Genomic DNA, 61414 nt, shown 5'->3' on the forward strand with positions numbered 1-61414 from the left:
ATGGAGGCGCTAAAGGTAGATCTGAAAAGCTTCGGGTCGTTCGCCCGTTACTTCACATTATGCAGTTAGGTTTCTGTTCTCCGCGTTTCCCAACGACACCGCAAGCTGTATGTCGTGATAATCAAAAAAGTATGTCCTCATTAAAGGTCTCTCTGTGATCCTGCTAGATGCAATTGACGTTAATTCTGGAGACCGATAAAGTCGAGGGTTCACTTTTCCCTCATCTCGTTCTGGTTTGAAACTAAGATCATATGGGGTCATCTAGAGGTTGAATTCAGTCGAGCTCTTGCTAACCGCCTGTAGACTTGCCCCATTGATTTCTGGATTTTCACAATAGTGAAATTTTCAACATCCTTACAACCACGCGGACTACCTAGACTAAACAGGGATGAAGGCCTATTAATTAATGGACGTATTAGTTTCCCCATCTCCCTTCTTCTCTTATATTCCGTTGCTGTTTCTCCTCGATTTAGCTTAACAGGATTTACAATAGGCATATGGTCATTAGTAGCTTGATAAATTATGTACATTACACACCTCCTGGAAATAGTGTGATATCTGTGTCAGGAAAGCCTTCAGAATCCACAATGAGCACGTGAAATAAGCCTTTAATCAGCTAAATGCATAAAATAGCCCTATCCCGCTAAGGAACAAGCAACATTAAATGATTGCAGGATCCTGATGAAAGATCAAATCAAACATCCTTCATGTCTCTTTATCTTAATCCAGTGCAGCATTTGGCTCAAGGAGGTGTTTGTAATGGAGTTACTTTGTTCACTCTCCTGCATGTGTCTCTGTGACGATATCAACCCTCTGTTATTCCACTACATTAATCTTTCCACTTCTGCCATCAGCCATCAGATGCAAACAGGTTTCATTTGCTCTGTTATTTGCCTTGAGTTTCTCATTTTCAAAAAAAAAAAAAAAGATGATGGGGGGGGGAAAAACCTATATTTGTAATTTTTTTTCATTCTTTTTTTTAAACAGAGAAATCACTTGCAGAACTCAAACTTTTTTTTTCTCTCTCTACCCCTGGCTCCTTGACTGTCAAAACATCTCTTGCGCTCAGAGGCTGTTCTCCTCTTCAAAGTAAAACTTCTCCTCCGAGGAACCTGGGTTAAATTTCGGGGCCGGCGGGTCCGCGCCCGTGAACCCCTCGTAGGGCTCCTTCTTCGCCTTGTCCGTGTGCAGGAAGCTCCTGAACAGGGCCAGCGCCAGGAAGGAGTAGAAGAACATGACGAAGAGGATGTAGAAGTAGGCGTTGTCGTAGGAGTCCCTCGGCAGGGTCGAGGCGGTCGTCGTCGCCGTGGCGTTGGACGGTGGACCCTCGCTGCTGCCGCCGCTCTCCGGGATGACCTGTCTGCATCGGGAGAGCAAGGCCAGCAGGATAGTCTGGTTCATGGCGAGAGCTCTGAAGATGTCCCACCACACGACGCTGCTCGACACAAAACACTCCAATAAGTGGCCTACACACAGCACCGATGTGATGTTGCTGCCCATGCAAAGTAGGGAGACATGGGCACCTCACAGGTCTTGGCGGAGTGTGGCGGCAGCAGGCAGGGAGAAGTTAATGTCTGTGTGCCACTTTGGGAATGGAATGTGCTCTCCAGTGCTGCCACTCAACAACACCCAAGATAAAGAAACATTTCCCAGATAAAGCCACTCGCAGCATGCCCTGAATATGTCATGTGTTGTTGTTTTGTATTCACCGTTGTTAATTCAGTGTAGTTTAACATGAGTGGTACATGCGGGGAAGATCCAGGGGGGGCGGGGAGGGTTTCTGAAAATTAAAATGTGTTAAATCGTTTTCTTTGTTTGTTTTGAGTTTTGTCAGATTTGTAAAAGTGTCAGAAACCACTAAAACAAAGAGCAGCTGATGAGATCCCCTTCAACTTTCATGTGAAGTGAGCACACACAAACACACATTATCTCTGCCTCTAGTCTACCCCTATGCTGACTACTCCCCCAAACACTCATCCACTCACTCTTTCTCTCACTCACTCACTCACTCACTCCTCTCATCCTTTCTCTTTCTCTCTCCCTCCCTTGTGTAATGTTCTCTTTCAGAAGCCCGACCTTTCTCCTGCATGCCTGTCTGTCCCTCACTGCGCTGGACACTGGAGGAGGAAGCCCCCTAGTAACTCTCCGACTGTCAGCTCTGGTCAAGTAGTCTGGAGATTTCAAAGAGCGCCGGGGTCAAAAGTTAAGTTGTCTCCAATGTGTGGTAGCCTGAGTGACACTCGGCTCCGACCTGGGAAAGAGAGACCCTCCCCATTCCGCCGCTCGCTGTTCTGAGGTCAGTGCTATAGAAGAAACTCACGGCACTAAACCTTAGGACAAGAATAATCACATACATGTCTGTTTCCTGTTTTATTGTATATAGTGTTTCATAGTCAGTTTATATATCGCCTGTAAAAAGCAGAGTATTAGATTCAGTTTGCATGCAAAAGCTTAAAAAGAGAGAGAGGGAAGAGATGGATGAAAAAAGGAGGGAGAGACAGAGTGAGGGAAGAGTGACGTGACCAGATGCAACAGATACCTGATTCCAAGAGACAAAGCACAGGAGTGGGAGATCAGGGAGAACATACATCAATAATGTCATCCAGAGGCGGGAGAGAGAGTGTGTGTGTGTGTGGGGGGGGGGGGGGGGGGGGGTTGTGTGTGAAACGCCGAGCAACTGTTTGGGGTGTTTTTCTTTCTGTGAAGGACCTGGTCGTTTTTTAAAGTGGAACCCCGTGAACTGCAGCAAGTGTACCGCTGTGAGGAATGCCGGCGATCTGTCCACGAGCTCTGCGTCCGTATCGTTTACACACGGCTGCTTTAGTCATTAAGCATTTTAAGGGTTCCCTGGAGAGCAGGAATTTGTCAAGAAAGAGTGTTTATGAAATAGGATATATTTATGAAGGGCTATAAAAAAAAAACCTTTAAAGTACAGAGGGGCACTGAGAAGTGGAGGGTTGAACTTGATAGGCATTGTCCTCAGTCATGCCAGTTGCCAACCAAATCTTAATGAGATCACAATGAAAGGCCTATTTCATACACAATTTGTTTTGGATCGACATTAGGATAACACAGATTGCTGGATGTCCCCTTGGAAAGGGATCCTCCTCCCGCTAAACCAGTTCAGTCTGTTGGGATTCTGCCACTCGCTCACAAGCACCAGGCTAGAAAATATGTAGGGAGAGAGCAGAAACAGAGCAGGGGAAGGGAGGGAAACAAGAACGACTCAAAAGAATAGAGTGAGAGAAAGAACAGAAGAGAAAACTCACAATAATAGAATGAAAGAAAGAGAGAAGGAGAGGAAACAATCGAAGACTCAAAATAATAGAATGTGAAAAAAAATGTTGCATTCTTTTCCCTGTGTTTATGTCTCTGTGTGCGTGTGTGTGTGTGTGTGTGTGTGTGTGTGTGTGTGTGTGTGTAAACTGTGGCCCACACTTTTTTTTTATTAAACCAAAGACACATAAAATAACTGGGAAAACTATTCGTGCAAGCTTTTGTGTGCTTTTTTTATTTTTCATTTTCATTATAAATAGTAAATACTGCTGCATTTAAACAAGACATTTTACACCAACAATTGTACGCAGTCATTGATGGAAGGAAAGGTTGTATATGCACTGTATATAAAAACACAAGGTAAAAAATAAATGTGTATTTTTGCGTAATGCTTTTAAGACTTGCACACAGCGAGACACTGAGTGTTGTTCAGGTGGAGAACACAGAAGAGAGAGGTGTTGCCCTAACAGAATGTAAAGAATAAATACACACTTAAACAGGACTCAACACAAACTCGTTACGACAGATTGGCACAGACAGAAAAAAATACAACTTCAACCTGCAAATGCATTATCACTGGATTGGAACAAACATTTATTTTTTGTTTTTCTTACTGTTTTGTTTCTGGACTTTTTCCATTGTCAGCCTAACGTGGATGTTGTTGTAATTTGTTTTCTAAAGAATATCAAAATAAAAGGCATGTAGGCAAGTACATTTTAAGACATGATTTTACTTTGAATACTGCTCATCTGAGGTATATATGTATTGCACTTTCTTTGGGTTTCAGTACACTACGTCGATCAAAGTACTCTTTCTCTCTCACACTCTCTCTCTCTCTCTCTCTCTCTCTCTCTCTCTCTCTCTCTCCAGCTAGTGGGTGGCCACACCTTGAAGTTACCTTATTGTAGTTGCTGTTATCTCCTGTCTTAGTCTCTAAGTCTCTATCTGTTCCTGAGTCACATACCCATGGTAATGGTCTGTCTGTGCAGCTGAGAAACACACCCACACACACACACACACACACACACACACAAATACACACAAACACAAACACATACACACACAGACTCACACACAAAGACACACACACACTCACACACACACACACACACACACTGAGTTTCCCGACATGCATGCTGCACAGAGCTATTAGTGGAGTGATATGAAATGCCATTAGACTGGCGAGTGCCTTCCCTGGTGCTCAGTAGATGTGTGTAGCAGTGCTCACAAGGCCATCCATCCGCTCTACTGTGTCCACTTACTCATTCACCCATTCACTCATTCACTCACTCACTCATTCATTTATTCATTTATTCATTCATTCATTCACTTACTCACTCACTTGCTCACTCATTCACTCACTCACTCACTCATTCACTCATTCATTTTGTTTGGGTCCCTTGAGAAGATTTCAGATTAATGTGAATAAACAGTATTGGAACACATGCAATGTTTTCGCATTCTCAGCGGATTACAGTTCAAATATGAAGTACATGTATGCTGGTGGGGATTCAAACAAATAATAAAAAAAAGATTTCAGCCCATTGCTGTAGAGAAATAAGAAAACGAAAGAGAGAGAGACATCTGTGACGTGTTGTTGAACACTCCCAGAGCATCTCTGCCAGTCCATGTTAAAGAGTCCGTCATCACCATGGGAACAGCTGGCCCCCTGGATGAGGTCCTGTGCCATTGTGTTCTGTTATCGTGGTTGGCCCCATAAGCTCATTGAAGGAAAAAAAGCACAGTTTACAAAATCTGGTCCCACTTGTTTCCCTGCCATTCATTAGAAATTAAACACAGAAGTTTCTTTTTTTTCCCTCCTCTCTTGCGCTGTCTTTTTGTGAACAGTCATTTTTGTCTTTTTTTGTCCTTTCTTCAAGCATGGAGAACGAGGCATGCCTCTCCCTCTCTCTCTCCCTCTCTCTCTCCCTCCCTCCCTCCCTCTCTCTCCCTCTCGCTCAGATAGCATGACGTGGAGAGAGTGCGGCGAGTGCCAGGTAACTGGAGAGGCTGGCCTTTTGGTCCTGATTATCTGAATGCTCTCCTCCTTCACCCGATCAGGGCCACTTCACCCCTCCCCCGGCCTGCCCCCCCCCCCCTCCCTCACCTCCCTACGCCCCCTCCATTTCCAAAAACAACCCCTCTCTCTCTCTCCCCCTCCGCCTCTCTCTCTCTCTCCTCGGTGTTGTGTCCCCCCTCAGTCCAAGGGCCGGTTGGGGTATGTGTGTGTGTGTGTGTGTGTGTGTTGGTGGGGGGGGAGCAGCTGGGAGGTGAGGGGTGGGGGGCCGGCGGTGGTCGGGAGGCTGGATTAGTCGGGTGTAGGAGTCCAGCATCAGAGCATCCAGTGAACTCCTCCACTCAGACGATGTTGGGCTTCAAATAATGAAAGGCACCTGAAAGAGGAAGAGGAGAGAGAGAGAGAGAGGTCTTTAGTGAGGAAGGTTATGACAGCATCTCTTCATGCAGGGGGATACTGTCAGAGTGGGGTTCTCTCTGGCATGCGATATACACGCTCTGATGGAGGTAGAGAGAGAGAGAGAGAGTGCGAGGGAGGGGAGAGAGAGAGAGAAAAGGAACAGACTTTCGGGGCGTTCCTAACTTTTTTTTGGAGAGGGGTGGCGGTTGGAGGGGGGCGAGTTGGCTAGCACTCGGTGGATCAGGGCCAGTGATCAATAACAACTCTGGGGCTGACCTCTGCCAGATACACATGGTTCCAATCGCCGGCTGCCAGGGGCCATTTTGCTCCCCGCAAAAAAAGACCCCCACCCCCCTCCCCCCTTCTCCCTCCCACCTCCACGTCTCCCGCTCCCCGCGAGCTGCACGTGGGTCTGGGGGCTCAGCAAATTAATAACATCAAGATGTCGTCGCTGATGGGGCATTCTACATGTGGTCCCCTGCATCCAGCTCCGCTCCGCTCCCCTGCACCCCCCCACCGCTACAACCTCCCTTCTGTCTCTCCCCGCTTCTGTCAAACACACTTTGGCCGAGAGCCGCTCGCCGGGGTCTGCCGCGCGGATGATGGGGCGGATCAACGTTACCCCGGGGTCATTACATGGCTAGGTGAGCGACCCCCGAGGCTTGATGGGCGAGCTCATCACACAGGGGTCACGCGAGGTCGGGTGCGTGCACGGAGCGGCCGAGGATCGCTGACGACACGCACACCCCCTTTACCGACGGCCACCGCACAGGTTTCGAGAGACGCGCGCTGTCTTATGTAAACTTCAGGTGCCTGAACTGTTCGCCTCTTGAGGTGAGCGCAATCTACTCGCTCGGGTCTCTCGACTCTTGATTCTGGAGGTCCACTTATCATGTTTCGTTTGAAAAAATGAGGGTGGTCATATTTTGAAAAAGAACACCTAAGGTTCAATGATGAAAGAGTGGATGTGGGGGAAAAAAAGTCTGGAATGTTCTCGAAAGTAATAAATGATTGAATAGGAAAGCGGCCTCGTGTCCCCCAGTTGTATCAAATTTGAACTGTATTATATGTGACCTGTGTCGAAATCTAAATACAATCAACGTGGTATAAATCAAGACGGCTCACTAAAATGGACTCCATCATTGCACGGAGCTTTTGATGTCATACAGACGGAAAAAGGGGTAACTGACCATGTCCATGCTAACATACTACACCCCTGTCGCGTGTACATAGAGAACTCACACACTCTATGATCCAAAGTAAAGAAAATACATACATTTTATACATATTTTGGTGTCAAACACTTTCCCCAGAAAATAGATAAACAATTGCTCTAAGTAACTCTTGCTAACGGTTAGAATGAGTAACTGTGTGGTATTCACCTTACTTTGCCCATATTGGCCGTACTGGTAGGAGGTGACGTGGTCCACGCTGTAGGCGGGCGAGCTGTAGGTGGGGGGGCAGTAGGACTGGGAGCTGGGCAGGGTGGGCATGCTGGGTAAGCCGGGCAGCCCCTCCAGACGCTGGGAGCCGTGGCAGCTGGTGGGCATGCCCGCGTTGGGCTCCAGGCCGCCCGTCAGGGGCGAGAGGGCGAAGTCACCCTGGGGCTGGTGGGGCACTCCGCCGGGGTTGAGCAGACCCATCACCTGGACACAGGGAGAGAGAGGAGAGGGACTGTCAGACCAGCACGGTCACAATCAGCGTCATGCAGTCAAACGTGTTCAAAGACACGATTATTATAAACAAATATATGCGTAACGTGCAGAGAAAATATAAAACATAACAAAATCGGTAAATATATATGCATGTCATATATATATATATATATATATATATATATATATATATATATATATATACAATACATGTCATCAAAAATATACAGTACATTAATAAAATTATCATTGGTGGTATTCACGATGTAGCCTTTGTATGGAGAAGCAGAGTTCTTGCCTGACATTAGGCAGAGCAACGCCGTAAAGTACAGAAGCAGTGGAGCAGTGTGGGATCGTTAACAGTAACAGGGTGGAAATGAGGGTTGATGTGGATCAGATCGCATGAAATTTTATTCTAAAATGTCCTGTGACAAGCCAACAGTACATTGTGCATTTTTTAAAATGACAACCTGACAAACCTGAGACACCGGTAAATGCAATTTATCCAGTGAGCAGCTCACACAAACGCTCTTTTGGAAGACGTTAAATACCGCTAATGTTTTTAAAGGCCCAACACCAGCATCCAGAACACAACTGTTTTATTCAAGATGACAAACAACGGTGATGGGCCGTAAAAGAGCGTCCTTGTGGTCTGACTTTTTAGCGAGATGATTCAGAATCCCCATGTCTAATAGGTCCAAGTAATGACAGCAATGAGAGGGGCTTCAAAAAAATAAAACTACCAAGGAGACCTACAGTATAGCACAGGCTAGGCCTTCAACATCCATTTATTCTTTGAAAAATGATGACAAGGTCCAAATGCTACTTTGAATTAATCGATTCCCACTGATCCAAACTCTGCGCTCTGTTAATGATTAATTTAAAGCAGGTTGCCTACCGACCCCTCCCCTCTCCCCACCCCCCAAAACAAAAAAACATAAGAGATACATTATTCCCCCATTCCGCTCGACACATGTTTCCCTTTAAATCATTTCCCAGCTCACAAACCGACCAACTGAGTGGTCATTTTCGGAGTGCGCCAGCGTTGTGTTTCTTTACCCCAGTAACATTTTCCTAAAATGAATCTCGCGCATGGAGCATGGGGTGTTCAGACGAGGAGGCAACACCACAGAGAAGAGAGAGAGAGAGTGAGAAAGAGAGAGAGAGAGAGAGAGGGGGGAAAAGTGGAAGAGGGAAAAAAAGAGGATTTGTGGGCTTCCCTCGCGCCCGGCTGGTGCTGTACCGTGCCTGAGAGGGTCAGGCATCCTTAGATTCCTAAATCCAGCGTGTCCGAGAGGAGAGAGGCCGCCGAGCGGAGAGAGGGGCCCTGCAGTACGTGGGAACCAGGGAGCATGGCCGCACGCTAAACGCTTTTGCACAGGACCTGTGTGTGTGTGTGTGTGTGTGTGTGTGTGCCTATGTGTGTATGTGTGTTTGTGTGTGTGTGTGTGTGTGTGTGTGTGTGTGTGTGTGTACATGCACAAGAGAGAGAGAGAGAGACACACACAGAGACAGAGAAAGAATGTGCGGGCATTTATGTGTATACCTCCATGCGATCATATGACTGTATGCATGTGATTGTATATACGTGTGTGTGTGTGTGTGTGTGTGTGTGTATGTGCTTTCTGTGTGTGTATGTGCCTGCCCATGTGTGTGTGTGTACTGTACATGTATGTGTGTTCCTGAGTGCACATATTCATATGTGCTGATAGAATCAGCATCTGTGTGATGGTGTGGGGGGAGAGAGCATGAGAACATGTGTGTTCGACTATATCAATGTGTGTGGCTCCAGCTCCTTCTAGCACCGTCGGGGGTCAAGACATCCCCAAGGTGATTCATCCTCAACAGCTGCACGGCACTGGCCCCACCGAACACTACAGGCGGAGGGAAATGAGAGCGGAAATATGTATAGGAGATTCTACATTCCCACCTTGTAGCACCCCCCCCCCCCCCCTCTCACAACCACACACACACACACACACACACACGCACACACATATTCAGACATTCATTCATACTCTCTCTCTCTCTCTCTCTCTCTCTCTCTCTCTCTCTCTCTCTCTCTCTCTCTCTCTCTCTCATTCATAAACACACACACAGACAGTCAAACATTCATTCACACCCTGCTCTGTCTCTCTCTGTCTGTCTGTCTCACACACACACACACACACACACACACACACACACACATAGTTGGAGCGAGAGCATAATTTACAGGAGCGCTGTCAGAGGAATCTGAGCTAACGCCTGTGAAGAGCACCATGATGTGTGACTCCTGACAAATCGGAAACACATGGAGGTCAAGAGCCCCCATTCATCTCTCAGCGTGGCAGAAGTCTGGGCTGGGCTAGGCTGGGCTGGGGTGGGCTGGGCTGGGGTGGGGTGGGGTGGGGTGGAGGGCCGGAGGGTGCGGTGGTGAGCCAGAGCAGCATGTAAAGTGGAAGTGGGAATGGTCAAAACATCACACCATAAAAGACAGACGCAAGACAGCGCTGGAGAATGGCAGGCTGCTGAATCAGACAGCAGACAGATTAGGGACTGTGGCTGGGGTGTTCCATTCACACACACCAACGAGGTAGTTGCTACACTTTGTTTTTACTGTAAACCAGTAGCAATAAAGTTAAATGGCATCTTGTTGTTTGTGTGTGTGTGTGTGTGTGTGTGTGTGTGTGTGTGTGTGTGTGTGTGTGTGTGTGTGTGTGCGTGCATGCGTGCGTGCGTGCGTGCGTGCGTGTGTGTGTGTGTGTTTGTATGCATTTTATATACAGTACCAGTATGTATGTGTGTGTATTTGTGTCCACATTTATGTGTGTGTATGTGTGTGTGTGCATGTGTGCGTGTGTGTGCATGTGTGTGTGTGTGTGTGTGTGTGTGCTTGACACGAGCAGCAGCAGTGTGGGGTCCTGAGGGTGGGTGTCTCTGTTTCGAGGTTGTTCCGGGGATTAGGTCCCGCGGGGGTGAAAAGCCAGCGCACTCGCAGCGCTGCTGAGAACCCATCCCTGTGGTATGCAGCGGATCAGAGCGCCTGACGCGCCACAGCCCGGGACACCGGGGGGAGGGAGGGATGGAGAGGGAGGGAGAAGAGAGAGAGAGAGAGGGAAGGAGGAAGGGATGGAGAGAGAGAGAGGGAGGGAGGGGAGAGAAGAGCGAAAGAGGGAGGGAGGGATGGAGAGAGAGGGAGAGAGAAGAGAGAGAGAGGGAGGGAGATCTGTAGAGAAAACAGAGAGAGCGGGAGGAAGGCAAAGATGCAGGGAGAAGAGAGAGAGAGAGAGAGAGAGAGAGAGAGAGAGAGGGAGGGAGGGAGGAGTGCGCCAGCAGACACCTCATGACTCCTAACACCCGCACACACTCCCCACCACCACCCCACATCCAGCCCCCAACGCCAAACACTCCAGCCCATTCATACTGTAACCAAGTCAAAACGGGGGCCACTTCCAAAACCAAAATTCATAGAACCCACTGATGACTAATAGCAATCAAGTCACAAAATTCTAACTCGCGTCTCTGCCTGTCAGGAAATTACAATGTATTCTTGTATCAGTCAGTTGGAATTGGAATTAGGCTCCATATATAATCTTGTTGAAACCGCGCATTTCTTCATGTCTACGAACTCCATTCCATGTCTTCTACTCCTTTTCCCATTTCCTGGAATATAAATTATAATATATATTGAAACCAGAATCTCATATGCCTCTGTTATTAACCGTAATTATCGTATAATCATCTGTAAGACGCTCGCGCTGCTTTCCATAAGTGCTGTGCGTGTGCCACTCTCCACCCTCCACTCTGTCACGCTGGAACAGATCATCAAGCGGGTGCGTTCAACAGCTCCCATGCATTTACACACATTAGACAAATTAAAACAAAAAGAGAGTCGTTTGCATAAATTATACACAAGATTACTGAAGATCGACTCTCATCGGAAGCAATTAAGACGCCCGCCGCCTTCGGTAATTGCCGTTGCAGACGACGAAGGACTGCGGGTCAGTCCTCCCATCACCGGGGTGACCCTCCACGGGGCAGGCTCCCGAATCTGCTCGCATAACACGCCACGGCCCGACACTCGACCTCGCGCGGCAGTTGAGATCACTAATGCCGAAAACAGTCCACATTCTGAGGGGGTGAGGTAAGTGGCCCTATGGCCTCTGGCTAGGGAAGGGTCACCTAACGATGTTAAGTTTGCGCACCCCCCTTTTTCTTTCTTTTTTTTCGCCACAAGATAAACTCAAACAGGCCCACACTACAAAAACACCAGCAGCACCAGCAGCAGCAGCAGCAGCAGTGGCGGCAGCAACAGGCCAAGAGGGCTTGGATGGGCTTTGTGATTGTGACTTAGCTGCGTGTTCATGTGATGGAAAAGCTTACCCATCTGAGTGTGCAGCTGTGGGAGCGAGCAACAGAGACACCATTTAATTTAGCGCCGTGTTTGAATCTTTTAGTAAATTGTTGTTTTTGTTTTCTTGTGAGTGTACGTTTTTTTTTCAGCTTGATCTTTTCTCTTTTTTTTTGGACGGGGAGGGGGCGGCGGGGGTTGAAAACAGGATACAGCTCTCACATGTGTCCCCCCAGGCTATACAGTCCTCTTTAGGAAAGAGAGAGAGAGAGAAAAAGAGGACAGAAAGAAAGAGAGAAAACGCTTGAGGCAAAATTCTTTCCCTTTTTTTCCATCGTGACGAGCCAGAGCCAGGCCTGAGAATCTTCAGCTTGCCCACGGAGCGCTCCCAGCATGCACTGCGGCGCGCTGGCCTGGGCACCCTTTGTGACTGTTCAAAGCTCATTTTCTGCCTGTTAGAGGGGCTTGCGCGGCTCAGGGAGTGTCTGATAGCTGCTGATGAGTGTGTAATCTCCCATAATTGTCTTTTCACTTCTCATTTGTGTCACAGACCGCCTGACACTCTCTCTCTCTCTCTCTCTCTCTCTCTCTCTCCCTCTCCCTCTCTCTCTCTCTATCTCCTTCACACTTCATCAAGCTGTGCATCTGCTTTCCTGTGTGGTCACTGGAACGAGACACATCCCAATGACACCCTGAACCTTACAGACACACACACACATAGCAGCTACTGACTGCCTCTGACACAAACACCACACATCAACAGAATCAACAGCCTCCTTGTCCACACAAGTCCAGGATCTCGCCATGGTAACACAAACACAATTCCGTTCCCATCACTTCTATTGATGAGCATAGCACCATGGGCAATGCACGCTCTCTCAAAAGCGCTTTTGATAGAGCCCCGAGGCTTAAACTCCCGAGGGGTCAAGCACAGGGCAATGGTGGCAAGGGGAAAACAGCTCAACTCCGCGCAGGCTCACGTTAACTCAAAGCAGGTGTGGCTCCTCTGAACGGCGATGCGTGTCGGACCTACCTGAGAGGAGAGGCCGTTGCCGATGGCGGGGTTGACGGGGTTGGAGTGGCCGGGCGGCGGCGGCACGAAGCTCTCGGAGTAGCCGGAGAAGCCGTGGCGTCCGGAGGCCAGGCAGTAGCTGCCGTCCTGACCCCCCGAGGAGCTCAGGCCCGACTGGTGCACGGAGGTCGGGGGCAGAGGCTGGGGCCGGTGCACTGTGCTGGCCTGCTCCGACACTGCTGGACAGAACGAGGGAGGGAGAGAGAGAAAGAGAGAGATGATAAAGGGAGAGAGCAAGAGAGAGCGAAAGAGAGAAAGAGGGAAAACGGTGTTACGGCAATAGAATCAGGACGGAGAACAGAATCAGGAATCAGGACACAAAATATTGCCCCATTAACTCCAAGCGATGCTTTGACACAAGTAGGTCAATTAAACTAACTATCCCTTTACACAACCTATGATGCATTGCGCTTGATATTCAATCAAACTAAGTAGGACACAAGCGATCACAAAAACAACTGCAACTTCAGCCTGATCTACTTTCTGTATCGTTATCTCTATCTTCCTGGTCATCGTTGACTCAGCGCCTGAGCCCTGAGGAGCCTGGGCTACCTTGCGATATGGACGAGGGGGGGTAAGGGCTGTCGGAGAGCTGGTAGGGCTGCAGGCTGGACATGGCCGAGGGGGGGAACCCTCCAGGGATTAGGTGGTTGAAGGCCATAAGCTGATTGGCCCCGGCCTGCTTTCTCCAGCGAGCTCTCCGGTTGCTGAACCAGACCTGTCGGGATGGAGGGAGTAGCAGAAGGAGGGAGGGGGGGAAAAAAGAAGGGAAAATGGAAAAATTATTCAAATGTGTTAGCTTGGAGACAAGAAAAGGAGACGTACAGACAACGTTGTCATTTCCAAGTAGATGTGAGTTAGCAAAAGCTGTTTTGCATGTAGAAGGTCACGTGGTCGTTGAATAGGGCCTTTTGTTTAAAACTGTGTGGGGTGGCTTTGTGAGTCCTCAAGTGTGTGTGTGTGTGTGTGTGTGTGTGTGTGTGTGTGTGTGGTTGTATGTATGTGTGTGTGTGTGTCGTGTGCCTTTGTGGGTTCACACATTGCTGGGAGCTAATTAGATACTAATCTAGACATCTGTGCTGGTCAAGGCTGGTGACATCATGGCTTTATGGAACCCAGTCACGGGTTTCGGTCAGAGGGTCTAATTCAGACCCTAACTGCATTAAATGTCTCTTCAATAAGGATCCTTAATAAAAACAGCTTTAAAAAAAAAAAAAAAAAAAAACAGGAACCAGCAAGGAACTATTTGGGGGGTTGGTTTCCCCTTAAGATTAGCACAAACAGGAAGTGGCTAACACTAAGAGGCTGTGTGTGTGTTTGTGTGTGGAGTGGAGGGGGTGTCATGTGACTGACGGCTGGAGGGGAGGAGAGACAGGGGCAGTGTGCCAGTCCCCATTTAGCATCCGTATGCCACACATCCGACTGGGCCTGGAGCGGGTACCCTCCAGAGGATGGGCAGAGCAGGGGGGGGGGGGTTTACTCAGAGGAGGCAGAGTGAGCCGGGGGGGGGGGCATCAAAGGTGAAACCAGCTGGAAACTCTAGTGGATGTGGATCATCTTATGGATGGATTGGATTTGGATTAAAATATGTGTATGTGTGTGTATGTGTGTGTGTGTGTGTGTGTGTGTGTGTGTGTGTGTGCAGGCGCGTGTGCACGTTTGTGCGCATGCGTGCGTGTGCGTGTGCGTGTGTGTGTGCGTGTGTGTGTGTGTGTGTGTGTGTGTGTGGACTGTGCGCACATGCGAATGTGCATATGTGCGTGTGCGTCTGTGAGCGTGTGTGCATTTGTGCCTTGTGTGTGTGTGTGTGTGTGCCTGTGTGTGCCCGTATCTCACCTGCACGCGCGCCTCCGTGAGCTTGGCTCTCTGGGCCAGCTCCTCCCGGGTGTAGATGTCGGGGTAGTGCGTGCGCTCGAAGGCCCGCTCCAGCTCCTCCAGCTGCTCCGCCGTGAAGGTGGTCCTGCTCCGCCGCTGCTTCCTCTTCAGGGGCAGGCCCGGCTCCGAGTCCACGTCAGAGCCCTCGTCAGAGTGACTCGCTGGGGGAGAAATGAACGCAGACGTACGATTAGCCAATTATTCACACAGTTATGATATTCTTTATCAAATTATTCACTTCACAACATTCCTTCCTTCCTTCCACCAAAGCAGATCAGTTGTAGGTCGTGGCTGTTGAACTACCAAACTGAATTTGTTTTTTATTCACTTCCAAGATGGCCGCCCCTTCACCAAAACACTTCACCAAAACTTAACCAATAACTTGTAGGTCTTCAGTCATAACCACAACCGTTACATTTTCATGATAAATATATCAAACGATCTGAGAATAAAGCATGTGAAAGCTTTTGAACACACCTAACCAACAGGTGGTCAGATCCTGGGATGTAGGATTTAGAGCTTAAATTGTGAATCTAATTCCAGCCAATTCCCAATCCATACACACACACACACACACACACACACACACAGACACACACATATATAAACACACACACACACACACACACACGCACACATCCCCTGCCATCCTCCCTATAATCCCTATCCCTCCCCTTCATATCCCAAATATGACTCTTTTATGATATGTTTACTCAATTTCGGCTTCTTTTGTCCCCAAAGAGCCGCTTGCGGAGGCCCCCGGGGTGTGTGCGGTGTCTACCCCCCCTGACACAGGGGCCATTGAGGCCAGCGGCGGCAGCTCAGTCGAGGGTGCTTTCAGCGTCCGGGGACCGGGGGCCGCCAGGGGCCGGCGCTCCACGCAGGTGTTCGCTTATCTGTTTGCTCAGTCTAAGTTGGGGGAGAAAGCGAGCGCCTTTCAGGCCTAATTCAGCAGAAGAGTATGTGAGTGTGTGAGCCGGGTCTTTAAGCCCAGGGGGGGACCAGGCACCACTGACTGGGGAGAAGGGGAAGGGGAGGGGTGGTGGGGGTGGTGGGGGTGGTGGTGGTGGGGGTGGGGGTGTCGAATGGGTTGCCAGTCTATTAAATAATGATTAGGCACCTCAAACTAGCGTGACAGTCGCCTATTGTCCGTCGGCCACGTCTCTGTGTGAAAAAAAGCAAAACCCATGGTCCAAACATGCGGACGCATCTGCTGCTTCTGAGACTTCAGCTCCCTTCTTTCGTGCTCATTCTCTCTTTCTCTTTCTTTCTCTCTCTCGTTCTCCCCCTCTCTCTCTCTCTGTCTCTCTCTCTCTCGAGACGATATTTTACCCACAGATGGCTGAGAATGGAAAGACAAAACCCACTCCTTTCTTTGGCCTTAAAACAAAACACACACACACACACACACACACACAGACAGACAGACAGACAGACAGACACACACACACACACACACACACACCCGGCCGACAGACAAGCCCCTGAATGCCCTGACCAGCGTGTTTCTCTCTCATATCACCTCCGTAGGCCTGGCCACCACAGCAGAAAGTACAGCTCAAGCTGCGGGCACAAAAGCGAAAAAGGCTAAGGACACACACACACACACACACACACACATACATACACACACACACACACATACACACACACACACACACACACAAACACAAGCCACACACACAGCGGGCATGGAGGAGGAAGAGGAGGAGGATGGTACGAAGAGACAGGGATTCAGTAGACTGGTGCCTGACGCAGAGACAGCTCCCGATTTTGAGAGCTTTAATTAAAAGAAAAGGAGAAGAAGAGAGGGAGAGAGAGAGAGAGAGGGAGAGAGAGGGAGAGAAAGAGAGAGAGAGAGGGAGTCCTGCACAAGTAGGGGCCTCTGTCTCCGTCTGTGTCTCCATCTGTGTCTGTGTCTCTGTGGGGAACTCCCTGGAACTGCTCAGGAAACGCTGCTCCTGGCTGCCAGCGCAAGAGAGAGAGAGAGAGAGAGAGAGAGAGAGAGAGAGAGAGAGAGGAGAGAGAGAGAGGGAGAGAGGGAGGGAGAGAGAGAGAGAGAGCGCCGGCCCGGGCACCAACGCTGGGATTCAACCCACGGAGCGTCTCTACTGCCGCACTCTCCAGACACCGGGGCAGGGGAGGGGGCAGGATGGAGGGAGAGAGGGAACAGAGAGAGAGAGAGAGAGAGATGGACAGACAGAGGGTTGGAAAGGAAAAGGAATGAGAGAGAGAGAGAGAGAGAGGAGCGGAAGAGAGAGAGCTCTTCATTACATCGGGACTACAGGCGCCAGGGCACAGACCGCAGCCGTCCACAAGCCCACAGGTCAGTCAAGACCTCTCATATCGGCAGCTTTCCGTGAGGAACGCCACTGCTGTGACATGCACTGGACGGCGCGAGTGCAGAGAATTTCTCCAAACGTTACACAACAAAAGCTCTCTCTGCGTGCCCAAGAGGTTTTCATTACACTCTGTGGCACTGAGGCAGGAAACTTGACAGGTCATGGAAGAAACAGCCAGACATGATGCAACGCACTGTTTATGAAAACACAGGGCCCCAAGAAATGACATCCAAATACATTTTTTGTTTTCAATAGGACAACTCTACCTCCAAACCAAATGTGGGCAAATGATAAACTAAGAGGATGTTGCTTTTCTGTTTTAGCCGTAAAAACATCTTAATAAATAAACACCCCTTTTATATGGGACGACCACAGACGCTGATAAACAAATAACAGCACACACAAAGCGGGCTTTAAAAGCAGAACGGAGGCGAACACAAGAGACTCCAGGAGAAGCGTCTACACACTGAGGGAGAGGCTCCCGGCGGCAGGGTGGGGGTGGAGGACCTCTCCTTCTCCTTCCCTCTTTTATTTCATTTCTGTCTTCTTTTCTTTCTCTCCCTCTCTTTTTCATTTTTTTTATTATCAGTAACTGCCGCGAAAAGCACTCCATCACAGGCTGTGAGTTAATAGCATGTGACAGTGTTACTTTTGTCATCTTATGGACCCCTTTCTCTTTCTTTCTGTTGCGCTCTCTCTCTCTCTCTTTCTCTTTCCCCCTCTCGAAGTCTCTCTTTCTCTCTCTCCCTCTCTCCCTCTCCCTCTCCCTCCCTCTCTCCCTCTCTCTTTGAGTTATTTGGCTGCCTTTTGTTGGGCTGTAAGGAGCGGCCTGTGGATGGAGCCTTTTCTAGCAATTTCCACGCTCCATCTGCGGGATCCATCACGGCTGCCTTGGTCCGCATTGAGGGCCTTGTCACCTGCCCGGCAGGGGAGCGGGGTGGGGGTGGAGGGGGGGCACAAAGAGGGCCGGAGTGGGGCCACTGGGGCTCGGGAGGGGCACAGCAGGGGGGAGCCCCCAATCCTTCCTCCTCCTCAGCCAGGGGGTTACAGGGGCCGTAGGGTGGAGGGGTGGAGGGTTACGGCGAAAGGGGGGGAGGGGGGTTGGGATGGTGGATGGGTTGTGGGAGCCCAAAGGCACCTGGACATTTTTGGGGCAGGGGTGGGGGTTTGTGTGAGGAGGGCAGATAGAGGGAGGGATGGGTTTCAATGGCCGGGGGGAGCAGGGGGTGTGTGGAGCGCGCGCGGCTCCTTAACCTAATTGTGGCACGCTGCCTCCCGTCAGGTCCGCTCTGCGTTACTTCTCCTGCACCGGCCCTCAGCGGCAGCCATCTTTTCCTGCCGTCCGGCGCTTAAACACCACCTTGTCACACAGAGCTCACGTCCCGAGGTGACCATCGGCGTGGCACAGGGGGGGCCGCCAATCCCCCCCGAGAAAAACAACAATCACTCAACAAGAAAATCCACGCTCGAGGCCGGGGAAGAAAAATCACCGTTCACACAGTGCTGAAGCATCATATCAATTACAGTGGCCACAACACAACACTGCCTGCAGAACATCCGGAAGTTTCTTTGCCCCACACAAAACAAATGCACAAGCACAGCCTCAGTCTGTAAACAATACAGCAGCCGACAGGAACGAGTGACGGATGGATTTTAAAAAGACTCAGGGACAGATAGATGGGCTGTGGGAGGGAGTGACGGACACAGGAGAGGAGAGGAGATGGACAGACAGGCACGGACAGAGAGGCTTCCGTGCACCAGGACAGGAAGTCCCCTACCGCTTCTCCGGCGGAGCTCGGTGGCACCTCACAAAGGCATACCTTGAACTGACCAGAGAGCAGCGCGCAGTCCCCCCTTTCAGCTGCCTTCCTCTCAGTCAGACGCTGCTGAAAAGCCCCTTTTCACGTGTGGCTCTCCCCTCCCTGTCGCCCCACACCATCTTTGTCTCCCACACAGAGAAAGAATCAAACAGACAACCCAGACCAGACAGCGTGGAGCTCGGAGAGAACTGTGCAAAACACAGAGAAGAAAGAAGAGATGGTGTGCGATGCTCGGGAGGGGGGGGGGGGGGGGGTGTATGTGGTGTGAACTTCTCTAACTGCACAGAGAATGGATAGTTACAGAACTTTGCGAACGCTGTGCAACAGGTCTCCAGTAGCAGAAATGGACTCAGATTTAAATAACGCAGCACAAAGACAGCGAGGCAAAATGTGTGAATGAGTGACAGAGAGAGATTGAGAGAGAGAGCGAGAGAGAGAGAGAAAGAGAGAGAGGAATGGGGTGAAAGCAAGACTGTAGGCTATATGGTAAAAGCACAAATAAAGTTGGGGGCCATATCAGCTTTTTTTGCTTTGGTTACGTTTCTGGGGGTGTCTTTGACACGATAAAAAAGTAAAAAGCGCAGCGCAAGGTGCTCAAATCTTTTACCAAGCTGGCCATTTGTATGCGGGCCGCAGCTGCCCCCTCCCCAGCGCAACAAAGGAGGTGCACTGTCAAAAGCGCCCCAACCTGAACCGAGTGGAACCATTTATCAAGTCGGCGAGCGAGGGCTCTGACAGGGCAAGAAAGGAGACCTCAGCTCAACAAACACACACTCTCACACACACACACACACACACACACACACATACACACACACACATACACACACACACACACACACACACACACACACACACACACACACACACACACACACACACAGACACACAAACGCAGACTATCCCCTCCACTCCCAATCACTTCCACCTGCGGCAGGAACATGTAAAGCAGGGGTCTGTATGAATCCCCGGCTTATTTGAGCAGAGAGACTGGCCCTGTGTGGATTAAAAAAAAAACAGCGAACTGAACTGCCGTAAATTACCGCTCAGCAACGGGTCAGGGCAGCGAGATGCTAACCAAAGGAGACTGCACTCACATGGCAATGTTGGCCTTGGAGAGGGGAACAGGTTGTTGGGAGCACATATGCCAAATCAGCACAAGAACACACACACACACACACATACACACACACACACACACACACACACACACGCACACACGCACACGCACACACACACACTCACACAAACGACAAGGAGATACACAGATAATCCACAGGTAGACAGAGTTTCTTTTCAAAGATGTGCTCGTCCGACTCACAGACGAGAGGCAACACGGTGGAGAGAAAAGGCCCCAACAGTAACACAGAGAAACAGGGAGCCAGGAGAGAGGAGGGAGAACACGCACTGAGGAGCAGAGAGGCAGAAGAGAGGCCGGCCATATGGGCAGTTTATAGTCCCTGAAGGGGGGAGGCAGCGGGTCCTCCGGGGGGCAGTTAAATAGGAGGGCAATTGAGCTGGTGACATGTGTTCCCCAAACAAAACAAAAGGCAGAAGAGACAAATGAAGTATTTATTTGCGCAGCGAAGTGGCACTGCTCTTTTGAGCCGGCGTCCCAGTAAGTGACTGCCCGAGTGAATAAAACAGTACATCGAGAGTCGGCAGATGCGGGCGGGAGAATGGTTAACTGACAGCTTATGGGCCCATCTGGGCTGGACATTTTGTTAAGAGAGAGGACTGGGACTCACTTGACTTGCTAAAGAGGGCCCAGCCCCCCCAGCTGCCCAGGGTGGGAGTGAGGAGAGTGGGGAAGGGATGGGGAGAAAGATGGGGTTCGAGGGGAGGTTGGAGGAAAAAGAGAAAAAAAAGGTGACGAAAGGGGAAAATTTGCATGGCATGCAACAGGGTTCCGAACCAGGCCCCGACTATAAAAATGGAGTGATGGAATAAAAAGATGCATTATCATATAATGTGGCGGCTCATTGTTGGGGGACATGTGGCGTGAAAAGGGGTACACGGGGGCGTTCCGAAAGGCACAGCGTGGCGCGGCTATTACGGCGACGTGCCGTGACAGAGGTGACGCTTTTCACGGTGGCAGTGCCCTCGGGCGCTGGAACAAAGCACAGGCGCCACACCGGGCAGCTCTGAGACGGCCCGTTCGCGCCACACACACACACACACACACCATCATCCATCCCTGGGCAACTTCCCTATTCTGCTCTATCATTCTCTCTCTTTCTCTCTCTCTCTTTCTCTCTATCTCTCTCTTTCTCTCTCTTTCTCTCTCTCTCTCCATCATTCTCCCTCCCCCTCTCTCTCCAGGTGTGAGTTTGCCCCCACATTCACTCATGGCCTGTTTCAATGCACCACTTTTGAAGAGCTCATCATTGAACATTTTGAGCAAATACAGTATGAGCCCCCACCCCCCACCCCTCCACATACACACACACACACACACACACACACACAATTCCCTCCCTTTTTCTCAGTCCATTCTAATCCTCTGGGTCTCCTCGAGCCACGCGTGGGGAGCCGCTACCTGTCACCATGAACAAAAACATTATTTTAACCCTCACTTCCTGCCCAGTGGAAGCTGGAGCTGCCCGTGACCCGGCGCTCCCCTCTGACCCTACCCAGGCAGCCCTCTCTCTCCTGCCCCACTCCTCTGGGGAGGCACACAGGCAAGCAGGCAGGCAGGCAGGCAGGCAGAGGGAGATATGGCCTACCTCTCTGCTCACCAGCTCAGCTAACTCCCCTTCGCACTCACCAGAGCAAACAAGCTACTGTAACGTGTAGCAACTGGAAAAAAAATGCCTTCATATTTGTTCATTTAGCAGGCGCCTTTATCCAAAGTGACGAACAGTACAGACATACACAATTACAGCAGCGATTCCATGACATTGAATTGAAATTGATTTTTTTTAAATGAACTTCAGCTACAGGAACACTAGGCACTCAATGAAGTCATCTTCATGAGTGAGGTTTTTTTAAACAACAAAAACAATTCCATTACGGCCATTCACTTCCTCATGTTTGTTGTTGTCATAACGAATGCAGAATCATATTTTTGAAGACAACTTCAATAGTTGTGTTAAGGTTGCTTTATCAGAATCTCTGAAGTAAAAATCGCATTACTCAAACTATCAAGCAATCTGATCCATGTGAATGACAACCAGATCTATTAAAATGGCAGCTTTCTTTAAAAAAGACTGGCTTGTCTGGGTTGGCCCAAGTTACATAAATTATAGAGGGCATTTTGCCTCAGAAAGTCAAACTTAAATTCATGAAACATTTTTAACAAAAGAGCATTTATTTTCTCGTGAGAATGTCTGACACAAATCTGAAATTACATAGTATTATTGGAAATTTGGCTTGAGGCATGGCAAAAGCTCCCAGCCATGCAAGTTATATAAAGCAGTGACTAAACTAACAATGCCTTACTGTAGAAGTTGACTGGTTCATGCCAGACTCATCTTAGGACACACACTGCAAACATGCTGACAAAATTAATTTGCCAAAACAACCATAATACCTTGGCCACCGAAACTGCTGATTTGCGTGTTTGTTTGTTTACATCAAAAATGAGTTCTCGGGCAGACTGAGTTTCGGGGGTCTAAAACTCACTAAATATCCCTTTCTCAGTGGAGCTGATTCCCGAGGGGAGGAAAAACGAATTTCAATCATATGGCGGTTTAAAAGTGAGGTTCTACAAGTTAAGTGATTGACATAGCTGTCTGGCTTTTCTCAATTAAGCATCTCATTGTGGCGCTTTGTTGCGGGGGCTACACCTCCTCCACCCTCGACCTCCTCCAGCTCCTCCTTTTCATCCTCCACCCTGGCCAGCAAAAAAAAAAAAAAAAAAAAAGAAGTTTTGCTTGGCTAATACTTCCAAGCAATAGAGAGCTCTTTTTCAGCCAGGGCTATTCTCCTTGACCTTCCATTGGCCAGGTCTCTTTCAGCCACTTCAAACTGTCTTTCAGGGACGGGGCAGGCTGAATGTGGCGAGTCCATCAGCTCGCGGGGGCCGACCCAGGCTATGCCCCCAGCCCCCGACTTCAAAGATGGGTTGCATTCATTAATTGTCCTTTGAATTAATATCAGAGGATCACAATGCCAGCGCCAACACAGAAAGAGACTTTAATGAAGCATAGAGGCAGCATTCATTTGCAGATAAGCGAGTTTTCTCTTCTCTCTTCTCTTGTTTTGTTCTCTTTCTTTTTCTTTTTCTTGTTTATCACGCCGGGAGAACGACTGCGCAAGAGCAGTGCACTCTCTGGAGAGAGGATGGGCGAAGGGACAAAAAAAATGGGGGGAGCAGAAGGAAAAATGATAAACCGTTATCATATCCTCATAATGGAAAATTAACAACACACACCACAGTGTGTATCTCCGCATGAACTGAGCAGGCTCTCGGGTTGCCAACACAAAATGGAAGTGTGCGTGCGTGTGGTTTTTTTTACGCTTTTCAGCGATCTTGCGAGATGATGAGAAGGGGACTATTTTGATAGAGCGTTTGGCTCCGTTGAGTGGCATGGAGAGCCAAGGCCGCCAAAAGGACGCCTGGAGAATAAGACAGAGATATTTCTATATCCTGATGCCTTCGGGGCGTCCAGAGAGAATCACGACTGTAGCAAGCATTCCACAAGTTGCACTAGGGCCCCCTTGTTTATTGTTAGGGGGGAAAACAGTGTTCTCTCTCTCTGTAACTCCCTGACTGAATCACAAAAGCAGTTTTAAAAATAGGCCAACCAAACGCAGAAAAAGTCAATAACACACCCTTATAAACGGGTAAAGAGAAGAACACATTCAGGGTTTTTTTCGGATTGTGTGTGCTGTCATGTTAAATTTGTCCTCAGATCTAATAAAGCCTTCGTTGGGAAAACTTAAGAAAAAACTAAAAATAAATTCAGTTAAAGAAACTGGCACGTAAGGCTGAAAGTAATATATTAGCAAAGGTATTTCATGTCTGTGTAAATATGTCACAGTAATTACTGAATCAATTTCTTAATTATTAGCTTGTGTGCCTATTTATAAAAATAATACCCAAATGATATCATTACTTGACATTTCCCTCTTTCATTCTCACACACAGACATAACCATATATTCTCTCACTCTCTCTCTCTCTCTCTCTGTCTCACACACACACACACACTCACACTTACACACACACGCGTGCGCGCGCACGCACACACACACACACACACACACACACTTGATCTTTCTAAACTGCCCCTCTCTCTTTTTTTTCTCTTCCTCTCATTTTTCCTCCTCCCATTGAGAGCAATTCAGTGCAAAGCACAGAGGAGAGAGTTCCCCACTTTATTTACACAAACAAAGTCTTACTCCGTTTCTTTGACAAAAGCAGCTAAATCTTTCATGTTTTGTCAGCCCTTGATTCCCTCTGTCCCCCTGGCTCTCTGCCTACTTGGGGACAATGGTTGGCGGAGAATGGCAGCAGATTGTCGGAATGCGGCTCAATGAAAGTAATTATTACATGTTGACTGCGTTCACCATGGCAGAACTCAAAGCACTAGGCTTATTCAATTGGCCCTCTGCAGGGCTCCCTTTCAAAAAAAAAGTTATCCCTTTGACTGTTTGTATTTCTGAATCCTCTTTTTTTTTTACCCCGACCAGTTAATGAAAATCTGCAAGTCTGCTCTCTGGCTTTGATGACTCAAGTTGCTTTTAATTAGCCAAATGAGACTGCAGAATTGTCGGTTAGGGGAAGTTAATGGTGCCGTATAAAGGACGGGATGCAATTAACGACCATCCGTTTATGTGTACATATTTATGGATGATTTCTATGTAACCTTTTGTAGGACTGTGTGCCAAGTCTAAGCATGTTGGGCTTTTTAGAGACACCTCACAGCCTCAAATCGAAGTTCTGTCCATCAAAACAAACATTTGAAAATTATGATTTTGGTATTAATGACAAACTATATTATTGAAATATACGCTACCACTACCATGGAGAGGTAAACTACTATTATTTTCCAATACTACTCAAAATGTCAACAATCATAGTATCACATAAATGGAAAACTTGAATTTAACACAAAAAAAGTCATACACAGGCATTCATGCATTCATTCTGATGATAAATTACTAAAAAAGAATTTCATCGCCTACTCTGCAGAGCTGCAGCTCAATTCGAGCACTAAACTTTACCTGATCAAATAATTAAATGAATAAGTAACACATGAATGAACTCCCTTTGGAAGCACACAGGTCCACACATGGCTAAATGAATTCTCTTTCAGAGGAGTGTGGGGTGGAGAGGGGGCAGCCAGCATCCCCCTGCCATCCATACTGGCTTTTCCCAGACAAATAAATCTAAAGGGTCCGCCTTTGATCTCAACACTTAAGGGAAGACAACAATAGCTTTGGAGGAGCAAGGGGCAGGGGGCAGCCAGCCTCTCTTATGGAAAACCAAAGACTCAGTAAACACCTACTTAATCAATATTTGGCCAGAAAACTCCCTTTTCATACTGAGAAAAAAAACGTTCAAGTTTTAATTGAGAGTTGTAAAGTCAACAAAAAATTACAGCTCCCACTGTAAAATAATGGAAGTGAAATACGTTCCCATTAAAGGGTTTACCTTTGAGGGGAAATAAAACGCTACAGTGGGTCAATGAAGATTTCGCCAACTGGGGAATCCTCCTGACACTTTTATCATGCTAATCCATTAACATCTGAATGAACCACAAAATAAACTGTTTGATTAACTTAAGAAAACACACAGACTTAGTCAAAGCTGGAGAGGTTTTCTGGTGAACAAGCACAAGTGTAAAGATCATGTGGCGATGAGATTTTTGAAACAATACTTCCAAATCTTGATCATGGAATATCTGCCTAAAACAACTTCCAGTGTGTTCCCAATTTCAGCCATTTTACAACACTTTGAAATGGAACACACTTCATCTCATGCCAATCATAAGGATGATCTGACAATCTGACCGCATGCGCTTCTTCTGAAAGTAAACCTGCTCTAGATGAAACTTGATCTGTTGCGCTGAAGAATCAACACACAGTGAACTGACTACGACTCTCGCTCTACTCCCGTTATCGTCCAGCATTCATCCCAGCTCGTATCGAAAGTCGCTGGTTAAACTAATTACCAACTGATTTGTATTCGAGACGTCTTTCCTGAAAAAGGGAGAGGAAAGTGGCTAAAGATATTGGATGAATGCGCGCCCCAGGCGTAGAGGAAGGGGGCGGGTTTTGTGTCGAGATGAAAGTGGGAACAAATAAAGGAGTCGATTTAATCTACTAGAAAAGGTTTTCATTGCAATGACTGGACATAATGTGCAAGGATTGTAACAGTGCGCATGACGCGAGCGATCGCACCGTGACCCTGTCACCTCCATAGAAACCGGCGAGGCATTGCTGACGACTTGGCATCGAAAGCAAACTCGATTACTGAAGTATGCATTCGGTTGGAGGTTAGAAAAACGTCGGGTCAATATCAGTTTCCTTGTTTCAACAGCTATTCTTGTTCAGCAAACCTCTCTTTCCATGGGGGAAAGCGCTACTATAGAGCCCATGCATAAAACAGATTGCAGTGTGTGTGCTGTGGCATAGGCTACTACACTTGCACTCAGTTCAATTCCACAACGTAAAAAAAGGATCTGTAAAACTGAGAAAACCAAAATAACACGTCATGGCAAACATGTAGGCCTATTAAATAATTAAATGCAACATTTGTCCACAATCTAAACCTTTTTTAAAAAATATATATATATTGTTTGATTTTTAGAAGTAAAAAAATAACACTCTCAAATGTGCATTCAACTGGCCTAGGCCGGCCCCAGCGCTGCTGATACCCTGTAGAGTTCATTTTCAGCAGGTCTTAATGCAACAAGTGTTAAGATGGAGTCTGCCTGCACTGATTACTCTGACACATTTTTGCCCTCTTCGTCTTACGCATCATTGTTCTGCGCGAGAAAGGCATGTTTGAATAACGGTAAAGACTCCAAGGAGACATTTCGCAGATAAAAAATGGGCATTTTTCTCAGGCGTGAAGTCTATAAAAGTGCTCGCAGTCGCTACTATTGGTGATCGCTGAATAATTCATCCCTCATTGCCAGCCCATAATGTCTTCTCTCCGTCTTTTGTTGCATCGTTTTTTCTTCCTTTCTCTTCAAATTTTGAAAAGGTTGGCGTCTTTTGTACGCACCAAGCTGCTGCTAGGCAGGGTTTTGTCCAACTGAAACTGAAGCGTGAGCCTCAATGGACTCAAGTGCTTTTGTCTCCCAAGTTCATCCTCAAGTGTTCGATTGTGCACCGCAGGACCGTCTTTTTACGCAACGGAACCCTTGGACAAATGTTTGATCAACTGATTCAGACTTTTGTCTCTTGAACTTCTGAGACACTTATGAACTGACACCTATATACTGAATTCTTAGAATTCTTAAAATGAGGCAATTACCTTTCAGAAAAAAAGAATAATAATAATGATCGATTCGGCATTGCAGTTCTTATCAGAAGTAGGCCTATAAAACCAGGAGATTAAAATAACGATTTCACGACCAAATGAAGATTTAACGTAGGCTATAACTGATTTGTGATAAACTGTAGGCTACATAATGAAAGGCGCATTATTGACTATAAAGTTGGGGGAAAACACTGTAACTAAACTAAAAGCTTGTATCAATTCATTTACCCACCGACTGGTATCTATGTGCTATTAGTTTTAGTGCTGTTTGTGCTAGTGCTATTTTTCATTATTATTATTATTTGCTTTGTTTTATATTAATAACCATTACTACCAGTTGCGATAAATTATAATAACAAAAAACAGCCTACAATAATATAATAATAATAATCCTAATAATAATAATACATTTTCATATAAGATGAGGGCCACAATGATTGTGGACATCTGTGACTATTTCAACCAGCCATCCTTCATTTCATGGGAAAACGACTTCACAACAAGAACAAAAAAGGACCAAAATTACTACTTACATCTATCGCCTAGAATGCCATCAATACTGTGTTTGCCTCTTCTCTCGTTTTCGTCTAGTACTCTCCTTTCCATTTCGTCTTCTTCATCGTCGTCTTCGGCGCTTCCTCCGAATTTGCATCGCAAAGTGCGACTGATTGAACTGACTTTAAAATATCAAAATGTATCGAGTTAAAAAAAAACGATAAAAGCATGCCGTATAGTCAACTGAAGGTCACTGTGGCCTAAACACACACTGAATCAGACTCACATTCAACACCTGTTGAATGCCCGTGTTGAACGTGTTTACAAAACACACTGAAATACAAAGCCTAATAACATTACATTAGCTTGACTATGTGTCACACAACCAAGGATGATGAGATCCGTAAACAAAATATTTTTTTATGTTGACTGTATCTGATGAACAAGACTACTTTTACCTTGTTTGCTTTATTGCTGAATAAAACATTAGGCCTACCTGAAGGAACATTGTTGCGGTCGCAGATCCCATCTTTGAGTAACTTATCCCTGATCTCCCAGCTAAATATTCCAGGGTTCTCTCTCTTGTAATCTTCGATTTTCTTGTCTACATCGGGAGTTGTTGTTTGCTTCAAATGGAAGAGTTACAGAGTTAGGCTATACACAAAAAGTATGGATGCATATTTTGCTATCAAACTCGATTAAAATATAGAAAAATGAATGCACATGTTGCTGTATTACTCTGCTTAGATAATGTTGATGGCTGATAAACCAACGATGAGTAAATAAATGTAATGTCTAAGGTGTAGAAATTGAATCAATCAAACAAGTGTTGACTATAGTCACCTCACCAATTCAGTCCACACCACTAACTCGACAGTTAATGAGCCTTTTTGCAATATGCAATCTAATGTACATGCATCAGCTGTTATCAAAAACCCTCGCCATAAAAAAATATTTTCTGTCATTACCTTGGGTTTACTTCCTCCTATGGCACCGGGCCGGATAGATCCAGTCTCCTGGTACCTGCACAGGATTTTGGACACACAGCCGTGTGACACTCGGAGCTGACGGGAGATAACGCATGGCCGGATGCCATGATGGGCCATCTCCACAATCTTGTGTCGAATATGATTAGGCAAAGGCCGTCCATTTATGAAAACTCCACCGAGTTGGTTTACTCGACCCTGACCTAATGGCGTGGAAACTGAAAATAAACACAATTCTCAGAGATATGCAAATGCCTGAGAAAAACACAATCACCGCAAGAACTCTTAATAATACATACAAATTCTAACAATAATTATTATTATTGTTATTATTATTATTATTATTATTGCTATTATTATCGGTTTATTTGACATTTCTTTTCATTTAAAAAAATGACCTGTTGCAACTATTCGAACTAAAATAACAGACGTAAAACTCTACATTTCACATCCGGGCCATTTGATTGCAAATTAAACAATCTTGCTTTAGTTACTGTTTTTGTGTTTATGTGTACTCAAATGGCAAGAGGGCTGAAACAGGCCTTGCAAGTTGCGCAAATGTAGCATGAAAACAAGAGCTATCATCGTGTTATACGGGATGCACGTCTTGGTTGAGTTCGTTACATTTATATGACAAGTTAAACTCGTCCAGTTAGTGCCTGTTTAGTCTTATAATAACATTAAGGTGCAACTGTCTGAAGTGTTGATGGCAAATTCCTACCTTCAAGAGAGTATCCTCCTCTGGGATAATTTTGTGGCGGCGTGGGGCGCATCATTCTCGGTATGCCCCCCGCTAAGGCTGTCATTCTCCCTTACACTCCGATACGGAAGATTTGAGGTGGATGCTTCTACCAGGCGAAAAGATATTACTGAGAGATCCTTGCTTGTCTTGCGATACTTAAAACTCGCTCGAGCAGCAAGGAGTATCGTTCCTCTTGGGTACGATGCAACAACAACCTCTTAGATGAGCAAGCCTCAGAACAGGAAACTTCTTCAACAAATCCTTAGAAGTGTGTGGTGGAATATCCTTATAATTGTAACAGTCGAGTATTTTCAAAGCTGGTGTTTTTAGGGCTAACCCTGCAAACCCTGAACTTGTTCCCCGGTCTTGTTGTTGTTGACACACTTGTTGTGGATTGAACGGCGGTCAGTGGTGAAACATTTTATCAGTTGTTGCGCTGTTGGCTCCCGAGGCACTGCTAGGCCTCTGATTGGTCCGAGAAGGGAAAGTCCCGAGGCCCTTGAGAGGGCTGTGATTGGCCCGACAGCAGAAACTTTCTTGTGCAATGACCCCCAGATCAAGACGATGCGTGATGTTATGAGTACCTCACACATTCACCAATGTAACTAAAACTATGACGATAAGCAATGGCGCAACGTTTCAAGCAATGGGAATACACAGGTTTCAACATAGTTTTAGTAGACTGATTTCTTTAGTCCAGGCTGATGCTTGGGCTAGCCTAGTATGTGTCTATAGCCTGCTGGTTTATATGGCGCTAAAATTTGGCCTGTTTGTGTATTACGGTCTTGCCTAACAAAGTTTTCTCGTTTCATCTGTCATACTTCTGGTCGGATTATAGTTGGCCGACTAAGGAAGCGCACATTTACCCACGAACACACGAAAATGTGCAAAAATGCCATGCTCTTATTGGGCTTTGGAGGAATTTATTGATGTATTTAGGCTGTATTGGAGCAATAGAATGAAAGGAGTGCAGCGCAGGGCGACACAGCAGGGTATGACGCCGGGAGTGCAGTAAAATCCGTCTGTACCAAAGAATACAATTGCGAGGAACCGTTATTTATAACTTCGTGACATTCAATATACCCATCCTTTTTTCTTTTTCTATATAGTCCGTTATCTCGAACTCTTCTTGGTCCTTGACACTCTCTCTCCCTCTCCCCCCCCTTCTCTCTCTCACTCTCTCTCTCTCTCTCTCACACACACACACACACACACACACACACACACACACACACACACACACACACACACGCACACACAGAGTAACCCACTTGCCCACTCAATGAATGCGTAAAGTTTCTTTTCTTTATAGGATTCTATTCAAGGACGTACGTCAGTCAAATAGCCTTGTTCATTCAGCGACACAATCAATCAACGTTGCCGTGATCCCATTCTGTTTACAAGCAATATGCTTAAAATAAATAGAAAGATTACTTATCATCTTGTGAATTTGATTGAGGAGCACTTCAATTTAATGTTTGACCAATATTCAGTTCATAAAAGTCCCGGAAAACTTTGCAAATTGTCCAGTAAACAGTTCAAACCACAGTGAACATTGTGTATCACTGCTTTTATTGTTACAGTAAAACATAATGGGTTATATTAAGTTACATTAGGCCTACTTCACTTGGTTGGTTCTTGTTATTGTAATAAAAGCACTAAAAGGAGAATAGTTTCTTTTAAAAGGACTGTGGGATGCTGGCATGTTCATCTCAGGTGCACGTTTCCTAATGAGTGTGTCTGCCTCAGGTGCTCTGTGATGTTTCCTGCTTAAGACCTACCTTGCTAAGCTTGGATGTGAGCGTGTCCATATAGGATAAAATTATGTAAATGTATTTATTTTAGGCTTTTGAAACAATGTGGTGGTAAATGTGTAGCAGATTATCATCATTATTATTACTATTGTTATTATTAAGGTTGGTATTATTAATATGACTGTTATTATGACACGCCATCATAGCATTGTTGTGTAATTAAATAGTAATAAAGTGAAATATGGCTGTAAATAAACTTAACGCAATGACACATGCTCGTTGGTGCGCTTATTGAGAAACTAAGCAGCAGAGAAGGACACACGACTTAGACATGGAAATAAGGGCTTCCTGAGTCATCCGGGGCCCGCATTAACATTTCAGCCTTTTGTGGATGTGAAAAGATACTTCAAATGTTGTCTTTCTACAGGACCGCTGGGACAATGGAGCGCAGGAGGGAAATATGGTTGGGAAGCGGGAGTCCTTTCACGTGCTAAGGGAGAAATTACCCTGAGTTCTTCAAACTCCACTTCACAGGCGAGTCTTCTGAGGGAGTAGCGCTAAACCTCTGGTGGTGTCCGTGACCTCTTGCATGGTCAGACCTGAGTGTAATGTTTTCAGTAAATCCTTACAACATTTCTGCACATTTATTATTTAAAATTCATTGTGCCATATTATTGCATTATTCATTGTGTCAGAGGAATTGTTTATTCAGATAGTTTTATTTTTAAGGCAAGCGAGATGTTTTACCATGAGTGTAAATGTCCGAACTACTATTAAGTGAAATTAAACCATTCAATAGGCATTATAATGATAATATAAATGATGTGTTTTAAAAATACCAGGAGTGTTCTTTGTTTTCTATTGTTGTCCGATAAGATGTAAATGATATATTCACTCGGACATATGTCACTGGAACGTAGGGGACTGGAGGTAACTTTAAACCGTCATAAAAAAAATGAGTGGGAGAGATTGGGAGTGGGGAGAACTGTTTGATTATCTTTAAAGGGATATAGGATCTCCGTGTCAAATCAATTTCTGAGTGAAAACTCCCAGTCAAAAACTTGCCCCAGTTGAAAAAAATCAAAATAACCCAAGGATGTATTCGAAGGAGAGGCCAATAATGAATTTATTAAATCCTTGAACCTTTTATTAAAACAATGAGTAAGTATGGGACACTTTACGCAAAGCGCAAACATGCAAGTGTTTTTTCGTTCTTGCACATTTGTCACAGTTTTACCTGTGCAATCACTGAAGTTTATTTCCCAACTTTAGTGCCACTTTCTGAGTAAGATATGACAAGGCCGAACCACAATACTCATAAGAATGTTTGGTATAAAAAATAATTGCCTATCTTTTGACTTTCATGGCTATGCGCTTTCATGGTGACGTGATAAATGGTGAACGAGCTTGTATCCAGACTTAAGATGTTTAGCTACTTCAAAACATAATGCAAATAGGCTAGAACATTTTCACCTTCGCTTAAGGTCACAAAAGTAAATATTTACAACAAGGATAACATGGGCATATTATCGGTCTTTACAGTGGTGTTAATGATCTCCCTCTACAAAAGGCACTGGCGCCTTTAATTGCGTTATATACTCCCTCAGTACATTAGAATAACTATAAAAGACTTGTTAACGGCCATTTCCTATGCACGAGTACGTTGTAGCTTCAGGCGATATAAGACTTTTTCACCCTCTGAGGAACTTCACTCCCACATTTCAATAAGAGCTCATTGATGCAGCCTAATTCACACACGAGTTTCATGAATAAAAATAGACCTTGACAACTTCACGTTGTCTTTATGTGTGCATGTACACAAATGCACGCATTCCCCGGTTAATTTTATGATTATATTTTATGATGTAACTGATAACTGACTAATTATGGACGTTATTATGAGGCATGTTAACTCCGAGATAAGGGCATCTTGCATAGTCCTAAGAATGTGAGGTGCTTTGAATTACACGGGATGGTGGGAGAAGGAGAAAGAAAGGATAAAGCCTTTGACGCTGAGAGGCGAAAAAGCATTTGTTTTCCAGGTCCTTCGGGGCATGTTGATGACTTTACATGATGACCAGGAACAGGGAGTTTATTGCCCCCGTGGTGAACCCCAGGCCCCCTCTCGCCCTCAGCTCAGCTCCGCTCCCCTGTAACACAGGCCCAGGTAGCGGTCTTCTCCGCGGGAGGGCAACTTTAGAAGGAGAGGGACGGGATTGTGCGCGATTTAACCTGTTTGAAGTTTACATTGGTGGGATATGTCCTTAATACGACAGATAATGGTAAATATTCACAGTCACGCACCATACCCTGCGATAAAGTGATAACCCATACCGACCAATGCACAGACATTGCACATCTGTTTTTGAGATCCACAAAGTCCTATCTCACTCTTTAACACTTTCTACAGCTACATTCTTGACCACCTAAACACCAGATGAAAGATCGCGATGCCCCCTTTTTAGGTCGGGTGCATCTGAAAACGTCCTCCTGTTAACAAGAAGGTCGTTCCACTTGTTGATGCTCAGCATGTGTCTTTTCATATAGAGTATCAGTATAGAATAGATAAATTAAATAGACATTAGGCTATATAATACAAATTCCATATTAAATATCATATGGTTCCCGCAATGGATCTGCATATCTGCCTAGAATATGGACCCACAGAACCATAGGCTAACACTAAACAAGTTCCTTCATGCTGGTCTAAGATGTCAACAACTCAGGCTATAACATTTTTATGTATCATGTTACCACATTCTTCAACCTGCAGTTTTATATGCCTATATTTACAATAACATTGAAGGCAAGTATAAACATGGCCCTTGATCTGGCTAATAAACAGTGACATTTTTACAATGTTTGAGCATTCTTAATTAAACAGGTGGCAGAACAGACTTCATCCTGTGCCTTTTTCATTCTGAATTAGCCACCTTTAAGTTGTACATAATTGTACAGTACATAGAATTATAATCATAAGTAAGTTGGTGAAAAAACTAAGGCTTTCGCTATCCCAGCTCATTTTCAAACCTACATTTCACTTTTCATCAGAATCTTTAACCAATTGTGTTGTTCCTGCTGTTGTTCATGCTCACGCCATGTAAAGTAGCTTACTCCACTGAACAACAGAGACATGACTGCAACTGCTGCCTTTGGAAAGTCACCATTTCCAATGGTTAATAACTCACATCATATCAAGTAGAAGAGAGTGGTATGCATGAGGATTGCAGAACTCCAGGCATTCTCCAAGTCTGGGGGGGAAACACTTCACATAGGGAAAACACTTCAGAGGTACAATGACATATAGCTCTTATTTACCAGCTAAATCACCGGAAAGATATTCTAATATGTTCTAGTCAAACTGTGGACATCAACCTCTCTCTCCAAATAGAAGCAAGCATTAATTTCCCACTGCATAACACTGAAAAGAGAACATTGCAGTGGTGACTTGTTCTGCATTATATTATATTGTTCAGCAAATACTATAACCATAAAGATTACATATGTAAATATTTTCCTCGGTTTAAAAATATATATATATATTTTTAAAACTCACTATTTCAGGAGTGGGAGGCTGTTTTGCAATAGCTATAGAGCAGGAGATATCATCTGACTTGCAAATCTGTAACAACAGCTTCATAAAAATGCAAGCCATTCAACAATACCACTTATTGTGAATTTGACACATTTGGGTATATAAAAGTCCAATAACTGGAATATCAGGGCATGTCTGACTTGACATGGATTTTGCCATCCGTTTACTTAAGGTATTTTTTTATTAAAAAAATCTATAGGAAAACCACTTCCAACTGCCGCTAGAGGGCAGATGGGGGCTGAATTTGGCACAAAAAAAAAAAAAAAACATTCAAGGCATGGCACTCTTCTCTCCCACGTTTACGCATGCGCATATTTGGTCGAACTGGCTAATAGTGAGCGAGGCTTCTATATCTGATTGGACAAACATTTTATTTATCATCAAACTCTCGGTGATAGTAAACTTTACAATGTTCTTCTCAATTAATCCTGACCTATATACGTTTGCATTTAATCCACAGGGCCTATACAGATTACCTTCTTGATATGTAGGTCAGCACAAGTCACAGCAGGATTACATATTACCATTTGTAAGTGATTGTCTGAAGAGTCTCTGACCAGCAGTCTTACGTGGCACAACTATTCATTGGTTTTCTCTCTGTACATAAATTGCATTTATTTCGGATGTATGTGTTTAGATAAAGGCCTACATTAGGTCTGCACAAGACAAGACAAATCTATCTATCGGTATTTCGTCGATTGCCACCAATGGTGGACCGCGCGCTGTCCGGTTCGGGTCGGTATTTCAGCCAACACATCAACCACGTGACAACGACTGAAAACATCGCCAATATGCTGGCCACAGACAGACAGATGGGCCCCACTGGCGACGGCGGATTGTTGTAGTTGTGAATGAACAAGAGACCTAAAAATAACAACACCAACATGGACAGGAAAGCAAAGATAGCGCACACACAACCCGTGGTGAAGGCAACTCGCTTACAAGTCTGACAGGACTCATAACCTGCAGCTTCGTATGCAGCAGCCACCGAGACCGACGCACTGTCCTCCGCCGAGGCTCCTGTTGCTGCTCGGCTCGATTCCTCCCGACGAAGTGCTATGAGTGCGGGGTGTAGTGGTGGGGGATAGGGCGGCAAACTATCCTGTGGAAGGGGATCAGAGTCAAAGTAGAGGGGGAAAGCGTCGGTCACTTTAGTATTGTTCGGAAGGTTTTGTATCCTGTATTCTGGCACAGGCGTTCTGTGGCGACAAAGCGGACATCCTATGCGCCAAGGTCGGTCTTCACGGAGGTGCAAAGTGTTTAAACACTCTTCGCAAAATGTATGCAAGCATTCCAAAATTTTCGGTGTTCTGCGATCCAAATCGTAGTAGTTGTAGCATATTTTGCACTCGTACTCCTCATAGGGAAAAGCCGAGTCAAACTGCACCCTGGACGCGCTTCCCGGTGGACTTGCCGCTTCTGCCATGTCATCCTCTGTTGTTCACATGCTTACTCAAAATAACTTCGTGAAACGCTCCCTGCCATCACCCTGCTGTTTGGCTACAGCAAGTGGCGGCTCCCTGGACGCCATACTGTGTCGGAGCTGTTGTTATGAAGTCCGTGTCGCGCTGTCCCACTTACGTAGCTTTGTCCTTGTCTTTCGCGGTTACGCAGCCTTGTTAGATATATTTAATGGTAGTGACGGAAAATTGATGATGTCACACCGATTAAACAGCAGCGATGTCTCATCAGCCGGCAGATAAAACGGGAAACAGAGACCTAAAATAGACCGGCCAGTGGAGTTTCTATGGTCTCGGTAGTATCAGAGTTGTAGACGAGGCTGTAATGATGGCAGAAGAATAAACACTGCTGCATCACGAGGTGCGTGGCTCATTTGGAAGCACAGTGCGATTTTCTGACAGACGTGCCAAACCGTAGCTGAAAATGCCTGGGCGATCATATATCCATCAAGGTATTTTGTCACACGTGTTTCTTGCTCCACTTTTAGCGAAACGTTAATTCTACTTGCTCATAGAACATGTCGCCAAAAATACAATAAGTTATGGAAACATCTACCACGTATCAGTTCAAAAATAGTCATATAAACATTGCTAGCTCACCTAAACACGCTTATTAGACATGTAGAACTGTCAGTCTCTACTATTTCAGCACCTCATCTGGTGGACAGCGCCCGCAATTCCAATCAACAGTCTGACTTGACACCTCTAGGAACACGCCCTCCCTGTGCCTATGCGCTCGTTCCTGTAACAACATCCGGAAGAGAACCTGTTTATTGCGAAAACTTGTTGTGCAGCGATAACTTTGTCAAACGGAGGGCTGTTGTTACTGGTCAGAATGGGCAACGTTAAAACAGTGCAACAACTATGCAATATGACTCGATATAAAAGCTAATATTGCATTTCACGTTCCCTATGTGTCCTTTGTCTATGTTGTCATATAAAGATTTTTGAAGTTATCAGACTAATGTAACAATGTTGCATGAGAAGGTGATTACTCCCTTAGCACAATTTCCTTAAAGTAATACAACGTAAGTAGTATTGCCATGCACTGCAGGGAAGTAAGATTTGTTGAAAGCCCCTGCTGTTAAAGATAACAAATCAACAAGATATTTCACTTTCAATGGACCTCCAGTGCAACATCTCTATGTATTCACATCACATGTGAGCTGAACAGACCCCAGCATCCAAAGATATCTGAAATCTGTGTGACATGATTTTGGCAAGTCACTTTGTGAGCTAATAACCATTACTGTCACAGCAGCCATATCTCTTGTCAATTATCAGACAGACAGTCATATGCTCAGTCATATGACAGGCCTGTAAAACTGGACCCATAAACCCTCTCAGTTCTCACTTGGGGGAGAGGGGGTGAATGGACAGGCCTCTGAGAGTGTCCCAGTGTCCAGGGCCGTAGTAGCCTCGGGCCAGGATTACTTCACAGCTTTCAACTCTGGCAGGCCAGGCCACTTGTGAGAGCTTCCTCAGATAATGGGATGAGGTCTCTGCTTGACCCCTCTAATTTGTCCTGGACCTACCTCTGACCATCACAGGCCTCTATGGAGAGTCGGGCCTTTGGGCCGCAAGGCAAACAAGTCTTCAGTGCAGGGCTCTGTGATCGGGTAAATGAGTTCGCGCACACAGTCTGCCGACCTCACAGGGATATGGATGTGGCTGCAGTGTTCAGCACATAATTATTGCCCCGAGTTGGAATGTCAGATTTATTTTTGGAGGTTGAAGTTCCACGTAGAGATGAAGTAGGGCCGACGTTGTTTTACTAACTGATCTCGTAAAACATTTGCCGTACATGCTGAGCAAAAGTGTGTTCATGTGTTAATGGCTGTATGTAAAGTATTTTTCCATACTATGCAAACATCGTTTTTCGGGGGTTATTCAACTTTCAAGCAATCAAGCAATGAAATCCTTATTTTACTACAAACAAAAATTGCAACCTTTACCCAATGGCAAAAGCCTTAATCCAGTGCATGCTGTGTGAAAATCCTTAACTCCTTCTCTGAGGCTGTCTCTCTCTCTCTCTCCCTCCCTCCCTCTCTCTCTCTCTCTCTCACACACACACACACACACACTCTCTCTCTCTCTCTCTCTCTCACACACACACACACACACACACACACATACAGGCTAAGCCTGCCACCAGGCTCTGAGGGCACGCAGCACATACTCAGAGGCTGACTCAGCCAGACTGGTGCCAGTGTGGGGATACCTTTACTCTCCTCAGGGGGCATTCATTAAACATCCCCGCAGTGCTTCACATGCACCCTCATCAAGGGCCCGGATCCCCAGGCCCCCGGGCAGCAGGAGACTGCAGTCTGCCTGGAGCAAGGCCCTCACACCGTGGGCCAAAGAGCTGCTCCAGGAGAGCCACTCAAGGGATGAGGCACTTTTATTTGCACCACAATAGGGGAGGAGAGCCCTAGCAATGAGATCTAATTAAACTTGTTTCCCTCTACAAAATGGGGACATACAGTAGGTGGGCAGTATGTGTGTGTGTGTGTGTGTGTGTGTGTCTGGGGGGGGGGGGGGGGGGGGTACCTGGATTGGTTAGCTTGGTAACTTAATTGATTTGTTAATGTGTTGACAGTCCAATGTTTCCAAGATAACGGAAGCTTTCCAAATGAAATTGTCTTTTCTACATCCACATTCAACAGCAGGCCAGGCGCTGTTGCTATAGTATAGTGTATTGCATTGGGATTAGCTATTGAAAGATATAAGTGCATGCATTAAGCTGCTACATTTCATTCATTAGCAAATGTGTGTAGAAATGCAACATCTCCAGCATGTGGTAGAGAGCATAAAGTGCTCCGCTGCTCCGTCTTCACTTCCCAGGTATGTGGATGCCGTCAGCATCGGAGTGCTGCATGGGCTAATGACTCTTAAGTAGCTTCCTGTCAATATCCTGACTCGAGGGAGCATGATGATGATGATGATGATGATGATGATGATGATGATGCATGGCGATCTGCATCGATCTATCTCATGTGCTCTGAACCTGAACCTGAGGCAACACAGGGGGAGATTAATGGGTGAATCACCACACCGCCTACCTGCTTTCTGTACTCCTACATGCGTAACACCCATACTCACTTAGTAGACGTTTTTATTCATGGTGCCTTACGGTGCTGATAAGGATGAGGAATGTGTCATCATCAGTGAGGAGGTCATACTGTCTGCTGCTGAAGTTGAACTCGGGGCTTCAGTGGTCTACTCGTCACTACAGTTGAGCTAACTGCCTGCATGACATGCTTTTATCCCTCTGTAATACGCATCAGCAAGCACTCACTCAAGCACGTAGGTTGTTTTTAGCACTCATCATCATAACCTCATTGAGCAGACTTTTATCTTCCTATCTGTTGTTGTAATTGTTGCCGTTTACTAATGAGCACTTTGTCTCTTTGTTATTCAGATAGTGTGGATACTGGGCCTCTGTGCCTCTCGTCTTTTGTTGGAGTGTGAGGCTTGTGCTTCCACAAGGACGTGTTTAGGAAACCTGGCTGGATATTCAGCTGCAGTGTGGAGAGAGAGAGAGAGAGAGAGAGATGAGCTTGGCTAGAGGTGCTCAAAGGCTCCAGTTGAGCTTGCCCCAAAACTGTGATAGAGTTTCCTCTAAAATATTAATGGAAATCAATAGGGGTATTGGGATGCTTATGCCCAGGACAGAAAACAGGGAAGGGAGAAGGAAGGGAGGGAAAGTTCCAACTCCCCTTCTTCCCCCAATTTCATCTCTCGTCTTTCAAAGAAATCCGCTGGGGCTGATAACAAGGAATCGGAGCTTTTGCTCTGCGACCTCCCAAAACCGGGACAAAAGCAGTTTTTGCAGAATAATTCAACCACCATTGTGCCCAAGATTTCGGGTTTGTCAACCCAACCAATTACAACTTATTTGTGATATTGTTCCACAGTGAATTAAGCAAATGCAAAATGTGGCACTTCTGTCACTGTTGTGAGAAGAAGGTGCAAACTGCTGACACTCTCTGGACACACACCAAACTGTGTCAAAACACAAACTATATATGCACAGAGAGACAGACAGACAGACAGACACATTGTGGTATAACAGTTTGGTACATTTATAATACCACTTAATTTGATATTTTGTTCTGTAGTTCAAGCACTCAGTTCAGACACTGTGTGTGTGTTATTGCCATATTGCACTGTTGAATAATCATTGACTAACCCAGGGAGAGAGGGTGGAAGACATGTGGTTTACAAGGAGTTGCAGGGGATGGGAAGGTGTGGTGAGCAAGGTCACAGAGCGGTCATATGATCTACTGCTATGTGGCACATTTAGTCTATCACAAATGTCTACATGAGAACAAAACCCATTATCAGCTAAATTTGGGATTAATTACTGATCGTATTATCATTCAGTTCCGATATGGGAGACAAAGGCTATAGGACAAGTAGGTGGAGTGGGCTTAATAAGGACATCAACAGTAGCTAAACACCATTACAACTGAAAATGAAAACAAGAAATACATTTATACAACCAGTTGTGAAGTGCGTTTACATTTTCCATATCAAACAGTTCTCCTGTTTGAGGACATCGCCAAAGTCAACCCACTATTGTTTGCGTAAAATCCCAAAGACCCGGACAACAAAGGAGATATTTGTTTCCAGTGAGTGTGTGTTGTTTTAGTAGAGACTCCGAGGGCTGGAGCTGAAGGCTGTCCCTTTCAGGCCACTCAAAAGGGGACTCTTCTCACTGGTCATCCAGGCCAGTGAATAGTGCCACTTAAATGCCACCATGACAAAAGGGAGTGGGAAGAAAGGGGGCGGCAGGGCTCCACCAGGGGAGTGATAGGCTACATGGTGTCTGCGACAGGGGTTTTCATTACAGCCAGGGCCTGTGAGGGCTTAAAGTTAAAGATTACCTTTGAAATGTGCCCCCCCCCACCCCCCTCTAACCTCCAAGCTACACACCCCTCCAGTACTCATCCCCCCCCCCAGTCCTCCTCTCGGTCTTCGTTCTTCAGCCTCCACTCCCACTTGAACCCCCCCTCCCCCCCTTTCAAAAAAAAAAGAAAAACTCTAAAACCTGCCGCCAGAGCTGGGATGAGCCTGGAGAGGATGAGAGCCTTTGATGACAGAGAGGGATCCTTTTGTTCCCTAATCCTCGCGGGCCTCCCTCCCCTCCTTTAACACATTTTTAAGCCCAACTGGACGTCAAAGGGTCCGCGTGTTGAAGTTGCAGTCTCAATGGTCGCATTCTTTGGTCAGACTCAGACTTCAGTGGGCAGGAATTTACTGTTTCTTATTCTTTCTCTCTCTCCCTCTGTCCGCCTCTCTTGAGGATGAATGGAGGGAACAATCTGAGTAACCATGCATGTATAGAGGGGTAACCATGCATGGTCACTTTTATGGGGTGTTGTTTGCTTTCTAAATGTTAAGGGAATAATGAAAACAAATACTACACAATTGTTTGCAATGCAAAAAAAGTACACAAAGACTTATATGTTTAGTTCAGTCAATGATTTCAGTTCAGTCCATCTTTCCCACCAGATTCACAAAACACACACAAACACATGACATAACACATAACACATTTTAGAAGGAAGCATTGCCACCCGGGGGGAACAGGTATTGTATGCTATCAAACCTATAGCAGCCTTTGAGTCATTCAGGCAATAACCACATTTATACATATATTATCTTTCTCAATAAGACCTGAGAGGTGCTGACCTATACACGCAAGAACAGGTAATTTGCACAACAGCACCAGTTTGCACAGTTGTTATAGGCAGCCTGAAGCCACTCACCATTTTAAATGTGGTCCACAAAGGAGCAATAAACATATCAAATAAGGATTCTGATGTTTGTATAATCAGGTGTTCTTCACACTTGCAGTTGCTGTTATTCATACACACTCACATAAATGGTACTTACTCACATGAAAGGTACTTACATACTAAAAATCTAAGCGAGGCGCATACCAGCATATTACGTAATATGCACGGTATCAGTATGGAATTTATGATTTATGTTGTCCTTTGAGTTATAATCATGTCAGATAATGATTATATAGAACAGAGACAATCTTTCACTTGTACTTCCGACTAGATCCCACGATGATTAAATGCATACTTGAAATGGGCCTTATCTACACATTGTTATGATAAGATTATTAGAATATAGTCAAGCCCATTTTGACAGCAGGGGTGCTGGCAGTGATGTATGCCAGTGTGTAATGAGCATGTCACAATGATGACATATGACACATTTGGCAACTTAATCCGTCAGATGGCCTGATGGCTACACTCTGACAGAAGAGGACACAGTCAGCGCTGGTGTGAACACATCCATGTGTCACGATTGGTCACGGGGCAAATATGAGCAGGCAGAAGCGCGAGGTCCGCAATGTTATGACAGTGTCAGTGACTGAGTGCCTTGGTCGTAATGGCTGATCCCTCCACACACACACACACGCACACACACACACACACAAAAAAGTTTGACCCGTGCACCCTCGTCAGTTCCCAAGTGACCATCCTGATGTCGGGAGGGATTAGAGAAGGTGGCAGCCGACGGAGCGGCTTCTCACCCGGAGCTGGAGTGAGGGAGGTGGAGAGGGTGGGGGTGGTGGAGGTGCTGCTGGTGCTGGTGGAGGAGGTGGGGGTGGAGGTGGTGGAGCGGAGGGCAGGGGAGACTCTGGATCAGACGTTTCCGTCTGCGGGTCAACGGCGCACAGAAGGCGAGCAGCACCGGGCGCCTCTCCCCGGCGCAATTATCTCATTGGACACACGTATTACTGCCGAGATGAAAGCGCACTTACAGCAGGCTCAGGGTACTCACCGAGGAGGCTCGCGGTCCCCATGGCATTGCTCAAGGATAGTCAATAAACACTCTCGCTAAAGCTGTGTGTGTGTGTGTGTGTGTGTGTGTGTGTGTGTGTGTGTGTGTGTTTATGTGTGTGTGTGTGTGTGTGTGTGTGTGTGTGTGTGTGTGTGTGTGTGTGTGTGTGTGTGTGTGTGTGTGTGTGTGTGTGTGTGTGTGAGTGTGTGTGTATGTGTGTGTGTGTGTGTGTGTGTGTGTGTGTGTGTGTGTGTGCCCATCTCTATGTGTATGTGTGTATGTGTGTGTGTGTATGTGTGTATGCATCTCTATGTGTGTATGCGTCTATCTGTGTGTGTGTGTGTGTGTGTGTATGTGTGTATGCATCTCTATGTGTGTATGCGTCTATCTGTGTGTGTGTGTGTGTGTGTGTGTGTATGTGCATCTGAGTGTGTGTTGATGAGAGAACAGGGGCAGACACCGAGTCCCTCCCAGACGGTGTGGAGCTGATGGCTGGATGTGAAGGGGCATGCCAGTGCCCTGGAGACTCAGCAGGTCTCTCACTGAGGATTACCCACAGCAGCCAGGGTCACGTCCGCAGGGTAGCCCTGTTTCCTCCACTTTACCTCTCTCTCACACACACACACACACACACACACACACACACACACACACACACACACACACACACACACACACCTACACACAAGACAGAAACACAGAGACAGATACACACAGACTCAGACATGCATACACACATACAAACACACACACACTCGCACACACACACACACACACACACACACACACACACACACACACACACACACACATTGCTGAATAATAATGTATGTACATGTTACGTACAAATCCAACAACACAAACTCAAGTCCATACAGAAAAACAGAGTGCTGAGAAATCAGAGAGAAAAACAGAGGGAGGGAGGGAGGGAGAGAGAGAGATCTGCTCCTATTCTCTTAAAAAAAAAAAAAAAAAAAAAAACATGAGACTACAAGCGGATCCTCTTTCACTTTGACAGCTATAGCTGCAGTGCATCCTGCTGTATCTGGCCCCTCCTGGCATCTCCCTGGCTGGCCGTGGCCCACGGAAACAGGCCTGCGGAGCAGAGCAGAGATCCCAGCAGCTCCCCTGGGGACGCACTGCACTGCACGATCAATGGCTCTAATGGCTCCAGCCACCGATGAGCCTGCATCTGTCTGCACTTGGTGACCTTGCGATGACTCCATACACTGCGGACTGCAGCAGCTTGTCACCTAAACTCGGGCTGATTTTCTGGCAAGGCAAGGAAAGGACGACAGTAGACTATGTGCCTTTTCTGTGACTGTTCTCTGGAATTAGTCAAATGGAGACCTAATGGCCCATACACATAAGTTGTGAAATTATGGCATTATTGTAATTGTGTAAGTTATTAAGTGATACAAGGCAATGATATGACTGTATTAGACTGTGGAACAAAGTTGTGATGTTTTCAAATGCTCTACACACGGCTTCATAAATAATGAACTGTATAACTCCTGTGAACCAAAGACACATTTATTGAAACTCAATAAACAGTTGATCAAAAGAAATGTGCATATAGATAAAGGATGAGAAGAATGGATGTATCATTATGATCTATTAATAATGAATTACTAGGAGCAGTGCATTAATAATACCAATTAATAATGAATTACCAAGGTAATGGTCCACATCAATGTAAAATGCACTTGAGTGGAAACACAATCCTCCAGCAGTGGTGAGAATATTTATAATTAGTGCCACCTAGTGGACGAAAACCTATTATGGCAAAACGTGGTAGAACACAGCATATTGCCTTACAGATCACTGGTCACTCACTTTTACAGTTTCTTTTCCAACTGCTCACACATAAAATCTTTGCATGGCCCACGATTGTCACACGATTTCTCTGTAACACACACACACACACACACACACACACACACACACACACACACACACACACACACATAACAGATTTTATTTTCTTTTTCAAACACAACCAATCAAAATGCCACACCAGTGCCCCACAATACAGATTCTTGTTTTATATTTCCTTTTTATTGTGTGTAGTGTTTACAACAACAAATTATTTGAAAAATAAATAAATTTTGGCCTAATATTGCTTTGTTTACTGTGTATACTCCAACTTCCCTCTGCAGACAACGTTCACTCTTCAAATACATGGCTTTAGGTTTAGAGCTACAGTAGGCTACATGATGTATCCACACACACACACACACACACACACACACACACACACAAAAAAAAAAAATATTATGACAAAGGTGTTTACAATGGGAGGGAAATGCTTAGTCTGGTTTTCACCATAGCCTACTAAGCGGGCGAAATTCTACTTCCCCGGAAGTTCAGGCAGGGCCCAGCCTAGGAAATGCATGCTTGCTGAGATATGTTTACAATATTTTGAAAGCAGTGTTTCATTTTGCAAGATATAGTTCTGAGCAATAGTTGAATTGGTGCAAAGGCCTGTAGAGTTTTGAAAAACAAACGACACAGAGCTTGAAAATGTGTATGTGCAATGGTATGTAAACAAGTGTAAATTCACCATGCAAATATTATTCCAAAAGAAGCATATGATAAGACAGACATGCGTTTGTTTGAAAAGTTGAGATTCGTTTGAAACTTGAACTGGTAGGGCCTGGCCTATTTATAAGTAATAAATTGCCTCGGCTAATTTCACTGAATGCTGTAGCCTATAGAGAAAGTTTACTAGGCCTACACAATTCAATGTCATTGCTATTCGTGTAATTTGAACAATCTACAAAACAGACGCCGTTGTGTTTGCAAATAGCTTACATTTCTGCATTTCAACCTCCACTGTTCGGACAGCAGGGGGCGAGAAAGTAGTGTGACGTAAATTAAATGCGACCTTATGCGTCATCTCTACGCGAGCACGAAAACATGTGAGTGGTGTGGTTCAGTCTTTTTTACTATTGCCAGATAGGCGAAATTACTCGTGTCTGTATAATTGACAGTGATTTGATAAAAACATGTATTTGCTGGTTATTATAACGGTTTATTAAAGCATGCAGTTGAAAAATAGCCATTGATGTAATCGTTACCGTATCATTATTCGTGTTGGTATCTACATTATTGTGTTATCCAGCCAGCATCGCCTACTGTACTGTTGGCCATGTGTTTAGATCTAGGGCTTTCACTTTATGGTAACTTTGACTAGTTTTGAAGCGTTTTTTTCATGGTGTACTAACCTGTGGGCAGCTCCTGAACTCACAGATTTGACGTCTCGGTAAGCCAGTCAGTCTTCAAAGAAGGGAAAGACTGTGATGATTGTGAAGGACCTTTGAACAACTAGCATGCTGTTTCTGTTAACAGCCACTGCCCCTGGTGGGAATATACAAAGGGACGCCAGATATGGTGGAGAAGATGGAAGAAAGTCCAAAGAAGCAATCGAAAGAAGGGAACAAAAATAAATGGTCTGGACATGGAGAGAAGCGGAAAAGCGACAGTGGTCCAGGTGGAGGTGGGAGGAAACGTCTGGACCCTCAGACTGTGGGCTACTTTCGGAGAGTTAGTGACCTGCTGAGTGAGGGCTTCAATGGGGACGAGGAAAAAGGCAAGTAAACGGGGAGATTATGTACAGTATGGGAGCATAGCATTTGTGAAATACCATAAAAAATGTACAAAGTTGTTAATACTTATTATGGTGTTATTGTGTTGTAGTTATTTTTGTTGACAATGTGCTGAGAGAGATGGAGGGACAGGCCACTATGGTTGCTATGGACATGACGGGCAGTGTCGCCCTTCAGAAGTTGCTGTCCTTTGCCAGTGCTGCTCAGGTCGGGCATGTCCTGTCATTACTCGCCGGAGAGGCTGGGGCGGGGTTCAAAGCTGTGTCGTGTGACCGCTGCGGTGGACATGTGATGGAGAGCGCTCTGAGACAGATGTCCAGATGGACAGGTGAGGCAGTACTGGGCTAACTAGGGTGAATGGAAGCTCGAGGTAAAGTAAAGTGAAAATGTTTCTTGTTTTGTGAGGTCACGTGTAGATTTTGATTTCAGAATGTGTGTCATTTCAGCTGTTTTTTTCACACACTAAAAACGATTGTCAAATCATTGGCTTCGATGAAAGCCACATATATATATATCCATATCCAGGTGTTGTCCTTTTTCTCTCATGAATTGAATTGATGGAAATTATTATCTCTCCGTCTCTCCCAGAACAAGAGGAGCCAGCCGCCACAAACGGCGATGACAACAAGGAGGCAGATGACTGTGGGACGCTGGAGGAGCAGGTGCTGTCCATATGTAACGTGGTCAGAGAGAACCTCCTGGAGTTCATCAGAAACACACACGGCTCCCATGTGGTGCGCACGCTGGTACAAGTGTTGGCAGGGTGTGTGGGTCCTGCACGCACAGAGTCTCGACCAGGCAAGTCAAATCGCGGACGACTTAGCTGCATTTACCTGCTCGTCTTACTACACAACTTTTAAATGCACAATAGTCGGTGGCCAGAGAAGCAGCTTGTGTTTGATTGTTCATACAGAAAGTGGTGGTTTAATTGTGTGTAGTACTCATTTTTGCTCAATGTTGATGGATTGGTTTTAGGTGGAAAACCTCAACATGGCACCCTCATCACACTGAAAGACTTTGAGGCTCCTGTTTCTTTCTGGTACGAGCTGAAGAACCTTTCAGCTTGTTTGTTGGAGAATGTCAATGGTATGTTTTCCCCAAACCAAAACCTATAGTATGAATGATTGCAGGGAATGCCCTGTGAATCATTTGCTTTTGCCATGTTTGACATCAAACCATAGTGTTTTAAATGACAGCCCTCTGGCTGATGATGCTTTGACTAAGACATCTGCTTGTGTTGCCCAGTGTGTGTAACTGACAGTAACGCCAGCCCAGTCCTCCAGACAATGTTGACAGTTTGCCACAGAAAAAGACCAAAGCTCCTAAAACAGATCAACAAAAGCATCATGGAATATCTGACTGGTATCAGCTCTGCTCCTGGAGTCAGGTGAGATCTATTCATACATTCATACTTTTTTTAATTATTATCATTTTTGTCAAAACATAGAGTTGAGATCTAACCACTATCATTTCTCTCTTGTCTGCTTTAGTCCTCTTTTAGTATTTTTTAAAGACCAGACGTCAAGTCGTCTGCTTGAGACAGTAATACAGTTTTCCCACAAGGCCTTGCTCTGTGATCTCTACAAAAGCCACCTGAAGACTAAGCTTGTGGACCTTGCCCTTCATCACATTGCAAACTTCCCCGTGCAGAAGTTCATAGCAGCCTCTGCTGACCTGAAAGTGGTATGACATGAACGCCCTCCATTTCAACAATAAGCATAAGTCCATCATGCATTGACATCTTGTGTTAACCAGATGCCATCTATGATTGATTGACACATGAACCAATCTGTTGTTGTGTTTCCTCTTAGTTCACTAAAGTGTTTAATGAGATAGCGGAGGGTTTGGAGGCCATCATGGCCGCCGGTCACATGGGCGTGGTGGTCCAGTTGGCCAAGAGCTGTGTGGAGCGAGAGGAGACGCAGGGGCCGATGTTGCAGAACCTCCTACAGGTGAGCCACGCCTCCGCAAGGGTCGCTTAACACAGGTCAGGTTCTAGAAGGTCATTTGCACATCTTATCATTTCCCCACACTGTGACAAGTTATGGTTATGGTTATGGTTATGGTTATTTAGCAGACAAGTAAAACCTTTTGGTTTGTAACTGATGTATGGTGACTTCCAGTGGCCATTTTTTTTTTATCATTGAAACTACATAATCAATATTTTGAATACCGTAATGGTTAGTGGAGTATGAATGACTCTCTCCCCCTCCACTCACTCCACTTCCTCCTCAGGCCTTCCACTGTGCTGAGCCTGCGACCCGGCACGCCTCCTCTGTTCCTCTCTTCCTGTCCTTGTACACCTATGAGCTGTGCTACCCCGCACCAGAGGAGACCGCAGAGGACGCCCCACCTCCACAGGTATTCAAAAGCACCGTAACAAGCACAACAACTGCAGTAGCATCTCATGAATTGTCTGTTTGTGTGTGTTTGTGTTTCTGTGGCTCAACTGCTGGAGTCAGGTGCAGTACCACCAAAAGGTTCACCTCTACCTATTGAACACAGGTCTATAGTGAGAAATGTATAGTATGTATCAGTGATGCGCGGGTCGGGTATTTTTTCAACCCGCGGGTCCCGCTTTTATGAAATTATTTGGCCCGCCCCAGCCCGCCCCGCACCACTGTATCTATTTTGACAACCCGCCCCGCCCCGCACCCATACACCCATACATACTAGGCATTGTAAGTGCTTGGAAACATCGCCTGTAAACTGGCAACAACAAAGGCTATGATTATGAATATGAACGATAATCAGGTCATTATCAAGATGATGGGCTACACATTTAAAAAAATCTAGAAATACACAGCAAAAGCCTACAAAGCAACGTTTGTAATCTAGGCTAAACATTATAGCCTACGAAATACGTCCGAAATAAAACAAGGATTTGTATAGGAGATTGAGGCGGCTGAAAACGGAGAAGAATTTGAAGACAGTCATTGTTGTTAATTTGCTCCTGGACAGATAAAGATTCATCAGTTTGGCTAACTTAGCCTACTTGTAAGCTACTTAGTGTAAATTGACATTTCAAATAGCCTATGACAGTCGAACAAACAAGTTATTGTTTGTGCAAAGTAACGTTATGTGGAGCCATATGGAGGAGGTGGCTCATTGAATTGAAAAGGAAGGTTAAGGAATTGTTTGGGAAATAATAACGGCTAGTCATTGCTGACGTTAGCAATGCATTATCAGAGTTCGTTTCTCTGTCATTATGCAGAGGAAAACAACATTAGCACTTGCCATTGAAAGCTAGCAGCCTGTTGCTGTTCCTGTTGGATCCTGCAGCAAGCTGGCAACCGCGACTCAGAGGGGAGGGAGAGGCGATACGCCGCGCAACAGCAGGCTATTTTGAAAGTAATTGCAGTGGGCTAGCCTAGGCTACTCGTTTTGGCCACAATCCTACATACGGTTCCTTTAATAGGGATAGGCTATAGGGAATTGCACGCAACATACATGGATTTTAAAATGTAATTTTGTTTTTAATGACCCGCCCCAACCCGCCCTGCAAATAAAGTGATAATTTCTTTACCCGCCCCAACCCGACCCGCGGGTTACCCGCGGGGTCCGCGGGTTACGGGCCGACCCGCGCATCACTAGTATGTATACTTTGGATAAAAGTGTCCAAGTGGTGCAGCTAAGACATTCTGTACATGTAACACGTCAGGCCTGTTGCCAAGTTACAGCAGTGATACTGCCTGCATGACAGCTCAAGTTGTTCATAAAGATCTGTGAAAATCAAGAAGTTGTAACAGTCACACACACACACACACACACACAATGCACTTGGTGTGTACACAACCTAAATGCATCAAATGTAGTTCAATCTGCTTGCTTTTGTAGCGCCCCCTAGAGGCCATATGCTATCACGGCTCCTGCTTGGTGCAGTCCCTGGCGAAGTTCAAAGACCGCTCTCTGCTCATGAACAGCATCCACAGCCTGAGCCCTGCTGAGCTCCAAGCTCTCGGGTCTCACCAGCTCGGCAGCCACGCCCTACAGGCTCTGGTGACTACCTGCAGTGACAAGGGCAAGGGCAAAATTCTCAGGAAAATGGAGGTAAGAGTTTGGCCAAGTCCTTGTAGGCAAACTTTGTGTGAGAATGTAGACAAAATCAATCAAAATTGTGTTTTCTAGTGTGAGAATGAGGCTTTCAGGCCCCTCGTGACTGCCTCCGAGCAATTAACTTTGACTAAAAAGGTCAGGGTCCTATCCAACTGAACTCCTCATAGGAGGTAGTATGGACATTCAAAAGTACATCAAGTGAATCCATGTTTCAATCTGAATTGAACATTGTGAAATCACTCAAATGAGGCTAAAACAGTTGCATGCAACAAATTTCAGAGTATGGCTATTGCCATAGCTATTGCAAAACTTCAGTCATGCCGTTCCTGACAGTATGTTTGATGAATTTGCATTAGAGGGCAAGACTTCCAGTTCATCTCTGCCATCTTTAGTGTTTGCCCTCAGAGAGACCCTTATTCATTTTCCCTTCAGTGATCATTTGTGTACGCCTCTATAAAGTCTTTGATTGTATGTTGTTTGTGGATAGACCAGAGTTAGTCAGACAATCATCTGAACAGCATTTAGGTCATTTCTAGGAGTGGCATTAGACTTTGCTGCCTATGGAGATATAAGCTGGTTTAAATGGCAGCTATAAAATCATTGTAGATACACAACACAAATCAGAACAGCTCGGAGAACGACCTCTACTAGCAACTGAAAAGCTCAGAAAAGCACTCCTCCCCCAGACCTACCTTTCCACTATTGCAGTTATGACCAAAACTTGACAGCTTTCAGTAGTGTGTTGATATTTCCTTCATCCGGATGCCCTCTCTCTGCAGGGCACGTTTGTCCAGCTGGCCTGCTCTAGGTACGGGAGTCGCTTTCTAGAGGCGGTGTGGAACAGCGCCACCGTGAGCCAAAGACAGAGCATTGCACAGGAACTTGGTAAGGGCATTGATTCGAAAGCACTCCGCTTGAAGCATGATACCTGTTTTATTGATATCCTTTTTTAGTTTACTTAACATATGACTGACCTCTCTCTTTTTATCATTTCTCCTTCAGTTCCCAGTGAATCACAACTACGGTCCGATCAGTTTGGGCGTCACATTTGGCCTAAATTTGGCCTTACACACTTTGGCAAGAGAAAGGCTCATTGGATGGAAATTCAAACAGGAGAGTCAAAGAAGAGGAAAATGTTCAGTGACATCCTGGAGTGACATTCCAGAATGGCAATAATGGAATTTATATACATTTTTTAACTTTAAGTATTTTGTTCACAATAAAACACCCATTGTCTTTCAAGCTTCATGAAGATGAACATGTCTTAAATCTGGTTTAATTTACTGTTAGATCAGAGTGTAGTAGTCTCATTCTGACATCAGGTGTAATATGATCAATAACACACCATACATTCTTTATTCAAACACCTGACTGTCGCATAATAAATCTACTTTTTTGTAAAACAGATAGTTCAGGTCCTTGATTATGATTGGCTGAACCATGTTCGATGTCATTGTAAAACCCAACACAAACGTACACCTTGGCCGCATTTTGTTCTAAAATAATGCACTACCACAACTTACAGAAAGGTTAGAGTAGTTGCGTCTCAATGTTGCCTGGCAACCATTTAGATAAACTCTAGCCCGTAATTTACACTAATTTTAGAACAGCTAAGGGGGGTTAGGCTAACCTGACTTTCGCCAGATCCTGTAGTTCGCTGTCTGCTTCACACAAGGATCTGGGACTTCGCGATAGGAGATGTATTTCTGAAGGCGGGTCCTTGTAAAACATCCTCGCATGTGATTTGATAAACCACTTGCCTGTTATCTTGAATGACGTGCTAGGCTTCTTCAAGCTCTTGCCAAACTCGGTCGGAAGAAGAGTAAAAACATCCTTGCCACCAATAAATGTCTTCAAAACTATTCTCTGTTAATCTTTTAAAGAATGAATACTCGATAGATTCGACAAAACGGTTGAAATAGCAGAATCAATGTCAGCACAAGACTCCTCGCTGCGCGCCGCCATTGTTATTTGAATCAAACACTCGCTTCGGCGCTCCTGATTGGTTGCTCATTTTTTGAATCACTGGCAGGGGTTTGGATTGCCCTCGCGTCCAGACCCTTGTGTGGAGCTCAGCGAAACGCCTCTGGTGGAGCATGGCGGAACTACAAGGGTCTGGCGAGAGTCAGGCTAGGGTTAGGCACTCTCGCGTCACATTTCTCATTTCAACCTATGCTCATGCATTTGATCACCTACTTGCCTGCATACTTTACATTAGGCTATAGCAATTGTATTTTTGTTGACGTTGTTCAATATTAAGCATGACCACACACCAACATTACTTATATAAACTTAAACTTGAATAGGCTTCCAGTGTTTGGGGGAATACATGTTTATATTGGTTACTCCGTTACAGTTACAAAATTGGTAGCCTATACATATCACTAGATTTTATTTGCAGTAGGCCTATAGGCCTAGGCTACTGTAATATACACTGTAATATACTGTATATCATATGTATGTCATCTGGTTTTCACCAAGATGTGAAATCAATCATTGTGTGGCTTGATGATATCACAATATAATTTTGAGACTAATTCTCACTCATACACCTAACCTTTCAGTAAAGGTTACTTGGTTACTGATAAGTTAAATTATTTTCCTCACCAACAAGTTAGCTAAGCGTAAGCTAGGAGAGTCAACAAGTTACGCAGGAAACAGTAAAGATCACTAATTATTTTAAGTACGGTTAGCAATTACTTTTTTCAGTGACGTAGTAAGCACCATTACATACAGTAGGCTATCAAACCACCAAGATAGCACCTCAAAGTACAAGCTCAGTGGATGTCGATGCCGCAGTGGATGTGAAGCCTCCCTTGTGCCACGCGCCATGAGGGTGAGATACACTGATGTTGATTATGGCATCCTCATCCTCCCTTACTATTTCAGCCACATCAGAGTATGCCTGCCTGACCTGGTCATTGGTTCTCTACAGTGACATCTAACTACTCTCAATTTTCGCCACTAAAATGAAAAGTAAATTCTATCAATAACTGTTCATCAATATTTTTTTAAACTCAGTCAACTACATCAACATTACAACATATGTTGTATAGGTCAATCCTCAATGCTGCCTCAAATGGCAATGGCAACATGATCAACACTGGCCCAGTGATTTGAATGGGTCAGCCAAAAATGGCCAATATGGTCAACGTTGGCCCAACGTTGGGCATATGTTGCATAGGTCAGTAAAAAATTGGCAACTCTGCCAACGTTGGGCATACGTTGCATAGGTCAGCAAAAAATGGCCAACTCTACCAACGTTGGGCCAACGTTGCATAGGTCAACCCAACCTAGCCAACCAATCCCAACGTTGGCCCAACGTCAGCTTGAATATTTCCTCTTTTTTCATTTAAAGCATTACTTTAGCATGTGTGTTCCAGTACTTTTGGAGTTGACTGTAGATGTCAAAGTTTAAAAGAGGTGTGCGTCCGGCGCATTGGGGACCAAGTCAGCAAGTCTTTGGTCCAATCTCAATGCACACACACACAAATGTGTGGAAATAGAGGAGTCCTATTTTAACATTGAAGGGGAAGTTGGTGAGAATGTAAGCGCAATCGATCAAAATCGTGTTTTAGTGTCAGAATGAGGATTTGAAGTCAAGTTCCAGGTAAATTCTTGAGGACAAGGCCTTCAACCAGTCAAGTTGTAATGTGCATGAGAGCAGCTCTCAGACTTGTATCCGAGGTAAAAAAACAAAACATAAAACATCCCAGCTCACTGCAGAATAAAATGTGCACCCTGCTGTTTTGTTGGGAGCTCAGCTCCACCTGGTCTATATTCATTGTTGGGCTGCCAATTTGGCGTCAATGATGCGAGCAGAGCAAATGTTGGGCTGTGGACAATGTGTATTGTTCTCTGATGAGGTAATCTTAACTGCACAACCACCAGAGCTGAATATTACAGTCACTTTGTTTGTTTTTTTGCTTTTTTTGTCTGGAAACATATCCTGGAAATCTAGAGTTCTCGCAAGAGCCCAATTTGAATTTGCTCGTGGAGTCACTCTGGCAATCAGTAATGATGCTCATTACCCATGCCCTTGGAGCCGAGCTGCTCTAATCACATCAGTGGATCTGATATAGGCGGGCCAGAGGCGAGCTAAACAGATGACGACAGCGCTGCAACGCCGAGGTCCGGAATCAGTCAGTGAACATTGGTCGTAGTGTTATCCAACTGTGTGTGGTTATATTTTCACATGCATGTTTGGTGCTGCCCCAAGTTGGGCCGTTTTCATTACTGATAGCCAGCCCCTAAATCTTTCTAGATTTGGGTCTGGATTTTCGGGCAACTGGAAACATGTTCCCACATCAGCGTCATTCACAGATTGGGTCAGGGTCCTGGCCTCAAAATCCCCTCACCCACTGTGCAGGACTTGTACCTGTCATTTTCAAGATGGATCGATGAATCAAGCGTTTCAGTTTGTCTCATGGAAAGCCTAGAACTCGAGTCAGTGTATACATGTTTTGACAACTGCGTGGGCATTTTAAGATGTCTATGTGCAAGACTTTGCCACCAATCATTTCTATTTATTCTCTTCTATTCTATAATAGGACCAACAACTTTTCAGGCCAACAAAGTGTAGTAGCACTGATGAATTGTGAATTTACACTCAGCAAGTGAAGGCTGCAGAATCACCAGGAAAAGCCCAGCTTTTGTGGAAAGTATCATAATGGTAAGCATGAAACCAAAAAGGAAGAGCAAATGCATTGCATTGCTCAAGTAAAAGCAGGTGTGGGAAAACAGGGGAAGTTGATATTTCAGAGGGACATCAACCACCACAATATACTGTTTGTTGTTTTTAATTATTTAAAAACAAATAGAATCTTGTCCTTTAGCCTGAGCTGTGTGCAAATACTGTAGGTAAGCATATCTGTCTGCACAACGTTTATAAAGCAAGACACTTTTGTGAATATAGAATCGTGCTACCATTGTACCTAATGGTAAATATAATTTAAAGAGAAGATTGTAAGACAAATGTGACGACTCCTTGAATATTGACTATGGTAGGCTAGCAGTATCTTCTCTTTCACTGTACCAATATCACTCCCATTATATTTCAGCATAAAGGAAGAGGTACAAGACAGTGAAATCAATGTCATCCAGCAGGCGTGTTTCAGAGCTGGCTCAAATGAGATCAAATTGGAGTCTATTGATTATCTAGCTGCTCAAGCAGACAAAGATGGTACCCTGCCCAATGGAAGTCTGACTTCACTGCCAGGGCCAAATTCGGGGCATTTGCGGTCCCACTTTTGCCCAACAAATTTGCTGGGCCCTCATCTTTGTTTGAGCACAGTTAGAATATACTCTTATAAATAGACCATCACAGCACAAGAAAAGGCACTTACAGGAAGGACAAGGATTAGTAGAAAACCCCAAAACCCCGAGGCCATGCTAAAGATAGATTTGTTTTGATCCATCAGCTGACTTTGTTTTGTTTTGGATTTTTCTGTATCAAATGTCATGCCCTCGTGAATTTATTTTTCCCTGATCTTTTTTTAGAGCGCTTAATCCTGATATAACCATAAGGCTATAATGATTCTTTTATGTTTTTGTTTGATTTGAGTGTGTGTGTGTGTGTGTGTGTGTGTGTGTGTGTGTGTGTGTGTGTTTATTCCAATAAAATGGTCTGCTCCCTGACCCCTCATTTCTTTTGAACAGCATCTCTTCCCTCAGGCTGCCTTGCATGCTTTATGGAGATTGCTTTAGGAGTGAAAACCATGGTCTTCATTAGCCAGTCTAGCTCATCAACACAAGCTCTTTAGGGAAAGTTTTTACAGTGGTCATTATTGTCTCTCTGTGTGTGTGTGTGTGTGTGTGTGTGTGTGTGTGTGTGTGTGTGTGTGTGTGTGTGTGTGTGTAGAAACAAGTGTAGAAACAAGTGTAGTTGTATATGGATTTGAGGATTTAAGTGTAGTGTAAATGAATAAAGGTCCCTAGGTCAAACATAAAATTCACTTCTTTATAGCTTGAGACGACAGGGGACCATAGTAGTGATCCATCTTCCATATATTATCATTAATTACCAACATATACATATACATGACAGAAATACAATCTAGTAGAGGTTGGTATATGGTAAACATTAAGTATTAGTCCACAAGAGACAAAAAGTAACGCATAGGCAAGCCAACCGTACGGCAGAGTACAAAGCTTTATTCATGTTGGAGACAAACACACAAGCATCCTAGGTGAACATGAAAGCAACAAGTCTGGTGTAAACAAAGTCTTACCATTTTTATAGGGCTAAAAACAGGTATTCTTGATGGATTTCATGAAATGAAAGAAAGAGAGCTGTCACGATAAGAGACCAGAGATAAGCTGTCATTATGTAAGACTAAAGGGAGGTTGACTTCAGAGGACAGAGAAAACCAAAATAACTGAGATCATCCTTTTAATGTTTACCTCTCTTTGAAGTGCAGCCATTTGGACAACAGCAACCTCTGTAGTCAATAGTAAAATGCTAATTACTGGAAATTTCCCCACAGTACCAGTAATATTGACATTGAATATAGGAACCAAATCACTGACTGTAGCCAATGATGAATGAGAATGGTGAGAATAACAACCATGCTCATCATAAAATCAGAATCCTCTTAGATACACAGGAGCAGAGGGAGGAGAATTAGAGTTAAGTTCTTATTTAGTCAAATGTAATCTGGCACTCTCTGCCTCTTCTATTATCGCTTTACGGTATCTTCCCACTGATGACTTCCTACACCAGATTTAAACCGTAATTTCCCCCGTCTCCTCTTTTAGTTCTTAGAGTGCCTTAGTTCTTCATCCCATCGTAGGCTCCAGGCTGGTAGTAAGCCACTTTAGGAAATTGGAGGATTCTGACAGAGGCAATTGGAGAGGTCAGAGCAAAAGCGATCATTGCTTCACCGCTCAGAAATTGATCAGCTGGTCTTTTCAAGGTCAGGGAGGTCGTTGTACTTACCGAGGTTTTGCTTGATCCCACAACAGTGGCTATTCACAACCAGAGGTATATAGTAGAACCTAAAGTAAATGAGCAGTGTAGCTCTGTATCTGCTGGATTATGTGCTGCTCCCAATTCTAATGGTCTCTTTTTGAAAAGCCTGAGGCTTAACCCCCAGGGAGAATACACATGTCCACAGCGCTATAGAGAACACCCAGTTTTAATAGGAGGAGGCCTTGGGCAGGACCTGAAGGGGAACCCATCTGCCTGAGTCCCTGTCCAAAAGAGAGGCGGAGGAGACAGCAGGAAAAGGGCACGGAGGACATTTTCTTGAGTACAAATGTCTGAATACATCCGGTGCATATTCATAACAACTGCAGTAGGCCTATAGGAATTTACGCACATCTATATAATTTCGACAGGTGCTGGATATGGGCACAGACGTATCAAAGGAAACATATCCGCACACTGTCTTACAAGCTCCCGGTTTATGGCAAAGTATTAAACCGGGAGCAAGGAAGACAGAGTGCAGATATTTCCTATGACTACATAATAAACCAGGTGGAAGAAGCTATTGGAGGTCAGAACAACTGGTCAGCGTTGGTCATCTGAAGCATAACTTGTAGGCCTACTGTTGCACATATGCTTGTGGGAATCAGAAGTGAAGGGTACCATGCTGTTACTCATTACGGAAACACTTTTTTTTATTGTTTTATTGCTACAATATCAATTATCATGCAATCAATTTTCATGTCAGATTGCATGTTTTGTCATTTCAGTAGAATGGCATTTTCTGTGTCATGCATTGCCAGTACATATCCATTAGATGGCAGCATATTGATATGGTGCATGTGTAAATATTCAACTTACAATTAAAGGACCACCATCGTGCACCATTTTTAATCTAGAAAACAAAATATTGTTTATTTTTGATGAAAAAAATATTTGTCTTGATGTCACATATGTTCTTGCCTAAGGGTTTTAAGTCTTAGTCATCCTGTTTTGATTGTTCTGTTGTACTGTACAGTCATTAACTAAAGGCATTTTCTCTTGACCTGGTTTGTGCAATTGCCCTTTTGACACTCAGTCTTCATTTAATCCCTATTAAGAGTATTTGCACATAGTCGGGTTGCCTCTTTGTCCGCTAAATGTCCCTGGTCGCCCAAAGCCTCCGCGGCACTGGTGGGAATTATGAGTGCTCCGTACGGATTTTTGCAACGTTTATCTCGCTTCCATCAGTGCTGGTTCAGATGCTCAGGCTTAAGCTTCTCATTTTATCAGTTTATAAAAGCTTTCATATTTGTGTGCTGTGCTAATCTGTGGTAAATGAAGGCGAGTGGCACAGCAAAGTGACCTTATGGAGTCTAAAAAGGTTTTGCATCATGACTATAAACAGACCCAGCTCGCTCTGACAGGCAGTGATGAAAATATTACTCCATGCAGGAAAGTCTGTCCTATTCTTGTGCACGTCTGCTTCCTACCACTACAAAGTTCAAAACTGGCATTTTGAAAGAGGTAACTTCACCCGTGAGTCATCGGTTTAAGTTCAAATTCATTTTAGTTTAATTTCAGATTCATTCTATTGATAGGACTGTGACTCAGTCGCATGAAGAGAGAAATAGGCATTCTGTTCCCCTAGTCACACAAGTACTGTATGAATGACCTGATGCCAAATTCTGTAGCCTTCATCATTAAAAAACATCTCACTTTTATTGCTGCTTTGCTGTTGTTGCTGTTTTGTATTGCTGCAGGCTGTTAACTAATTTTAAGTTTCAATTAACCAGTGTTGGGTGCATTGCTATATTAATCATATTCACCCACCTAACTGATCACAGAACAGCACAGTGCACATTATAATTGAGTGCAATATATTGCTTTGTGACTGGTTTTGACTAACCGTGCCGTTTGCTGTCAGATACTTCATTAAAGGCCATAAAATAAAGATGTTGTGTTTGTCAAATTGATTGTTGATTTATGTTGATATGTTGGCATAAGGTTTCATGTTGCAGGCTGTTCACTCACAATTACATGACAATGCATCTCAAGTGATGACGTGCAGTAACCAAAATGTATCAATTGACTTTCCACAGGGTGTAAATATGGGAAGTAATTACATTTCCCAGTGAGTAATGAGCAATTACCTTATTGAGTAACAACCCTGACCCTGGAATTAACTGACAATTAACTTCAGTAAATCTAAACTTTCTTTTGAGCTGGGAATGCCCACTTAATAGCTGCCTTCTTTTCATTGTTTAGTCTTTGCATGTTTTCCTGTAAGACCACTGTGCTCAGTTAACTGGGGCACAGACTGAAATCTTAGCCCTGTAGTCCCACTGGTCATATATCTAGGTCTAGGATATCCTGTTTGATGAATAGGCCTGTGGTTTGTCTTTTGTGCTCTTACTCTGCCGAGGCAACAAATCAATTGCAACCGAAGGCTGCGCTCTCCATCACCCTGTTTTTCTTCCTCAGTGGACTCTCCTTCTCACTCACTCACAGCTCTGAACCTTTAAAACCTGGCAGATGTTCCAGTAATTATTATCTGCCTCTCAAATTAAAACGAAAGGTTGATAGCTGTCTGGGGTGGTCAATGTGGGCTTTCTGTAAAGGGTTTGTTAAAGATTTACTTTCCTCCAGTGTGTTTGGCCGATGCAGAATTGATCAACCTCCAAAAAAAACAAAGAGTAAGACAATTCATTCATATTCATGGCATGGGGCATGGCATGTGTCTTTATCTCCTTGACAACAGTCGCTTAGCAACTATCGCTTGTCATACTCATCTAGACTCGCCTCCTATCGCCTGAGAGTTCACGGACCCATCCAGTTGTTGTCTGTGAGCCGACGATGTGAACAAACTTTGTCTGATTGGAATCTTGAGGGTTTTCAACAGATTCAGTCATTTTCAATATCCCGGAGGAAGAAACGTGAGCATGTCAAGTAGCCTATTGTGCGGTGCAGATACGAATGAGGAAAAAAATTAGCCTGTGACACAGTATGAGCAAAAAAAACATACACATTTATTCTCTCTCATCCAAACACAGAGTGATGACGATTCAGCAACAGTGACCAACAAGTGAGCACATGTGAAAACAATGCAGCCATGTTGACATCAGAGGAGCGTTTCCAGAACGCTGCCCTTTGTTGCATAAGCTTGTGTGGCCAGCCTTCACAGCAATGCTCTGTTCTGTGATATGTACAGTGTGCTGACAGTTTTAAAAAAAGACAACAAAAAAACAAAAACAATACAAGGGGTGGACCATAGAAAATGGAATTCACGTTAACTTCGATGGGGGAAGGAGCAGGGGGACCACAAAGAGTCTAAAGCAAAGTGGCTTGAATGAGTTTGTCCGTAGGAGTGTGATGTGGAGAACAGCACTGGGAAGTTGATTCTATCCTCTGACCACTGGGTTCACCCTGTTTGATCTCCGCTCACTGAATGTTCCTGCGACGACCCTCTGTCCCGTAGGAACCACAAGCTCTCGTCAGTACCAAGCACGGGGCCATGAAGCCACTGCATGGCTGCACATATTGCTTTTTCCTTTTTCTATTTTCTCTCCCTCTCTCTCTCCCACCCCCTCTCTCTCACTCCCTCTCTCTCCGTCTCTCTTCCCACTTGCTCTCTCTTTTTTTCCTGTCCTCTCTGCCTCGGCCGTCTGTTTTCGCGTTTCTGCCCGTGTCCCCGCGGTGGCCAGATTTCACAGGTCACGGGAGCTGTCTGATGCAAGAGCGGAGGTGAGGATTTCAGTGTCCGCCACACCCCAGATGGGCCA

The 61414-nt window shown here is 45.1% G+C and overlaps 3 protein-coding genes across 4 annotated transcripts; 1 reads left to right on the forward strand and 2 right to left on the reverse strand.

Moving 5' to 3' along the window:
• Positions 1 to 5651: 5651 nt before the first annotated feature.
• LOC134067256 (paired box protein Pax-3-like) lies at positions 5652 to 29512 on the reverse strand. The gene is made up of 9 exons (XM_062522419.1): positions 29428 to 29512; positions 28689 to 28924; positions 28217 to 28346; positions 27759 to 27902; positions 14589 to 14788; positions 13305 to 13470; positions 12714 to 12928; positions 7075 to 7338; positions 5652 to 5669 (listed from the first exon to the last, which is right to left on the reverse strand). Exons 1-9 carry the CDS (start codon positions 29510 to 29512, stop codon positions 5652 to 5654), a joined length of 1458 nt encoding a protein of 485 aa, XP_062378403.1.
• A 5608-nt stretch (positions 29513 to 35120) lies between these two features.
• Positions 35121 to 36572, reverse strand: LOC134067295 (E3 ubiquitin-protein ligase RNF182-like). The gene has a single exon (XM_062522476.1). The coding sequence runs from the start codon at positions 36221 to 36223 to the stop codon at positions 35474 to 35476; it is 750 nt and encodes a 249-aa protein (XP_062378460.1). The 5' UTR covers positions 36224 to 36572; the 3' UTR covers positions 35121 to 35473.
• A 9368-nt stretch (positions 36573 to 45940) lies between these two features.
• On the forward strand, positions 45941 to 51974 carry LOC134067242 (nucleolar protein 9). 2 transcript variants are annotated; one of them, XM_062522409.1, is made up of 12 exons: positions 45941 to 45985; positions 46416 to 46656; positions 46764 to 47000; positions 47261 to 47470; positions 47648 to 47758; positions 47918 to 48059; positions 48163 to 48355; positions 48484 to 48624; positions 48908 to 49033; positions 50510 to 50722; positions 51508 to 51613; positions 51731 to 51974. In XM_062522409.1, the coding sequence occupies exons 2-12, from the start codon at positions 46455 to 46457 to the stop codon at positions 51883 to 51885; spliced, it is 1836 nt and encodes a 611-aa protein (XP_062378393.1). In that variant the 5' UTR covers positions 45941 to 45985; positions 46416 to 46454; the 3' UTR covers positions 51886 to 51974. The 2 variants fall into 2 exon arrangements, with proteins under 2 accessions (XP_062378393.1, XP_062378385.1); XM_062522401.1 differs by lacking the exon at positions 45941 to 45985 and adding an exon at positions 46178 to 46329.
• Positions 51975 to 61414: the final 9440 nt, after the last annotated feature.

Source organism: Sardina pilchardus, chromosome 2, assembly GCF_963854185.1.
Source record: "Sardina pilchardus chromosome 2, fSarPil1.1, whole genome shotgun sequence".
NCBI lineage: Eukaryota > Metazoa > Chordata > Actinopteri > Clupeiformes > Clupeidae > Sardina > Sardina pilchardus.

Coding starts and splice junctions, on each gene's coding strand:
- LOC134067256 (XM_062522419.1), bottom strand. CDS start 29,512: ATGACAGCCTTAGCGGGGGGCATACCGAGAATGATGCGCCCCACGCCG. Junction 27,903..28,216: donor CCGCAACAATGTTCCTTCAG/GTAGGCCTAATG, acceptor GATATTTTAAAG/TCAGTTCAATCAGTCGCACT. Junction 12,929..13,304: donor CCCCTCGTCCATATCGCAAG/GTAGCCCAGGCT, acceptor TCTGTCCAGCAG/TGTCGGAGCAGGCCAGCACA.
- LOC134067295 (XM_062522476.1), bottom strand. CDS start 36,223: ATGGCAGAAGCGGCAAGTCCACCGGGAAGCGCGTCCAGGGTGCAGTTT.
- LOC134067242 (XM_062522409.1), top strand. CDS start 46,455: ATGGTGGAGAAGATGGAAGAAAGTCCAAAGAAGCAATCGAAAGAAGGG. Junction 47,471..47,647: donor ACGCACAGAGTCTCGACCAG/GCAAGTCAAATC, acceptor GATTGGTTTTAG/GTGGAAAACCTCAACATGGC. Junction 49,034..50,509: donor AGGACGCCCCACCTCCACAG/GTATTCAAAAGC, acceptor TTGCTTTTGTAG/CGCCCCCTAGAGGCCATATG.